This window comes from Populus trichocarpa, chromosome 19 (assembly GCF_000002775.5).
Source record: "Populus trichocarpa isolate Nisqually-1 chromosome 19, P.trichocarpa_v4.1, whole genome shotgun sequence".
NCBI classification, from domain to species: Eukaryota; Viridiplantae; Streptophyta; class Magnoliopsida; order Malpighiales; family Salicaceae; genus Populus; species Populus trichocarpa.
The window spans coordinates 5,074,881-5,146,969 of NC_037303.2; the positions used below are offsets into that span (position 1 = coordinate 5,074,881).

General features: G+C 33.0%; 5 protein-coding genes and 1 pseudogene across 7 annotated transcripts in view; 3 read left to right on the forward strand and 3 right to left on the reverse strand.

Annotated features, from left to right (window-relative positions):
* Positions 1-15,290: 15,290 nt before the first annotated feature.
* Positions 15,291-17,837, forward strand: LOC112325764 (uncharacterized). The gene is made up of 5 exons (XM_024592776.1): positions 15,291-16,307; positions 16,596-16,674; positions 16,761-17,203; positions 17,455-17,603; positions 17,717-17,837. The coding sequence occupies exons 1-5, from the start codon at positions 15,291-15,293 to the stop codon at positions 17,835-17,837; spliced, it is 1,809 nt and encodes a 602-aa protein (XP_024448544.1).
* Positions 17,838-22,043: 4,206 nt separating this feature from the next.
* On the reverse strand, positions 22,044-35,891 carry LOC18108244 (uncharacterized). 2 transcript variants are annotated; one of them, XM_024592774.2, is made up of 10 exons: positions 32,547-35,891; positions 31,389-31,889; positions 28,492-29,229; positions 26,032-26,901; positions 25,107-25,874; positions 24,458-24,712; positions 24,309-24,386; positions 24,107-24,223; positions 23,285-24,023; positions 22,044-22,222 (listed from the first exon to the last, which is right to left on the reverse strand). In XM_024592774.2, the coding sequence occupies exons 1-10, from the start codon at positions 35,343-35,345 to the stop codon at positions 22,065-22,067; spliced, it is 7,023 nt and encodes a 2,340-aa protein (XP_024448542.2). In that variant the 5' UTR covers positions 35,346-35,891; the 3' UTR covers positions 22,044-22,064. The 2 variants fall into 2 exon arrangements, with proteins under 2 accessions (XP_024448542.2, XP_024448543.2); XM_024592775.2 differs by lacking the exon at positions 22,044-22,222 and having other exon boundaries at positions 22,956-23,975.
* Positions 35,892-48,240: 12,349 nt separating this feature from the next.
* On the reverse strand, positions 48,241-51,177 carry LOC7491048 (disease resistance RPP13-like protein 4). The gene is made up of 2 exons (XM_024590958.2): positions 50,713-51,177; positions 48,241-50,617 (listed from the first exon to the last, which is right to left on the reverse strand). Exon 2 carries the CDS (start codon positions 50,606-50,608, stop codon positions 48,458-48,460), a length of 2,151 nt encoding a protein of 716 aa, XP_024446726.1. The 5' UTR covers positions 50,609-50,617; positions 50,713-51,177; the 3' UTR covers positions 48,241-48,457.
* A 9,197-nt stretch (positions 51,178-60,374) lies between these two features.
* LOC18108245 (ornithine decarboxylase, chloroplastic-like) lies at positions 60,375-60,829 on the forward strand (annotated as a pseudogene).
* Positions 60,830-63,217: 2,388 nt separating this feature from the next.
* LOC112325162 (uncharacterized) lies at positions 63,218-65,534 on the forward strand. Of its 2 annotated transcripts, none has more exons than XM_024590858.2 (2): positions 63,218-63,383; positions 64,344-65,534. In XM_024590858.2, the coding sequence occupies exon 2, from the start codon at positions 64,407-64,409 to the stop codon at positions 65,412-65,414; it is 1,008 nt and encodes a 335-aa protein (XP_024446626.1). In that variant the 5' UTR covers positions 63,218-63,383; positions 64,344-64,406; the 3' UTR covers positions 65,415-65,534. The 2 variants fall into 2 exon arrangements, with proteins under 2 accessions (XP_024446626.1, XP_024446627.1); XM_024590859.2 differs by having other exon boundaries at positions 63,235-63,465.
* A 3,060-nt stretch (positions 65,535-68,594) lies between these two features.
* Positions 68,595-72,089, reverse strand: part of LOC7469892 (uncharacterized) — a 4,920-nt gene continuing 1,425 nt past the window's right edge. The window contains exons 4-10 of the mRNA XM_006371111.3: positions 71,723-71,813; positions 71,484-71,629; positions 70,218-70,461; positions 70,019-70,123; positions 69,742-69,924; positions 69,446-69,650; positions 68,595-69,195 (exon numbers count right to left, since the gene is read on the reverse strand). Coding sequence (XP_006371173.2) covers positions 68,708-69,195; positions 69,446-69,650; positions 69,742-69,924; positions 70,019-70,123; positions 70,218-70,461; positions 71,484-71,629; positions 71,723-71,813 — 1,462 coding nt within the window. The 3' untranslated portion in view covers positions 68,595-68,707. The remainder of the gene's footprint in view (positions 69,196-69,445; positions 69,651-69,741; positions 69,925-70,018; positions 70,124-70,217; positions 70,462-71,483; positions 71,630-71,722; positions 71,814-72,089) is intronic.

Sequence of the window (72,089 nt, forward strand, 5' to 3'; positions counted from 1 at the left end):
TATCTAGCTTTTAAGGCTGCCATTGAATTAAATTACTAGTGCGGACACTGTGATTGTTTGATGGTTAGGATTAGTTATACAGCAGATCTGTTAACTAATCAACATAAGAAAAGATAAATATTTAGAGGATAAATTCATGTTTCGTTTTCATGATCAGTTTTGATTTTTATAGGTAGACGTTTACTTGTGAACAATGTTTGTTTTCTTGATAAATTTTGGTTTTCTTGACAATTTCCTAATAGTAAGGTTCTTCTTACTTTTCTTCATGATTAAGGGTTGAAACTAGTATTTCCTGATTATGGGGTTTAAAATTTGGTGTTTTGCTGATTGTAAGGTTGACTTGAAGACTTTCCTAATGACAGGGTTGAAACTTGGTATTTTCTAATTGCAGGGTTGACCTGAAGACTCTCCTGATGACAGGGTTAATCTTTTTTTTTTTCCTTGAAAATTTTCTAAAAGTAGGTTTCTTCTCACTTTTCTTCCTGATTGTAGGGTTTAACTAATATTTCCTGATTGCTAGGTTTGAACTTAGATTCTTTGCTATCATAGCTTAAGGATTCTTTCTTTGTCAACTCTGATTCATCAAAATCTTGTTGGATTTCAATGAGGATCTTCCTGAAAAATTCAAAAACATATATGTAATGCTTTGGGGTTAGATGACATGCAAGCACCCTTACTTGGTTTGAAATATAGGCCCCCTTCTTTGATTATCCATTGTCTTATGGTACCTTTATTTGTTATCCAAACCCTTCTTAGTTTTTTTTATTCATCGACTCATTCAAGTTTGTTGTATGCTAGTCCTCCACTTAAATGTAAATGCAGTGCCCATCCTGGGTTGTCCGTGATAATTACTGATCTTAATGTTTATCAATTTTGATCATACCTTCAAGTGTGGTATTGCTTGATTCTTCATAAAGTAGTTTAACAAATCATTAACTTTTTGGATTCTCCCAAAACATCAGCTATGGACAGTCTACCAATAATATTCAGAAGGTTTTTTAGTGTAGACCTAATCTTAGATTGTCAATCAGCCATGAAGTTGCCTTCAATTGAACCATACTCTTCAAACATATGTTATCATCAACCTTCATGGAATTGTTAAGTCATCCAAACAAACAATAAAGGCTTATTGTTGCATGCTCAATGTTTTTTCTTAATAAATTCCTCTCAGCTCGTCTAATCAAGTCGTGAAAAGAAATGCATTGTCATCATCAATGATGTTCCTTTTATCATCTATATTCATGTGGTGAAATGCAGCTTGAATCGATGGGCTTCAAAATGGATTGTCCCAAAGTCAGTCTAGGTGGTGTGCATCCTTTTAACATTTATTCAATTGCACCTATGCAATAACATCTTTTACGAGTCATAACCATATTTTAGAGGGTAAACCAAAATTTTAAACAAGAAGATGCCCCTCATGTAAACACCCAAAAGGAATATATATATATATATATATATATATAATTGATGATTTAGTTTTTGCTGCTGATTTCTTGATCGGCAGCGACGCAGTTTTCGCTGCCGATTCCTGCATCGGCAGCGACGCAGTTTTTGTTTTTTTGTTTTTTAAAAAAGATTAACTTAAGGAGCTGGGAGGGAGGGGTAAAACCAGTTTTAGATAGACCAAAACAAGGATAAGAACACATCTAAACCAACCCTCAAACAACCCACCTCATTTGATGGGGAGTATAAATAGAAAGAGGAGAGAGAGGATGATCCATCCTCTTCCCAAACAGCAGCTGCAGTCGTTCTTCCCTTCCTCTTTCACAACAGAAACCTAAACCAAACCAGTAGGGAGTGCTATATGAACGTGTGAGGGAAAGATGAGACCTTGAGAGAAGATTGGACAGCTGCCTAAAGGGAAAGGAAAAGGAGGGCTGGAAAACGTGAGAGGAAGAAGAAGGAGGAGAACCAGCAGGAGAAGAGAAAGAATAGTGTCAAACCTTCCTCAAACTTAGTTAGATTCGAAAGGTATGGGTCATGAAACTCCCTTCCTCTTCTCCTTAAGACCAGAAATGGAAATGAAGAAGAAAACCCTAAGAAAATTGACCTAAGACCTAAGCTAGCTGTGAAGGAAACTGAAATTAACTAGGAGGACAAGGAAACATAAATGAAATGAAGCCAATTTTAGAACATCTAACAAAGAAAAATGAATAAAATGGAAATAACAAATCATGGTAGAGGGCTGACTTTAACTATGGGGTTGGCCAGCATGCATGTGTGTGTTCTGCTGGGATTTGTTGAAGGATTATGTGCTGAAATTGATGGTTTCAATGTGTGTGTTCTGCTGGAATTTATTGAAAGATTATATGCTGTAATTGATGGTTTTCAATGTGTGTGTTCTGCTGGGATTTTGTTGAAGGATTATGTGCAGAAATTTATGGTTTCAATGTGTGTGTTCTGGTGGAACTTAGTGACAGTGTATATGCAGGGGTTGTTACAGCATATGTGGTGTGTGTTCATGCCAAAATGTGTGTTGTGCAGCGAAATTGTGATTCGCTGCCGAAACTGCGTCAGCTGCAACGAATTAGCATTCGCCGCCGAAACTGAGTTGTCTGCAGCAAATTTGTGATTCGCTGCTGAAACTGAGTCTTCTGCAGCGAATTAGCATTCACTGCCAAATTATGTGTTGTGCAGCGAAATTGTGATTCGCTGCCGAAACTGTGTCGGCTGCAGCGAATTAGCATTCACCGCTGAAACTGAGTTGTCTGCAGTGAATTTGTGATTCGCTGCTGAAACTGAGTCTTCTGCAGCGAATTAGCATTCGCTGCCAAATTGTGTGTTGTGCAGCGAAATTGTGATTCGCTGCCGAAACTGTGTCGGCTGCAGCGAATTAGCATTCGCTGCCGAAACTGAGTTGTCTACAGTGAATTTATGATTCGCTGCTGAAATTGAGTCTTCTGCAACGAATTTATGATTCGCTGCCGCATTGTGTGTTGTGCAGCGAAACTGTGATTCGCTGCCGAAACTGTGTAGGCTGCAGCGAATTAGCATTCGCTGCCGAAACTGAGTCTTCTGCAGCGAATTAGCATTCGCTGCCGAATTGTGTGTTATGCAGCGAAACTGTGATTCGCTGCCGAAACTATGTCGGCTGCAGCGAATTAGCATTCGCTGCCGAATTGTGTGTTATGCAGCGAAACTGTGATTCACTGTCGAAACTATGCCGGTTGCATCGAATTAGCATTCGCTGCTGAAACTGAGTTGTCTGCAGCGAATTTGTGATTCGCTGCTGAAACTGTGTCAGCTGCAGCGAATGAGCATTCGCTGCCGAATTGTGTGTTGTGCAGCGAAACTGTGATTCGCTACCGAAACTGTGTCGACTGCAGCGAATTAGCATTCGCTGCCGAATTGTGTGTTGTGCAGCGAAACTGTGATTCGCTGCCGAAACTGTGTTGGCTGCAGCGAATTAGCATTCGCCGCTGAAACTGAGTTGTCTGCAGCGAATTTGTGATTCACTGCCGAAACTGAGTCTTCTGCAGCGAATTAGCATTCGCTGCCGAATTGTGTGTTGTGCAGCGAAATTGTGATTCGCTGCCGAAACTGATTTGTCTGTAGCGAATTTGTGATTCGCTGCCGAAACTAAGTCTTCTGCAGTGAATTAGCATTCGCTACTGAAACTGAGTTGTCTGCAGCAAATTTGTGATTCGCTGCCAAAACTGAGTCTTCTGCAGCGAATTGTGATTCGCTGCCGAAACTGTGTCGTCTGCAGCGAATTAACAATTCGCTGCCGAGTGGTGTTCTGCAGCGAACTTGTGATTCGCTGCCAAAGTGGAGTTGTCTGCAGCAAATCGCTGCCGAAGTTGAGTTGCCTGCAGCGAAATTATGATTCGCTGCCGAAACTGAGTTGTCTGCTACGAGTTAGCATTTACTGCTAAATTTGTGGCGCCAGCAGCGAAACAGTTTTCGTTGCCGAACTGGCTGTCGACAGCGACACAGTTCTCGCTGCCGAATTGGGCAGCCTGCAGCGAACCAGTTCTCGCTGTCGAATTGGGCAGCCTGCAGTGAACCAGTTCTCGCTGCCGATTTCTACAATAAGCCTCCTAGGCAGAAATGACTTAAATGCTAGTAACAATTTCATGGTATGATGGTGTAAAATGTGGAACACTTGAATGTGAACATATGAACTCTTGAAATAAGTGTGGTGACGAATGTGATTCAAAAATACAAATGTACTGATTTGTGACCATTGATGTCTTAGGTGGTGCGGTCGGGATTGGATCATCGTCAAGACAAGAACAACCCACAGGTGGAGCAGGTAGGTGACTTGCACCTTTCTTTTTCATACGTTGAATAATGAAATACTTTATCATGAATATTACCATATTGCGTTAAAACATATATTAGATTGTCGACCGCTTAAATGTTGACAAATGGTTAATTAGCTTCAGCTAATGGCATCCGAACGGATGACCGGGATGAATGATTGATTAGCTTCGGCTAATGGCATCCGAATGGATGGCCGGGACGAACGACTGATTAGCTTCGGCTAATGGCATCCGAATGGATGACCGGGATGAACTGTTGATTAGCTTTGGCTAATGGCTTCCGAAGTGGATGACTGGGGTGAGTGAACGGTTAACCTCAGCAAATGATGCCTTAAGAGGATAGCCGGGTTTAAGATTATGGTTGATTGCAAAAATTGGTGCATCTATATGTATTACAAGCTGTTTATACCAATTACATGAAGAAATTATAAATGTTAATGCTTCATTTGACTGCCAGACCGTTTAGTTACCATTATTATTATTATTAAGTAATTGCATTCTCTTAAGTGTTTTGTACTGCAGCAGGGACATCACACCAACGAGATGTCTAGGAAACTCAATACACGGGAACCTACTTTTGCAAGGAATCATGTAGATGCATTCTAAATCACAATGTATTTTGTATGAATCAATGTACTGAATGTATAACTTTTATTAGATCCTTTTGTTTAAATTTGTAATGGCTATTAGTAGGATAGGAATGCAAACTCATGTCTATGTATGTATATTTTTAATATGAACTTCTAATCATGTAACCATAATATTATGTGTTTATGTAAGATTCACTTTTAAATGAAATGTTGATTGTATGGATTGTATTTTGATGATGTGAGGGATCAGGTTCGCTGATTACCGGCACCATGTGTGTCAGGTATATATATAAAAAAAAAATTTACTGTTGTTTTGGGCTTGAAAAGCCGGGTTGTTACACCTCAAGTGTAGTGTTACTCTCAATTGTTGCTGGAGTTCATTAAATCATAGGTTGTCTTTAAGCAACATTACCCTCAGATGATCTAAATGTGCTTGTTTTTCCTCATAGGATCCACTGTATTGCCCCCGGCTGTTCAACTTTTCAATGATGATCAAGAAGTATTAATGTCATTTATGTAAGGATTTTGCAAACTCGGTCAATGTTTTTTTTTATATTAAAATCTTCCTTATTGTGGAATCAAATTGCAAATTTCAAGGATCATGCCTATTCAAGTCTAATTTTTTGAAATGAAATCAGAGAAATGTTAGTTTTTTTAAAGTGTTTTTAAAAATCAAGTTTCTTTGGTCAAAAATCCAACACACGTCATTCAATACATGTAGTCCTTTGATTATCTTATATTTTGAAAACAACAATTAACCCATTGTAAGATTAAAATAGTTTTTTTATGGTTCATTGTGTCAATTTTAATCTTTGATTTTAGATATGTCATTTCATATTACATGACAAGGTGACCTTTTGCGGCTTTCAATAATATGAGGTTTTGAGTAAAGACTTGAGGTTTCGTTGAAAATTTGTCTTTTTTTAGTAACAATTTTATCAGTATGCATAATAACTAGTAGCTTAGGTCATGAAGCCACAACCCATATGGAAAAAAACTCTTTATATATTTGTTAGCGCCATTTATCGGCCTAAAACACTTGCTTGATTAAAAAGAGCTTTTAAAAGCACGTAATGCAGGCTATGGTTCATGGTTATGCAAGAAAGGGAAATTCATAGGCTCAAAAGGTGTTTAAGGATTTCAAAAACCTAAAATAAACATCAATTATTAATTAACTCTTTTTTTCTTGTTGTTTTTGTAGAGGAAATGACATATAACCATGTCATATATTTCATCAATAAGTCTTATTTTCTAAAACTGGACAGGAAACTCCATCATAATAAAAAAATAACCATGCCTCACTCTTAACATGATTTTTGATCTGTCAAAAACTTTCAGTGTTATCTACCAAGGTCAAACATTGGCATATAACCATGCCACTCATTTCATTATCAATCTCAAGCTTAAAGAGAATATTAAAGCTCATTACCCATAATTTATCTTCATGATACTCTTTTATCTCAAATTTCAATTCAAATGAAAGGTCAAGATTCTTTGTCAATCATTAGCCTCGTCATTTTCTTATTTCTATTTCATTATTTTTATAAAAGAATGACATATAACTGTGTTCTCCTAAAAGATCAAAATTCTTTTAATAGGGGCTATAAGGTAAATCCACCTTTTCCTTTGATGGATAATGACACGCTTAAATGATTTATTTCTTGTCTCAGGTACAAGAATGTCAAAGTAATAAATAACCCGGCAAGACCGGGGTCGATCCACAAGGAGATTCACTATAAAACACAAACAATAAAAGAAAAAAAGTTAAAGAGAATTTTGAGATGTGATATTGATGTAAGGACTAAACAAGGATGAAACAATTATCAAGGTTAGAGGATCCACTAATGGTATTTCAAATAAGAGTAGTTTGAACTTTTTTTATTACTCAACTGGAAACCACACATAAAGGAGGTTCCAATCGGATGATTTATCATTAATAACTCATTATAAATTATTAACATGATCATATTAATTATCTTATTTGAGTAATGTCAATACTTGTAAATTTTGTCAGTTATTCATAGTGATAGCTTATATCAACAACAAATTAAGTTCCTTTCATAGCATATGTGTCGATTATTCATACAGTAGGCTATGAAAAAATCAAGTATTTGTTGTACCAAGGGTTGTAAAACACAAATCTAGATTCACCACTTAACAAACAGGGTATTAAGAATGAGTAAGATAACAATTATAAAACATGTTAATAACAAACTTTCTTGAATATAAACATTAAAGTTCATGTTGAATTTATACTATACTTATTCTAACATCATTAGTGTAACCTTTTCACCTTAATAAAATAAACTTAGTTAAATATAATGAAGAAGAAAAACATAAATAAACGAGATAAGAACAAAGTTATGATATAAATTAACTAAGTATAGTAAGGGAAATGATAAGCATAAACAAGAGATTAATGAGAATATAACATGGAATAAAACTTGAACATTACAAAAATACAAAGAAAGAAGGAAAGAAAGAAAGAGCAAGATCTTCATCTGAAAAATAAGATACTTAAATGTATGAAAAATGCCTCCTTTTATAGGCTAAAATTTATAGCTATTGATTTGGTGACTAACTATTGATTTGGTGGCCAACCATTGACTTGGTGGCTAACCATTAACTTAGTGGCTAACCATTAACTTAGTGGCTGATTTGGTGGCTGGATAAAAAATCATTGATAACATCATAATTTGAGAAAATGCTATTCATGAAAGTTATGGGTATTTATCTTAACATTCCAGGAAAAAAAAAAAGAATGAGCTATGTTTGACTTTTAGAACTTGAGGTATAGGCTGAACACTGAATAGTGTTTGGGCTGCAAGACAAATTTAGACTTCTCTTTTATTGCTAAGATTTGATCTTGAAAACGACAATATTGGATCTTAAACTCTTCATGAATGTTTTAGGTCTATGTCTTAGCTTTCCATCAAGATAAACCAAACTTAAATCCAAGGTCTACAACTCTAGTTATGACAAAAAACTAAATGGTGTTCCTGTTTGAATTGAACCAGCTCAACTAGAATTTCCTCTCTAAGCTTAGCTATTTCTTTATCTTCCCAATTTTAGTAGTTAAACTCATCAATCAATCATCTGAATTGTGAAATATACCTATTTTGCAAACCTGCATTTAAAATGAGCATTTACCTTAAATTAAAGATATTTTATATTATCAGACTTGTTATTATAAAACATGCTTAAGTTAAAAAAAATTAATGATACTTTAAGTGCAATATGATGATATAAAACCTTAATACAAAGGCATGTTTAAGTACTTATGAAATAACCAATCTAATCATTTGAAGACACAAGAGGTTTTATTATAGATACCAAAAGACATGTTTATAGTTCAATTAATTTCTTGTATCGACTTTAGATATTTTTTGTGCTTTTTTCTCAATTAATAACCTTGTTTGCCCCTTCTAAGCTTGATAGACATTTTCCTACCTCTAACCTTGACTTTCCTTTAAGGTGTAGGCAATTTTCACTTTTTGGCTTTCATACAGCCTTCCTCAAAGTTTTCTTGGATGCCCCTTAGTCTAGGGTTTTTTTCACTTTTAGCCCTTTTCTCAATCATTGGGCTTCCATTCTTAGCATTTTTTTTACCATTAATTCTAACATTGCTTTCATCTTTCTAACAAAAAAAATCATTCACTTACCTCTAGTATAGGGTGTGATCAATGTCAAGGTTTCTTTTCTGAATGAAATATTCCACCAGGCTCAAATAAGGATTGCAATGAATAAATATTTTAAGAATAGTTAAGGGAATAAACAAAGATGACATTTTCTCATTTCAAGCAGGGTCGGTTAGAAACAATAAATTTTGACCTCATCCAATGTAATGATTTGGACTTGCAAGGAGTCATAATTCATGAGTCTATAACTACCAAATCAACTACATGTCATTATGCATATTGCTAAAACTTAGCTACATGATGTGTGGTTCAATTTCATGTGTGAGTTCAAAATTTATTGGGTCACCTTATATTGTTTATCATGTCATTTTAATGAACATCGAGTTATTTCTGCAATCAAAACACTTTCAATCTTTCAGGATTGATTAGCCTTAATTTTGCATGTTGGAGTTTGATCAAGATATTTTGTCAAAATACCATTTGAAAGAAATATCTCTTTATTTCAAGACAATAATAAGACAAAAAAAAACAGCACAATTCATTGAAAGTATATGATGCACTCACGATATATGAAAGCATATAAAAGCAAAATACAATGCTCATTCTCTAGGTAACTGCATATTATCTATCGCACCCGACATCACGACGGCCTTAAAAATTCATCAATGAAAAGAACAGATATCTAACATCTTGTTCTTCGGTGGGAAAAAGGTCTTGTTTAAGGAGTCGCCACCTAGTATTATGGTCACTAGAAACCCTGACTGGTCAGCAGAGATTTTATGGTGCGGGACTGGTTGTGGCTAGGGAAGGTATTAGCACCCCTAATGCACCTTACCTGAGATAAGCTGCATTGCTAATCTTGTCTTAAATTGCTAAAATTTTTGTTTATTTATGTTATGACAATTCACTGGTAATATTCCACTCTGACGTCAGTGAATTTTTAATTATAGATACTTCCAACGCTTGTGTTGGTAAATATTCCATTCCGGGTAATTCCAACTCTAGCGTTGGTAATTACTCAATTACGAATAATTCCAACTCTGGTGTTGGTAAAAATTCATAGCAAAAAATAATAATCAGTATATATGTTTTTATTTCTTATTCTGACATCAGTAAATAAATTGGTAAAATACATTTATTTATTTTTTGTTTTCTAAGACATGCACAATTTCTATTTCTTCATTTTTTATTTTTATTTTCGGAGCTGGGTCCAACTCAGCCCATGTGGGTTGGGCTTGACCCAGCCAACCCGGCCATGTCATTGGCCCAAGCCAGTGACTCGGTTAGGCAAAAGAAGAAGAAGCACGCATGAAGTAAATTCACACGTGTATGAACAGTGTGAAGGTAATTAAATTACCTTCACACTGTATTCAAACATTTTATTGAATGCAAAGAATGGAAACTTAGCTGTGCAGTGGAGGACGACGCCAAAGATGAAGGCACGGTGGCTGGTTATTCCCTTTCTCTTCTGTTGCTTCTTCTTCCTCTGTTTTTGGTTTTGTCTGCCTGATTTCTGTACTCTCTCCCCTGTTCGCTTTCCTCTATGTTTTTTTTTTTTTGAGATTGTGTTTGGGAAGAAAGCTTTTGGTGTGTGCTTTCGAATTCCCCCTGCTCTGGACGAAGACTATGATGGTAAGGGTCCTGGTGCTGCGGGTTGGCTGGACCCAAGCTTTCTCTGGTTCTCGTTCCTCCACGCGAGGTTGCCTTTACCCGGATTTTTATAGAGCTAGAGATCGATCGGCGCTGTAACGGCTGGCAGTAATGGCCATGGGGCGCTGCATTCAATGGAGAAACGTCTCTGCCTTTAATGGCAGAGCCGTTGCAGAGGAAGAAAACGACGAACAGTCGCCAAAACGGCTCCGTTTTCCAATTCCAAAGGCTGCTTTCAATTTGGTCCTTGGAAGTCTTGTAATTTTGCAATCAAGCCCCTAGTTAAAATGTAATTGGATCCTTGCATTTCCGCGCCATTTTCAAGCTAGTCCTTGGATTTTAATTTTTGCAATTTTGACCCCAATTAAACCCTAAACTTTGATATTTCTTCAATTAAGTCCATGATTTTATTAATTAAATTAATTCCAAGTTCAATCAAGTCTAAAAACTTATCAATTCTCCAATTAAACCCTTGATTTGATTAATTAAACTAGTCAAAATTTTAATTAATCTCTAAACTTCCAAACATGTTGCCCTTAACCCAAATTTTAATTCATTCTTCATTTATTTCATTTTTTATTTGTTTTTTCATCATCATTTTTCAGTAAATAAAATAATAGTAATAATAATAATTAAAATAAAAGGGTCAAAAATTGGGTTATGACATTATCTATGCCTTGTCAGTATTTTGCAAGCTATTGGTCATTACTGAAAATAGAGGTGTCTATATGGTAGGTACCACCATTCTTCATAAACTCAATATGTCCCTTGCTCGCATCTCTCATCTAGATTATACCACTTAGGAAACGGTAGTTATATGGGATTTGATGGAGTCGGAGCAATAAGTTCAAAGTCTAACAAATGCTGGTAGCCAAACTCGAGTGGCAGAGTTGTGTCAATCTTTGACAAAGGCGTTTAAGCAGTTAATGCTACAACAAGACTTGGTTACGCCACACAACTAAGATTTTCCACCTGAGAGCCATCTTTTGATTCATCTTTTGTCATTGTCTGGAACCCATGGTAGAACCTCTAATTTTTCCCATATCAATAGCTTACTCAAATTCTTTTGACAATCCTTACAGTATCGTAAAAATATTGAGTTGAGCTTCCCATCAGATACTCATAATAAAGAGATTGAAAGGTGTTGGCGAACAACATCTCCATTTCTGTTTCTATTAATAGTGGTTGGACATGTGCTACCTTATCTCGTCATCTTTGCACATATGTCGTCACACTCTTAGTTTCCCTTCATAGCATCAGGCTGGTTCTGTTAAGAGCAGTTTCTAGATTAAATTTATACTACTTCAAGAAGGCATCTGCCAAGTCTTTTCATTTCTTGATCCCGGTATTGTCTAGTCTCTTGTACTAGCTCAAGTTGAATCTTGTGAGACTATCATGGAAAAAATAGATCAGTATCTTATCATTGTGGTTTACTTCAACCATCTTGTTGTAGTATGATCGATATGGGTGTTCGAACATTCTAACCCAATGTACTTGATGAAGTCAGACACTCTAAATTCCTTTAGCACTACAATGTTTGGCACCAAACATATCACAGCTGCTCATATATGGTCAAACCAATAATTCCCTTCAATCGCTCTCAATCTCTCTTCCAGAGCAGACAACTTATCATGGTTCATAGGATCGGTAGACCTATCGTCAGAAAGTCCTTCCACGGTGACTTGAGCTTGAGTTGGATGGATAGGGGGGAAAGGAACAAAATGCTGCTTAGTTACTGAGTTTTTCCTAATGTTGCGAGATGTGTTAGGGACGTAGTCTAATGGTGCTTCCACGAGAGGCTGTGCAGATGTTTCCTTTCCATTCTTGAAACTTAGCTCTTGTTCAAGTACATTTGTGAGTCTAGCTACTTCACCTTAGATGCTCTTAATTTCCTTTTGATAATAAGTCTTTATTTGAGCTCTTTCTTTATTTTCCATCCTCTCCTAGTCAAGTGTAGTGGACCTTAAGTTGGGGACCTACATTTCAACTTGTGAGCATTCATGTTAAATGCATGAGAATGTTTTTATATGATGACCTTGCCCTTCAAAGAGTGACATATGGTCATAAGTCTTATATGATGAACAAAAATTTTGATTCTTACCCAAACTCTACAACAAAAATTTCTTGAGTGGCGGCTATTGTGTCACCCATAAGTCCTAAGCTCAAAATGCTTCAAGAAGGGCTTGCCTTGATGAAAAATACAGGTAATATATACAACCTAAAGACATGTTCTATTCATAAGTGAGTATGGGTAGGTTTTCTACCTAGTCTTAAAAAGGTCTCAAATCTGCCCAATGACAATCTTTGTAAAGATAGTATGGGAGCATTGCGAGGAATGGTTAAAGCACATATCTCTACCATTACCAAGCAGACACTCAAATATGAGTTGGGTGTTTCACGCATTTAAACCCTGACTGATAGTTATAGGGCATATCCTTAATCCCCCACCTAACCTAGAACTTTGTGTGTGCTTGAAAAAATTAAGACATATGATGCATAAGGCAATATTATATAATGCATGAACAAAATATACAAAAATTAAAGTGTATATGCAAATAATAAAAAGAAATTCAGTTAAAAATAAACACACAAACCAAACAATAAAACACAACAATCATATAAAAAACAAAGCTCAGTCCATGGGAAGTCCCCAGTGGAGTACCATTCTGTCACACGTGTGCGGCATCACGACGATCATCTTTCAGGGTCGAGATGGTCGAGAATGGTGTGGCAGGAAAAGACAAGGAATTCTTGTATTTTATCAGTGAAAAGAGGGAATGAAATTCACCACCTAATATTTTGGTCACTTGAAACTCTAATTAGTCTTAGAGTCTGTATAAGGGGACTGATTGTGTATAAAGAGGACGTATCACCTCTAGTACACTTTACCTAAGGTAAGCTGCATTATTTATTTGTCGGATATAAACTATGGTATTGTTGTGCTCTCTAGTTGTTGGTCTGTATATGGTTTAAGAAAAATCCTCCTTGATAAGAAGATCCTTATCTTATCCGTTAAAACCTAGTCATTCTAAAGTCAAAACATACAAATAAAATGAACTATCTTTTTATTCAATATCGGGAATATATTTTGCGTATAAGTTCATAATCTTTAATATTAGGGCAAACAAAATAATTTTTTAGTATTTTTAAAATGTAGACCAAGTTTTCATAGTTTTAATAAACTAGTTACTAAATTCAAAAATACATGTACAAAACAAAAGGACTAGTTTTCGTGATTTGTTTTAGTATGCTAAAATATGCAGATCTAATCTATTTTTTTTAGAGACTTTGCTATATACAAATTAAAATAAAATTTTATTTTTAAAATAAATTTCTTTTTGTTTTTTTGGAAGGGAACCTATTTGTTTAATACCAAAAAACACCTCGCGGATAAGTCACAATTCCAAATATTAAATATATAAGGATAGAAAAAAATCAAAAAATCAAAATTAATTTCAAAATTATCTTCGGATCATTAACAAATTATTAAAAACTAACAAAGAAAATATTGTGTAAGATACAAATAAACTATTTTTATCAATACTATTTTAATCATAATATCAATTCAAAAATAAAATAAATTCAAAACCAAAAAACACCAAACTTCCACTCAGATTTTATTAATGTCACCTACTTTGTGAGAAAGGATATCTTCTTCGATGCTAATGAAGGTCATGGGTAAGGGATTGTCTGTTTTTGTTATAGTCCATCGTTGCTACCAGGGGCGAAGCCTTTTACAAGGCTAAGGAGGGTTGTAGCCCAGGTAAAAAAAACTTAATAACCCACTTTCCCTTTTATCTTGTACACAGCAAACCTAGTGTCCCACTTTTCCTTGCAACTCAAATTAATTAGCAGCCATTAGCTGCCCACTTTACTTTCCCTAGCAACACTAATTAATTAGCCACCCACCTTCCCTTGCAACACTAATTAATTAGTTATATTTTACAGCAAATCTATCTAAACATAAATAATTAATTGGTTCACATTTCTTCCAAATAACTTGGGGTTTTAGCTTTTTTTCTTCTCAACAATATATAATTTTAGCTTCGATTTTGAAGAAGAATCTATACAGAGAGCCGTAAGAGTGTAAAATCATCAGGTTAGAATTTACAAGCCCTGACTTTTCATTTTGAATTCAATGTTTCACATTCATTACAGTAGATTGTTATTGGAGTAAACAGTAGACTATACTCTAGAAATGGATTGATGCTAACACACTAGTAGTCTAGTACTAATAATTTGCTGGTTATTTCAAAGTTCTCCAAATTTCCCAGTAGTTTGCATCACTAGTTTATCCTTGTATATTCTGCATTTCATAAATATTCTATTGTAGCATTATTATCTTTTCATCTTGCACCTGACTTCCCTAATCCTTTTTACTTGAATAGGTTATAAATTATAATGGAAAATCAAGGAAACAAGAGAGGAAAAACTATCTTTTCATTCTTTAAACCAAACGAACAAACATCAACCAGTAAAGGACATTCTCCATCCAATGTTAATGTCTCAAATCGTAGTGAACAACCCCCTTTCAAATCTCAAAGAGTTGAAACTGATGTTAATACTCTTGAATGAGATCCTGGGTTACGAATTCCAGTGTGGAAACATCCTATTAATCAACAAGATGAAATTAGAAGAGCTTATATGAAAATGGGTCCATATCAACCTAAGTTAGCAGAGTATCCAAGGACTGAATCAGGGAGACAGTATCGTCGATTTCAATACACTTGGTTTGATCAATTTCCTTGGCTAGAGTACTCTCCATCAAAGGATGCAATATTTTGTTTTCCATGCTTTATCTTTAAAAACAAAGTGCCTCATCATCTCACATTTACCACCGAAGGCTTTAGAAGTTAGAAGAGGGTTAATGATGGGGTTAGATGTGCACTTTTGATGCATGTGGGAAGTCCCACTTCACCACATAATAATGTTGTGAAATCTATTGAAGATTTAATGAAAGTAAGTAGACATATATTGATAAAGTGTTGAATGCACAAACTGTTGAAGAAGTTCAGAAAAATCGATTGAGACTTATGACAACAATTGAAAGTGTTCGATGGCTTAACTTACAAGCATGTGCATTTAGAGGTCATGATGAATCTTCGGCTTCTAATAATCGAGGCAATTTTTTAGAGATGATAAGACTTATGGGGAGACTGAATGTTGACATTGATGATGTTGTCTTAGAAAAAGCTCCGAAAAATGCAAAGTATACCTCGCCGACTATTCAAAAAGAGATTTTGCACATTCTCACGAACAAAGTGAGGAAAAAGATTTGTGAAGAAGTTAGAGATGCAAAGTTTTGTATTTTGGTTGACGAAGCCAAAGATGCATCAAATAAAGAACAAATGGCTATTGTTTTGAGATTTGTTGACATTCAGGGTTTTGTACGAGAGCGCTTTTTTAGTATTGTGCATGTTTCAAATACTACTTCTTCAACACTTAAAAAAGAAATTTTTGATGTGCTCGCTCGATATAACTTGCATATTTTCAATATGCGAGGTCAAGGGTACGATGGTGCTAGCAATATGCGTGGCGCATGGAATGGACTACAACCTCTATTTCTCAGAGATTGTCCTTATGTATATTATGTACATTGCTTTGCTCACCGACAAAAATTGGCATTAGTTGCAGCAGCTGGAAATGAGATTTCTATTTGGTTATTTTTCTCAAAATTGACAACCATTATCAACCTTATTTGTGCTTCTCCCAAACGTCATACCGAGTTACATTATGCTCAGGCTATAGAAAATGCACATATAGTAGCTACTGGAGAACGTGAGACTGGTAAAGGGGCTAATCAAATTGGTAATTTACATCAAAGTGGAACTACTCGCTGGAGCTCTCATTTTGATTCTATTTGCAGCTTAATAGATATGTATGGTGCAACTATTATTGTGCTTGAAAGTATAGTTCAAGAAGGATCTTCTAATTCTATACGTGGAGAAGCTGGTGGTTGTTTGATTGTGATGAAATCTTTTGAATTTATATTCATCTTATATTTGATGCATAAAATAATGGAGATTACTGATTTACTTTGTCGAGCTTTGCAGCAAAAATCTATTGACATCTTAAATGCAATGGATCTTGTATCAATTACTAAAGCATTGCTTCAAATTTTGAGAGATGCCGGATTTGATCTTCTCCTTACAAATGTGCAATTTGTTTGCACGAAATATGAGATTGACCTACCACATATGAATGCTTCGTATAAAAAAGCTACAGGTCGTTCATGTCAACAACAAGGTTCAGTGACAGTTTACCAGCATTATCATTATGATATATTTAACTCAACAATAGATTTTCAGTTGGAAGAATTAAATTCTAGATTCAGTAATGGGACAGTGGAACTCCTTGGTCAGGATAGGCATAACCCTGATTAGGATAATTTTATTGGTTTGGAGGAGGGTATTGCTGATTTTGGATGGGTTGATTGTGATTGTAATGAGTAGGTTGTGGGGAGGACTGGTGAGGAGGAGGAGAAGGAGGGTGTGTCAGGGTTCTCAAGTTCCACTGGGAAGCATCATTTGGGTAAAATGACAACTTTAAATCATTTAAAACTTTAATCAACGGCATCTCTCAAAGTTTGGAACTCCTTGTACTTAGCTCTGCTTTAGAACCTAAGGACAACTTTAAATCATTTAAAACTGATGTTATTTACAAGCTTGCTGAGAAATTTTATCCTGAAGATTTCAATGAACAAGAGATGTATTATTTGAGATCTCAGCTAGAGCATTATCAGATTGATGTGATTCATCATGAGAGCTTTCAGAATATATCTACCATTTCTAAATTATGTCGAGCATTAGCTGAAACAAATAAGTCGCAGCACTATCATTTGATTGACAGGTTGATTCGTCTTATTTTGACTTTGCATGTTTCCACTGCCACTACAGAGCGGGCATTTTCAGCTATGAAACATGTTAAAATTATGCTTCGCAATAAAATAAAAGAGGAGTTCTTAGCAGATTCTATGATGATTTATATTGAACGAGAGCTTGTTGAAGATATTGATTCGGATTCGATCATAGATAAATTCTATTCTACAAAACATCGAAGGGTGTAACTTTGATAGTATAATTTATTTTTATTTTTATTTTGAATTTTATGTACTTTAAATTTTATTTTTTATATATTTTATGTTATGTATTTGAATTAAAACTTTATTGTTAACTTGATAAATTTATATATCCGAGTGAATGATTGATCTTCAAAAATAATTTATGTGTATTTATATCATAGCCTAGGATACGATAGGAAAAATTCATGGCTACGCACTGGTTGGTACTTCTCTTTCACTTATGATGGCAGTCGCTGTCACGGGGGAGTATGGTGGTTGAGTTGGTGTTGGCCATGTGGACGGCGTTGTGGTTCGGTGGCTGTAGGGTTGGTGTAATTTCAGGTATACTGGGTTTCGACCTTGTTGGTGTTTTAGGTAGAGATTGGTTCGGAAATGAGAGGTTGTTATAGCTTATTTGTTAATGGTGGCTGGATCTCATGGTAGCTGGCTGGAACGGGGGGAGGTGATGGTCTAGTTTGGGGTGGTGGTGCTGGCGGTTTGAGCTGATTTTAGGGAAGATGAGGCTGTTGATTTGAAGGCTGGAGGTGGGGGAGTTGGTGATGGAGTTGTTGTCGGGTGGCTGGTGTCAGTGGGTGATAGTGAAGAAGGGAGAGTCACTGTGTCAGTTTGGTAGAGGAGGTAGGTTGCAGACCATCGGTGGTAGGTTGACAGCCATGGGTAGAGAAGAAAAGGGGGATGGCAGTCCTTTAGTCTTGTGATGGGTCTGCTTCGGTTGAAGAAGATGGTGTGTTTTTTTCCTGTGTGGCTGGCGTGAAGGAGAAAGAAAGGGAAGTGAGGGGTCTGTTCCGGGTATAAAAACTGAAAAGGAAAATTGCTGAAGGCTGAAGGCTATAGACCGCAGATGGGGCTTTTTCAGGGCTGTTTTGTGAGGTTTCAGGGTTTATTGTTGGCTGGTGGCTAGGCTTCTTCAAAATGGATCTAGGTTTTTTATTTATTTATTTTTTGTATGTATTTGGGAGAGAGTATGGGAGCTAGAGAGAGTCAGATTTTTTATTTATTTTGTTATGTTTTTTTTCATGGCCTCCTTATTTTTCTTGTGTGATATAGCCCTTCGTGTTCCCTAATTTTTTTAGTCAAACAAGCAATTTAAATTTACTCTAATCCCTTGTTTTCTTTCTTTTTATCTTGGTCCCTATATCCAAATGTTTTTTATTTTTTTTATTTTTTGTATTTTAATTTTTAAAAAAAAAGACAAGATCATTGCCAACTCAATTAGAAAAACCAACGATTTTAAAAATAACACGTTAAAAGTTGAACGCATTGAAAAGAAATTAGAAATTTGAATCCTTTTAGAACGATGTTAAAAATGTTGAAAATAACACAAATATATCAAGAATATATTTTTTTTTATGTTGAAAATATTTAGAAAAAACATAGGGTCAAAAATTAGGCTACAACATGACTCATCAAACTTACTTATTAACATCTTCATCATAGCTTCCATTATATCCTGCCTTTTCTTCATATTTCTAACTTTTTTTTTTATACCTAAAATAAAGGTTAGTAGCAAAGAAACTTTTTCCTCATGTGTTTACTCTCAAAGTAAAATTCTCTCCTCTCATGTTTCACACGATATTAGGTTTTTCACTCTAATAATCTCGCTATGCCTTTTACCACTATATTCTCATAATTTAGTCCTTAAAAGTAACTTAGCAACTTATCAAACAATTGACCAAACTACGCAATGATTTATTATGTTTAAAGACTCAAGAATAAACTATTATTCAAACTTTTTAAAATGAAACTTAAGAGAAAAAAAACATACAAGTAGTAGTGTAAATTTATTCAAATATAATAACAAAAATAAAGACATGAAATAAAAGGAAGAGTTATTATTAAGAAACAACAAAAACTATGAAATTCAAGAAAAATAAAGAAAATGATGCAAGAAATCAAGAAACTAAAGAAATTGATGCAAGATAATTCTATTCTACCAAAATATGCAAGAAATCAATCACGATCACCAAGAATTTCCAAGACAAGTTTCGGTTAAACCCTAGTTCATGCAATATCCAAAATTTCTGAATTTATTTTCCAAGAACCCTTTCAAGATTGCGATTTTGATTCTTCTTTCTTTTGTTCTTTTTTTTATATATATGTGCTGAATTTTTCAAGTCACAAAGATGAACACAGTTTATTGTTTTAAATGCATTTTTTGGCAACTTCAAGACTTTTCCCTATCAAAATTGATTTTCTTCTTCCTTTTTTTTTTTTAAATCGAATACACAACCAAGATTAATCAAGAATCAATATTTTCTTCTATTTCTTTGCATTAGTTGAAACCACAAAGAGAAAGAAACCAAGAAAACAAACCCTAGATATGGCAAGATTTAAAGAAAACCCTATAATTACTTGTAACAAGGAAAATTAAAGAGATATAACCTAAATTGCCATGCTTTGATACCAAATTGATGTGGAATTGTCTCTTAGATTGCTAATTTGAGGTTTGAAGAAAAGTTTGCAACTTCATCCAAGAAGAACCTTGCCTTAGAGAGCCAAAGTTATATGCAATTGATCACCCCTACCCTACGCCTATAACAAGACATAAACGAGAAGTATAAATCACAATGAAGTTGATCAATCCTTCAAAAAGTTTGCAAGTTCAATTAAGAACTTAGTATGAGAATCACTCAACCATACAAAGAGAAACAAAGCACACAATAAACGGCAACCTTAAAGAAAATTTTCATAAACTGAAAAATAATGTTAACAATTGGTTTATATAGTAAAAAATTAACCCTAATTTGACTTAATGGACCCAAACTTAATAAATAGGCATTAATACATTAAAAGCTCAAAATAAGTAAAGTACTAAAATAAAACCTAACCCAAATAATCCCTTAAATGTTATAGACCCTAAAATAAACTAAAAGATAAATAAATAATGTCTCAACTAATTAAAATAAGATCAAAGTTGAACTTTGTAATCTGCAGGCAGAATCAAAACTCAACTTCAAACAAATAGTTTTCCCTCGTCTTGATGAATTAGAAGGTCTACCATATATCACTGAAAATATATGGATATTTAGTTTTCAACACAACTAGAATCTCATCAAAATTCATTATGTAGCTCTAGCTATAGCCAAAACAATAGCTAAATATCAAAATTGGCTAATTTGGATCTTTTTATTCCAGTATTTTTGTAATGTCTGGATGCTCCCCTACATGCCCTTATTGAACATGAATCAAATTAATCAAGGCTTGCTTTTCATTCTTCGATATCCTCTCGAACTCTACCTTAACTCATGTATCTTGAAGAAATCTATTAATTGCCTCCTTGAACCTCTTTGCTCTAAGTCTTATGACTGGGCCTAATAGAACTTCTAATAAATCTCTTGGTGTTGAAGCTAGAATAGCATTAGTTTGAGTTTCTGATATATTACATATGAGAGTAATTTAGTCTTTTTATTCAATTTGAAAATTTGTTCATCCACGATGTGAAAAATAATGACTTAACTAATGTTAATGGTAAATTTTCCCTTATTTTACTTAGTTTTCTTCTCATATTTTTTTAGTCATTCTCTCACTTTTTTTTCTCTCTTTTAGCTTTACTTATTTTTTCTCCCTCTTTTTTCTTTTTGTTTTCTTTTAACTCTAAATAATGATAAAAATATTTGGTAAAAACTTAAAAATGTAGAAAAGAAATGAAAGTGTGTTTTGTATATTTTTAAATCTTGATATTTTTTACAACACAGATAGAATTGCTTTTAGGGTACAAAAACAATCATTAAAGGTCTCAAAAAAAAAATTACTGCTACATATATCTTTAATATAAACCTTACATGATTAAAACGGACTCTTTAAAATAAAAGAATTTGTAAAAAAAAAATTATTGTATTATTCTCATATTAAAAATTATTATAATCCTAAAAAAAAATTATTTACATCTTGACATCGTTTATTTGAGTTACGTATAGATTTTATTCTTATATATGACTTCTTTAGATAAAAAAAAATAAAAAATATATTATATAGTAGAATTATAATTTTTTTAGGAGAAGACATTAAAATTATAACAATATACTAGAAGGAGACATTGTTATTACATAAAATTACCCTGTAGTTATTTTTCATTTTATTTCCATTCTTATGGAAATTATTGATAACATCATTATTCAACAACAAAAAAATCAAATCGATCAAAATAACTCCATATATATTATAAAATCTCTTTTTTCACCTTGGTTAAGTACTCTTCCCCCTCCACTTCCTCCGCTCTTCACCTTCCCACCACCACCACCACCACCGACCTAGTTCAATCTTGGTGGTATTTTTGTTATTTTGATTTATCAATGGTTCTTTAGTCCTTATAAAAAATATAATGGCAATCTTATGAATAATTAAACCTTTTTTATTGATTTTTTTACGCCATATAAAGTGTTATAAATATATAAAGTTCATGAAGTTTTGTGTAATTTCTAAAAGAATAGAGGTAAAATAAAAAAAAAATTAAACTAAAGGAGGGTCAGAGTAATTTTTCCTTGTTATTATACCAAATTCTATTAATAAAAATATAAAAAGTAGTTAGAATATAATTATTTATCATATTTTTAATTTCATATTTGACTAAATTTATTTTCATCATATAATCAAACTAACTTTTTATGCCTTTAAAAAATTGAACAAATTTGATCACCACTATCAGATTTTAAATAAAATTATTCAGATTTTAATTATTAAAATATGTTAAATCCATAAATGTCCATTCCTTTCTCTCATTTTTCTCATTTATAAGAAATTTATAACAATAAAGCATATTAATTTTATAGGTTAACAATACACATGTCAAGCACATGAGAATAAAACTAGTTCTTTGCACTTGAGGGCCTAGCTGCTGTGGTCAATCGTGTGACTTGTTCCGCCCCCGTCCCGGGTTCGACTCTCTATGTGCACGCCTGTCACCCCCGCGGTGCCTTACCTGCTCACTGGGCTTGCAGGATGTCCAGTGGGCCGTGGGGAATAGTCGTGGTGCGCGTAAGCTGGCCCGGACACCCCACGCTAATCAAAAAAAAAAAAAAACTAGTTCTTTAAAGGAAAACAAAATGGACTTACAAAATTTGTACATACTTATCAATGTGAAACCAAACTGGATGTGCATGGCATGTGCCTTTTGTAATAATAGCCTGGCAGTTGTTAGTCACTGATGAATAATAAATATTATTATGGTAATGATTATTTTTTAAAATATTTTTTATATGAAAATATATTAAAATAATATTTTTTTTATTTTTTAAAATTTATTTTTGATATTAGTATATCAAAATGATTTAAAAATATCAAAAATATTAATTTAAAACAAAAAAATAAAAAATAAAAACTCAATTTTAAAAAAAAAAACATTTTTGAAATCCAAAACCAAACATGCTCTAAATCTATCTCTTGTGATATGCATTTGCACGCTGGTATGCTTGCATTCGTTTGTCCAGGAAGGGGGAATGTGTTGGAAAATATATGACTCCCTTTGCACGTTAAATGTTACAAAAGATTAATAGTTGAGGGAGTAATGTGTGCTGCCATTAAACCTATTTGATTGTTCAAAAATAGAAAAATCTTATTTTGTCAAATCAAATGTTATATATATATATATATATATATATATATATATATATATATATATATATATATGGTATGGATTAGCTTTCTGGTAACTTAGCGTGAAAACACTATGTCTGGGGATATAAAGCCGGAATGCTAGGTATTCAAGGACAGTGCAGCACGATAGGACCAACAATGGAGGAAACTCATACTGCCCTGCCAGGTCTTTTCATTTATGAATATTGCAAATAATTACAAAGGATAATACTTTCCTATCACAGCAGCTGCTGATGCCATGCGACAGGAAATCGAAAGAGTGTTCTGTTTCTATTAATTAGTAGTTGAAAACAGTGTATTCTTTTCTTTCTAATCAAACTTCAGCAAATAAGCCCTGGAGCTTAGCCCAATAGCGATCAATATTGCAAGCTCTATCCGCTGTCTCTCGTTCTTGCCTCACGGCTTCTGCAAGAGCATTCATATTTGTTTCTAGTTTTCCTTTTTGGCTAACGAGCTGGGCATAGAGACCTTCCATGTTTGCTCGGATGTGATCTTCTTCTTCTTCAATTTCCCGAAGCTTTTTACTTAATGCTTCCTTTTCAGCACTAAGGATGTTGATCTTTCTGGTAAGTTCTTCATAAGATGTCTTCAACTCAGTAATTTCCCTTTTGTCATCTTCAATACAGAACTTCACTACTTTAGTCCAGTCAATTTTCTGCTCATAAAATGGGTGGCTTGTCACCAAGGTCTCAAAATTCTCAAGGTAGAATTGAATGATTTCTAGTTGCTGAGAATTCAGAAAAGGACAGTTCCTTAAATTCTTCAAACTGGACAGAAGCAACAGGCGATCAGCAGATATGGCCACTTCTACTGGGGATTTTCTTAAGATCCTTTTTATCAAAGCCATTGAATAACTGTATGTCTCCTCAAAGCTCACACTACTGGACTTGGGAGATTCAGTATGAGAATTAGAGCTTGACGCAAGCTGAGAAGAAGACTCTGGACTTGAGTTTATCAACTGTTCCATGCTGGCAAAGACAGACTCAAAATTCAAAGCAGGCCGAGTTTTGGTGACAGAAATTGATGGAATCTCTATAGTTGGTTGAGAAGCAGTGGTGAGCATGAGCTCTTGAGAAGACGTTGAGTTGGTTAAAGATGCAGAAGTCAGTACAAGGACTTGTTCAACAGGAGCGGCAGGAGATGAAGGAATGGTGTCTCTCTGCAGAATTGAAAAGGTAGGCATAACACGGTCCTCTGAGTTCTCATACTACAAAAAAATTGAAGCTTTAAGTAAAGCATCACCTAAAGTACAAGGATATATAAATAGCTTAATTTCAAACATAGAATCACCTTCTCAGTTTCTTGAGAAGCCTGTTGAACTTGTTGAGAGATCTGAGATCCAATTCCCGTGTGAGCTGGCAATTCTTGAGCTTGTATAGGATCAGCCTGGTCCTCTGGGGCTTCATTCTGCAGTAAAATGGAATTTATGTAAAGCATCACCTCAAAAAAAGTGTGAGCATACGAATAGCATAATTCCAAGTATGAACATTACATTATCATTTACTGGAGGCTTTTCATCGTATTGATTAATTTGGACTTCAGAATCTGTGGGAGTCGTGGAACTCTCTTCCTGGAATCAGATGCCATTAGCACTTAAAAAACTTTTTATAAAATGTATTTTTAAAAGGAGATAAGAGCTACCTCATCATTTGAAGCAGTAAGAGACTCTTGGTATCTAGAGGTCAATTGAATGATCTCAGGTTCACTTTTGATGACATGCTCTTTGGTGTTGAATGCTTTTTGAGGGACTGGAGGGTATTCTTTAGTGCCATCTGGATATTCAGTGACATGCAAATTCTCAGAAGCTTGTCCCTCTGATCCAGTATGCTGTCCATTTTTATCTTGTGTAGGCTCGTTGGGTAAGCTCAGCAGTTTGGACTGTACCACTATATCACTCTGCAAACATGAAATTAGTTGATTTTGAGTCAATCAAAGACGTAACATTATAAAATCAGGGGTTAATAGATATGGAGAGGATTGGAATGTGTTGGGGAACTTATTTTGTGTGATTCACTGGATGAAGTATCATGAAGATCATATAGGGTACTTGAGGTAGCCAGAGTTGGATTCTGATTCTGGGGAAGGCCATTTCATAATTTTGTATGGTGTAAAGTGGGAAAAAAAGAGTTGGGAGTTTGAAGTGTAATTTGGCCTTCTGTCCATATTGGTTTATGATAGCAAATCCCTAATTCGTGCAGGGGTAACAGAGCAAGATTTCAGTTGCTTATGTTTATTGGTAGAAAAGAGATATATAATACAGAAGAAATTAGTAAATTTGGTGAATCCGTACCATTTCTATGAACAACTTGTGTATGGTGGCATTAAGGTCGTGTGCCCAATGTACGCTATCTCCAAATTCTTTCTGTACTACTTTCCGTAGCTTTGGTGTGCTTACGACTCCTTGAGAAAAAGTTTTCATTTGGGGGCACTCTTGCACTAGCACGCACTCTAAAGATGGAAGCTTGATTGCACAATAACCCAAATGAAAGCTTGCAAGGCGTGGCAAACAGACAAGTGCCAAATGTTTCAATTTGTGAAACATAACCTCAGTTTCTGCTTCAGTTCCCTTGTTAACTACTATTTCGTCCATCAAAGCACAGTTTCTTATCCCTATCCTCTCGAGTTGCACAAGACCTGATGCCATGGATGGTGAAAATATGTTTCTCAAGCTGCTACAATTATGAACTTTCAACCTTTTCAGGTTTCTAAAGTCCAAAATTCCAGGAAGATCCCTGTTCCATATATGCCTCAACTCAGGTAGGTCGACCAAGTGCAATTCTTGTAAATTGGGCAACAGCCTATCATACCCCGCCTGGGCACTGAGCCCTTCCAAATCAAATACTCCTTCAAGAGACTCACAGTTCTTCACATGCAGATATTTCAAATTATTCATGAACTTTAGTATATTGGATGGAATAGCAGTAGACACAATTGCACAGTTATCCACTGTGAGATTTCCTAAATTGCTAAAGCAGTTGAAGGGAAGTTGTCCGTGCCATCTATCTTTCAATTGGGGGAAGTCAGAGAGCTTCAAACTCCATATGCCATTGCATCCAACCTGACCAATCCAATCCAAATTGTCGCATTAGTTAAGAACACAAAATAATACCTACCAAGTACTTAGCCATTCCCCATACTAAAATAAATACTTAACTCCAATTGCAAGACAAATGGACAAGTTGTTTAAGATTGATAAAGCAAGAATTAGTACGTACCATTTTTGTGTACAACTGTTGTAAGGTGGCATTAAGGTTGCCATGCCAACACTTTTCATTCATAGAATCCTTTTTCCAATATACTCCCTGTAGCTTTGGTGTGCTTGATATTCCTTGAGAGAAAATTCTCATCTTTGGGCATTGTTCAACCACCATTCCTTTCAAAGATGGGAATATGAAGTTGTAATTTCCAGGGCAGAAGCTTGTGAGATTTTCTAATCGAACAAGTTCCAGATATTCTAGTTTGCTGAATATGATATCATCATTTATTTCACCCCCCTGTTTTGCCACAATTTCTGTCACCAATTTGCAATTAACTACGATCAACTTCACGAGTTGCCCAAGACTTTTGGCTGTTGAGGATGTTAATAGGTTCGATAATCCATGGCAAGAGTGTACATCAAGAGTTTCTAAATTATGAAACAATACAGTTGACGGTGCTAAATTGACCAAACTGTTACAAGACTGCATTTTTAGAGACTCGAGATTCTGAACAACTGAAATCAGCCTGTATTTTGGCTCCCATATGTGTGTTATATCTTGAACTGAATCTATAACTAAATTTTTTAACCTTGCACGCATCCTAGTATATTCATCTGAATCAACAGGCCCCCGAATGTCTTCATCTTTATCAACACATCCTTCATTCAAGAATATCTTTTCGAAAGAACTACATGACACAGAGAGTGTTTCTAGATTGCGTATGCTTTGTAGGAAACCAAAAGGAATAGGATCTAGCTTTCCATAAAAGTTTTTCAGCTTGATAACTTTCAACCTGGAATAGAACTTCCCTGGAAATTGGCAACACCAAATAATTGAAGTAGCTGGGTCTTCCCCATTCAATGACAATTCCTCCAAGTTGGAGATTATCTGCAAAGCACTCAAACAAAATCAAAGTGGGAGCTGGTATTCCCTTATAATTAAACTAATTTCAGCAGCAGTAATTTACCACTTAGAAAGAGAACGAAAATTTTTTGCGCTCATGTTCCTATAAAGTGGTCTAATCAGTGAAAAGTGCATTGAAAAGTTTGACCACGTGTAGGACTTCTTTCAATTGACATCTACTATTGCAAGTCCAGTTTTAGGGTGAGAAGAACCATTTGGCATGAAATGGATCAGACTTTAGAACATTTGTTTGTATCATATTTCATATTCATTTCTATATATATTACTTTATTTCTTTGCAAGCGTAATATTTTATCAACAGTCCACTTCATTGAAAAACCACCCATTTCCATGTACAAACTTTAAATAAGATGATAATCTTGTTTGGATGATTCTTGATTCATTATATTAATTTCATCTCAACTACCTGCAACAACTCCAGTATTTACCTATCAACTCTTTACAACTATTTCAACTATTTACTTTCTAGTTTCAACTAGTCAACCATTATCTGACGATTCAACTATTCTTTCCATGCCATGGTGTTTTCAAGGCTGTCTTTGGATGTAAACCAAAACAAATTGCCTTTTTTAACATGTACATAAAGGAATTTTTGCAACATTCTCTTATATCTCCAAGTACTGTTCTGACTCCTTATTTATTATGATCACAAAATTAAGTTGAAACCAACTAAATTTCTATAGGATCTTCTCTTTTAGGAGCAGAAATGAGTCAAATTAATCAAAAATCCGCTTCAAGAACCGATGACGCAATTGAGCTATGGTTAAAGAAGATTCATCTACTATGAAAAAACCAAAACCAAGTTATGCAATTCTTCATCAACAAAGACGTTTTCCACTCTAAGAATAACTTATAATGATAGGTTTCTTAGTTTAGGGGCTAAAATGTCAGTGATGGGATAATTTGCAAGCAGGGGCAGAATATACATAGTAATTTTCAGAATTACTTAAGAGACTAGTCTTATTTAGGAGTTTGGTGTCTTCCTCTTTAATACTTTATTCTAGTTTAGTTTCTTTCCTAGTAATAATTATTGCGCAAGAACCTATTGAAGACAAACACCAAATTTCTGAACAAGTCTAGAGCACAAGTAATTCTGAAAATTACAAAGATACCCAAGATTCGCAGGAACACACAAGAACTTATTATTCTACCCCTGCTTACAAAATAACCCATGACTGAAATTCTAGTCCTTAAACTTGAGTACATCATCAAATCATCATGAGCATAATATATTTGCTACACTACCAACAACCAGTCAAAGCAGCTGCTTTAAACCAAGGCTTGCAGTAGATGCCACATATCAAATATCAATCTATCTAAGCAAAACCAAAAAAAAAAAAAATCAGCATACATATCAACTAACCAATGCAATGAAATTTTAAGCATTTTTTGAAAAACAATTATTACTAATTATGCAAGCTAGACACTGATGCTTAAACTACCCCCTCCCTCAACAATAAAAGCTTAGGTAAATTGAGGTTTGAAAATGTCCATCATATCTTGAGTACTAAAAAAGATAAAGTTTAAAGAGAAAATCCTGAAGCAGACTCTTACCTCTTCATCAGAGAAGAGAGGTTGCTGTATTGGGACAGTGGGATCAATTTCACCTTGAACTTCTTGTAGGTAAAGAAATTTTGAATCGAAGTACTTGATATTGCCACAGCCCGACACTGCTAAACTTTTTAACCTTGGACATTCCCATGTATGTTTCCCTGGATAGAAGTTCCTGAATTTTCGTATTTCAATAAGATCCAAGGAGGTTAACCTAGGAAACATAAAATAAGGGAATGCTTCGCCACCTTCTTCCTTGGCAACAATTTGCTCCACCCCACAATGCACTATCTCTAGCTTTTCAAGTTGTCGAAGAACTCTAGCAATGGAGAATGGAAATAGATTCTTTAAAACACCACAACTAAAAGCCCTTACAATTTGTAGATTGTGAAATTTGTGCTTTCCTTGAGGATCTTTATTCCATATATGCTTCAATTTAGGAAGACTGTTCAAGGACAAGTCTCGTAACTGAACAACGCTGGAAGGTTGAATTTCATCAACACTTGGTCCTTTGAGGTCAAATATGGCTTCTAACAGATCACAAAACCCAATCTCCAACACCTCTAATCTCATGAAACTCCGTATCAAAACTGATGGAAAAATATTCACTATCTTTTTGCAACCTCTAATTTTAATTGATCTTAGTTCGCAAAAGGAACCAGCAGCAAGATTATTATGCCATATCTTTTCCAAGTTATCAATATGGGAGATCTCAATTTCAGCTAAGCTGGGGAATATTACCTGCAATATCCATCACACTTTGTTAATAGTGGATACACCCACATATAAGATAAAATTCTATAGAAGGGACACTAGGAAGAGAACATTGGATGGAATGAGAAGCAGTGAATTGAATCAGACCAAAAGCAACAAATTGGTAACTTGAATCAGGTGTTTTTGTTCGTTTTTTAGTTTATATTTTCTTAAATTTTTAATTACATTATTGGCATTTGAACTTTATGAATCATATCAATCTTAATTTCTCATTTCCATGTCTCCCCTTTTAATAATGTCCACACAAGTGCATAAATAGAAGTTTGTTGCAAATTTCATTAAGCAGCTTATGAAAGCATGCAAGTAAGCAAATGTTTGGACACTTTTAGCAATAACCCAAGGACTGACCAACTTACACTCACAAATTTCTGCATCAAACCACCTAAGAAAACCATAACCCACCATCATTGCATGTCCAATGGCGAGAGCTTTGGTTTAGAGATTTTTTTTTTTTTTTTTTTTGTGGGGGGGGGGGGGGGGGGGTTTCATAATCCAGAGATTGTTGAGAAAAGTGTTGCCAACATGTGCTCATTTGGATGCTGGAAGATCTACATGGCGGAAATTATCAATACACATCCAAATATGTACCTTGATTGGACAGTCTTAAAGAGTTGAGACACTAAAAAGAAAAACATCAAAGGTGAAGCACATGATAAATTAAATCAATGAATCAAACAATCATCATGAAAATAACCCACTTTAGTTCATAAATGAGATTTTACGGAAAGATATTGCTCATTTAGCCATCAAAATTGAATCTTCATAAACCTCGCAAAGTAGAACTAGTGTGAAATGTCACTAAAAAAAGAAATAGAAAAGGTTTGGAAGCGTTTGCTCACTAGTTGACCGATAGTTAATAAAAATAATTTTACAAACAAAATGATAAAAAAAAAAAGTTTCTATAAATACAAGAAGGCTAGGAATAGTTTCCTCAACCATGTTGTACCTAAAGAGTAAGGCAAATTTTTGGGCAAACTTTTAAAGGGTGCTTGTTCAACATAAAATATTTTATAAACTAATTTTATTGTGTTTGTTTCTCATATAATATTTTACAAAAAAAAAATGATTAAAATAAAATATTTTACAGTCAATTTTTAAACTTAGTTCATTTATAAAAAAATATTTTATACTCATGGAGTTGTGTAAAATTTTATAAATGATAATCTACGCACAGTATCGCCAAATAATTTTAACATCAAAAACCACCATCTTCACAAGTCATTGTAACCACCACCATACTGCTACCACCAACACCACCATCTTCACAAGTCATTGTAACCACCACCATACTGCTACCACCAACACCACCATCTTGTCAATCCACCAACACCATTATTTTATCACCAGAGCAAATCATCATTATTCTACTACCACCATACTTTTCACATCATTACTTATCAAATATCATAAAATCTTTTTCATATAAAATGTTTTATTTTACATTTAAAATATTTTACTTAATACAAACACCTTGTTATAAGTGGAAATGTTTTGCAAAGAACTTGATTTGATATCAGTAGGCCTTCCACGTGGTGGCAAGAATCTCCAGCATCATGCAAGAAATTGTCAACTTGATTACCAAAACGAAAATGGAATCTCTCTCCCTTCGCTTAACATAAAGATCTAATAAATAAGAGGTATCCCTCCCTGTATTCCTCTTATAGGTAAAATAATGCTACAACATGCTAAACAAACCCTTAGGTATTGGGCTGCCTCCTAATCCTTTACAAACTATATAACTCCAAATTTTGGTATACAGTTTGCTTTTATGGAAGACCAGTCAAGGCAATCACAAATAATTCAATGAAGGAATCATATCTATTTACGCATTAAAAATCATAATTTGATTGGCTTGTTCTAGGTTTCAAAATGTTTGTGAATTTAGTCATTCCTTCAAAAATTTCCTTTCCAAGAGCCAAATTGTAAGATCAGTGTAAATTTAATGGCACAGATTGTAGAATCTAAAGTACCGCAAACTGTGATTATTAATTGTAATGATGCTAGAAATACTAAAAAATTACAAAACTTTCTACTAACTGATTTGGCCACATCTCATAATTACTAATTTGTTAGTAGCACTCTAAAAAAAGTCAAGGAAGAAACAGAAAGTATGAAGTAAACATCACCTTTTCACCAAAGAGAGATTGAATAACATTGTTGTTGTTCTCCTCCGAGTTCACTTCTTCAAGTTCATTGCCATCATTGATATTTGCACATGAAAAATCAGCAGCAAATGTCTTAAATTCAGGACAAGCACATATTCTCATCCGTTTCAGCAAAGGACACTCAATTGAAGAGCCAATACAGAATCGTCTGAGTTTTGGAAGATCAGAGAGCTCCATGAACTCTAGTTTAGGGAACACTGTACTTGTTGTTTCTTCTTCCTTTAATCCTCCAATTGCAATTATTTCTTCCACTGACATACAATTGGTTATAGAAAGATGTTTGAGCTGCACGAGAATATTCACCAAAGAAGATGGAAATAGATATTTGAGGCTGCCACATTGATTCACAACCAATCTTTGCAAATTTTGAATGGAAACTGAAATTGATGGGTGCTGGTCATTCCATAGCTTGTCAATGTTAATTGCATACAAGTTCAAATCCTCCAAGTTTGGGAACAAAATCTGCATTAACAAATTTTTTCATGTAGATTCTCTAGTTAGGAAATTAAAACAGGCACAGTTCAAAATGAACTAAAATGATGAGCAATTTTTCTATTTCTTATTTTTTCGCTTAAAGATCACAGGACTTGACCCCAAAACTTCACTCCCTCTGCTTTGGATACCACTAAGCCAAAAACAACAATTAATGATTGTGGATATAACTGCAAACAAAAAAATTTACTAAAACTACAAAAGAAATCATCAAACAAATTGCAAGCTTGGAATTGAATATATAGTTAATAACTGTAATCCATAGCATTTTCCACTGCTAGCTTATTTCACGTTGATGGATGTCTATTAAGTTTTTTTTCCCCTCTTGCGATGTTTGCTTTTTTTCTTTTCTTGTCAGCTGTGATGGTAAACTAAAATCCAAGATAGTTGGGAACCACAAATAACGACTTAGTGAAAGGATGGCCCTCTTTTGACAATCAATAGACTATAGGAATATGTGTATTCTATAGTTCAGTGATTACATAGAAGTCATATATTCTAAATATTTTCTAAGAAAATGATGCTTCTAGATTCTCCTTTCTGTTACTTCTTTTCTTAAAACTTACCCAAAAATTCTGAAGAATTAATAGTGACACATAAATTGCTTGATAAAAAACATCCAAATACCTTTTCATTGAAAAGTTGTGTAGGGGTTCTCAGCTCATCCTCTGAAATGATTTCTTCAGATCTTGCTTCAGTTATCGACGGCTTTGGTTGTGTTCGAGATAAAGAAGATGGCTTCACTTTGGAGTAGAAGTTCATGAGATGTGGCAAATACTGCAGTGATAGGGAATACAATTGAGTGAACTGAATCACATCAACTACTTCATTCTGGTCGCCAAGTTCATCACTTTCCTCAGCAACAACTTCTTCCATTTTCATACAAAAAGCAATTTTGATCTTTTGTAGTTGTGAGAGGCCTCGTGCAACAAAGAAAGAGAAGAGGTTGGTCAATTTATTGCAATGTTCCACTGCTATGATGCGTAATTTAGCAAAAGACTCTACTCTGAGTGCACCATGGCAAATCTTCTTCAAGGATGACAAATCATAGAGAATTAAAGACTCCAAAATAGGAAAGGCATTGGAAGAAACCATTTCCATCGTGCTGATTATATATTGAATCTCAAAGCTATTACGCAATTGGAGGTGCTTTAAATGTGGAAAACCTTCCCTATCCAGTTCTTGAATGATGTTGACACCTTCAATTTCAAACAAATAAAGATCTTCAGTTCTGTTCAACAACATCCGGATTCCATAGTTTCGATGATCAATTTTTGTGTTAAGCTTGAGCTTTGCTGTTCTTAACATTTCATATGCACCGTCCCAGTCCCAATCATCTCCTATACAAACTCTATACTTTTTCAATCTTTCAAAGATTATGCCATATGGCAAAACCTGGGAATCTTGAATATGTATCTCTGCATTGGTTAGGTGAGACAAGTTCTCCAACTCTGCAAGACTCGCATTGTTCTTTCCTTCAGCATCCCACTGATGAAAGCTGTTTCTCATATACAATTCTTCTAACATAGATAACTTTGAGAAGACATCTGGTGGAATCACTTCGAGTTCAAAACAATCACTTAAATCTAATAACCTCAACTTTGTCAGCTGCGCTATTTCCCTGGGTAACTGTTTGATGTTAGATTGAAAGAAACTTAGGATTTCTAATCTCTTTAGATCCCCGATAGCAGATATGTCGTCCAATGTGGAACGATCCAGACACAATGTTTGAAGATTCTCCAACAAAGAAACAGAAGAAGGTAGGGATGATAAAGACAAATTACTCAAACCTAAGACTCTGAGTTTGTGCATTCTTGAAAAAAAGTTATCAGCTATTTTCAGATAATGATTATCATTAAATATTTGAAAAAGGTCAAGCTGGGGGCATTCCAAGTCTGCTGGAAGCTCACTAATATTGCCATGTAACCAGATTTGTCTGAGCTGCCTTTGTGCATCGTTATCAAGCTGCTTCACTTGAATTTCATTATCTGTTGTCAAGACATGGTGGTACCTATCAGCTATTGATACAGCAGCATCATGAACAGCCTGGGCAAATTGCTCACCAACATTATGATCAAACAACAAAGAAGAGTCCCCTAGTTTTCGTACCATTGACTGTGCAATGTACTGTGCTTCTTCCAATGAAACAGCATCAGGAAACAAGCCCAAACCAAGACCATATCTGAGCAGATTGCGTATGGAAGCATTATCACCCATTAGACCATAAAGAAGGAAAGCTGACTTGAGCTGGTCACTTTCTAAACAGTTATATCTCATTTCTAAAACAGCATTTATATTTTGTGATGTTGTTGAGCTTGTTAGGGAAGAACTTCTTAGTTCTTTCAAGACCTTCTTAAACTCAGTTAAACTCTTCTTCTTCTTCAAATATCTTGCAACTGATACAATGACAACCGGCAAACCTGAACACTTCTTGGCTATCTCAACAGCAAACGACCGCATAAAAGGATTTACAAGATCATCACCGATAGTATTCTTAAATAACTCCCAGGCTTCTTCGTCAGACAAACTCAAAACTTCAAAGGTCCTTTGACAACCCATTTGATTTGACAGAACATCAGGAATTCTAGAAACAAACAATATCTTGCACCCACTGTGTTCATCCTTGGATGGAATCCCAATTCTCTCCAAATCGAGTCTCTCCCACAAATCATCCAGGATCAAAAGAATGTTGTTCTCATGCTTCAATTTCTCATATAACTGACATGATCTTCCCTCGTCAGTATCTGCATCTAGGTGTAAGCCCAACATGTCTGCAATCTGTTCTTGAATTCTCCTAATATTCAAAGCCTCAGATACAACAACCATAAGCACCACATCAAAAAGCTTCTGCTCCTTTGCTTGTACGGCAACCTGTTTCACCAGGGTGGTCTTACCCACGCCACCTATCCCATACACACCAACCATGTTGATATCATCATCTTTCAAAGCATCCATGATTGCTTTACAAAGCAACAGTCTTGATGGTAAGGACTCGTGATCACCGTCAAACATCCAAGGTGGAGCAGAGTGGGAGGTAATTGCATCAAATTTACCACTCATCTGTAGTTCAGAAACTTCATAGGCTAGCTTCTTGGCTTTCCTGCCAACCTGGTAGTGTGACTTGATGCTTAGACACGATCCAAAAGGAAACCTCCTTGCTCTTTCATTTTCAACACTGAGCACAAGGTCCACTTCTTCAATAATCTTATTCACATCTTGCAGCCAACATTTGACATCAATTGTTATCATTTCTCCATTAAGCTCAGCTTCCTCAACTGCGCCCCGCACTCTGTCTCGCATTGCTTTTAACTTGTCAATTTGATGGGTTAGTTTCTCGGCATTTTTCTTGTACTCGAGAGGGTAGCTAATATGACGTATGAGGTGGGTAATACTGACATCGATAATAGAGGATAAAAGGGCTTCCATTGTTCTTTTGAATTGAAGATCAGAGGCAAAAGAGAGCAAAGACAATATAATAACAGGAAGCTATGAGGATTCCAGAACGTACAACCAAAATTATTTTCTTCTTTCTTTCTTTTTTACGATATATGACAACACAAACAAAAACGAATAAAGGAACAAGAAACTATCTGCCGATTAAATGACTTAGAAAAAGACCAAACTATGAGAAGTGCTTCTAAATGAACGACGAACAAGTTACAGATGGGAACAAGCAAGTTTCTTTTTTTTCTGAAAGATCTGTAAACAAGAAAAGCAAAATAGATCCAGAAACAAAGCACGGACCTCGAGCTGAAATGAAGGTGTTGTATGACTCTCTGTGACTGGTCCAGAGAGCACAGAGGAAAGATGACCACTTGTGAAAATTAGAAAGCTGAAACGAGTAAATAGTGAACAGTGATGGATGGCAAAGCAGAGTAGCAGGAGCACAAGAGAGGAGGGGGCGATGGTGATGATATGGCGAGTAATGGGATCGGGGGTTTTGCTCTTAGAAGTCAACTCACTTTGGCAATTTCTACCATTCCCATTGCCTGACGAGACGTTTTTAAAAGTTTTTTTAAAAAAACAAAATAAATTAAAATAATTTTTTTAAAATTAATTTTTGATTTTAGTATATTATAATAATTTAAAAAAAATTTAAAATTGAATTAAAAAAATTAAAAAAAAAAAAACTATTTCGAACAGTTCGAAACAGCTCCTCAAAGTATGTTTGTTTTGAGTTTAAAAATTAATTTTAAGAATTTTAAAAATTTTCTTTCTTTAAATTAATTTTTTTATAAATTTGAAAATAAATTTTAAAAATTAAAAAAATTAATTTAATATATTTTTAAATAAAAAATATTTTAAAAAACAACTATAATAATTTTAAATACTATCTTAAAAAAATCCAATCTTACCTACAGGTTCATCTAAATCCTATTTATTTAAGATTTTAAGGGTTGGTATTTCATAATTTTTTGGAAGAAAAAATTTACTTAAAATTAATTATTGATATAAAAAATAATTTTTAAAAATAAAAAAATATATATTATTTTTATATAGTTTAAAAAAAAAAAAACCACACTTCTAACCACTATCTTAAACTTGTCTTGATTCTAAGTATCATCTTAAACTTGTCTTGATTGAATAAAAGAAAGTTAAGAATTGACCCGATCTCACGGAGGAATCCAATCAAAGCTTAATTATTGACTTGTTGACTCTAACTTTTTTTACTGGATCGACAGGCTGTCGGATAAAACCAAAGGCACGATGATACACTGGCAGGTAGGCCCACTTACAAAACAGATTAATTTATAAAATTATTAGAAAATGCCGGGGTAGGTATTTTTTCATAGACTCAACTAATCCTTTTTTTAAATGCGCAAGGGGTGGCAGAACGATGTTGACATGACATTGAAAGTAATGATAAAGTTAACATTTTTATCAGATTAATAATTATTATTTTATTAATAAATCATTAACATCAAATGAAGCTGAGAAAGAGAAATAAATTAAAATATTTGATTTAATGTGAGTGGTTTAAAGATAATCTAAATAATTAAAAGTTTGTTTGTTTCGTAGGAAATTTTTGTGGTTATGGTTTAAAAAAAAGTAAATTTAAAAAAAATATGGTTAGTTAGATTTAGATACGTCTCTAGTAAAAATTATGGTTGAGGTTTATGTGCAGCAAAAAAACATGTATAAAATGTTTGGTTGTGATTGCTTTTCAAAAATGTTTTTTACTTGGAAATACATCAAAATAATTTTTTTTAAATTTTTAAAAAAATTATTTTTGATATCAGCGTATCAAAATGATCTGAAAATACAAAAAAAAATAATTTGAAGTAAATAAAAAAATAAAAAAATTTTAAATTTTGAAAAAAAATGTTCTTGAAACGCAAAAACAAACAGAGTTTTACAAAACTCAGTTAAAAAAACATATAAAAACTGCTTCACAAAAACTACGTTTCAAACTCAATTTTTTTTATGGGCCCCACAGTATAAAACACAATTTGGTGCATTACCAAACACCTAACTGTGTTTTTTACACCGTAAACACAAAAATTACAACTAAACAAACACAACCTAAATAATGATGAAAATTAAAGGTTTAAAATAAGATAAAGATTTTTTTTAGTAGGTGAAATAGTATTGGCCAAATTTTTTAGGTTTTTGTTAATAATAATAATAATAGTAGTAGTAGAAGTAAGGCCAGCAATTTTATAATACAAAGATTGTCATAATATCGCTGTAAATATTATAGAAACAACAAGAATAATATTGATAAAATTAATGATTTTTATTATCATTTCACATCCATCACCAACTCGTAGTTTTTTTTTTTTTGTTTTTTTTTTTTTTGATTTACGTGGGGTGTCCGAGCCAGCTTACGCGCACCACGACTATTCCCCACGGCCCGCTGGACATCCTGCAAGCCCAGGAGCAGGTAAGGCACCGCGAGGGTGACAGGCGTACACATAGAGGGTCGAACCCGGGACGGGGGCGGAACAAGTCACACGAATTGACCACAGCAGTTAAACCCTCAAGTGATGGGTACACACGAGAGCTCGAACCAGGGCACTCAGGCAGGGCAAAGCCTGTCAAGGCCACTGAGCTACAAGCCTCGTAGTTTTAATGGAGTTGGTGATGGATGTGAAATGATAATAAAAGTGATGGAATATAGTGGATTGATAATGACATTATGACAATGTTAATAGTCATAATTATTATAATAAAGTGGTATAGTAGTGGTGGTAGATAATACTATAATAATATTGATAACATGACTTTTTATCAATAAAAGAAACTAAAAAATTATTTTTATAATTTTTAAAAATTTATTTAATTTTTAAAATTATTCTATAAAAAATAAAAAATAAAAACAATCATACAATGGATAAGAATGTGATTAAACTTTTATAGTTTATCTAGTCTCCTCATATTTTTTATTACTATTATTATTAATGTGGGTGTTTGGAACAGCTTGCGTGCACCTCAACTAATCCAACGAGCCCTAAAGTTAACAATTATGTAAACCTCCAGTGGCCCTGAGGTTAGTCTCCTCAGATTTTCTTGTGATTAGACTATTTATATGATGACTAAATAATCTTTTATTGGCCTTTTTTTTAATGTATATATGAAAATGGTAATCTTGTATTTGATAATATCATTCGACTTGTTTTTTTAAAAAACAAATTGAGAAAATATTAAATTAATATTTTAAAAAATCGATAATTTTTATATACTAATATTAAAAATAAAATAAAATAATTTTAAAAGGTATTATTTTAATTTATTTTTAATTAAAAAGCATTTTCAAAAATGCATTGCATCTTATCACCAAACACAATGAATCATTAAATCTCTTTGACAAAAATGAATAAAATAAAAATAAAATTGAGTTATTCTTCCACAAAATATTTAAGATCGAAGGGGTCTTGATGCGCTATAATAATATGGATTTTTTTTGTAATTCAACATGTATATATAAAGGAATGCCATAACCAAATAGCATAAACTAGTATGGCTTGCTCACGCGCTATTGTACAATACTATTTTAAATGTATTTTTTTATTTAGTTATATAATAATAATAATAATGAAAAAATATTTGTAGGAATATAATGAATACAATTATAGAGGAAAAATATTTTCTTGTTAAAATTATCTTTTCTTATTCATTTAATTTTATTTTTTTTATAAAAAATAGTTTTTTTATCAACAACATAGTTTATTGAATAAAGAATAACAAGAACTAAAAAGTATTTGCAAAAACTATAATAATTTTAACTAAAAAAGAAGAAATGTATATTTTTAAACAAAAATCTAATTTCATTATTCATGCATTTCTTTCTTCTCATGATGAAAATCATGTCCTTTTTATGATAAGCATTATTTTTCTAGTGAAAACTAATTATGTTCATGAAAACATGTTTCAATTAAAAAAAACTTAAAAACAATAAATTTGGGAGAATTATATAAATAATGAAAAAAAAATATAATTTTTTTTTATTCTCATTCAATATTAATAAAAAAAATTATTTTAAATTCTACATCTTAGGCTAATACATAATTATTCATAAAGCAATTGATAATATCATCATAAAAAAAGCACATTCTTCTTCAAAACAATGGTATAATTAAACAATTGTTTAAATATTATTTTAATAAATTGATCTAAAGAGATTTTTTTATCAAAACTTAATAAAAAATAAAATAAAGGGATATCTAAGAAAAAGACCAAGAATGCTAGCCCAGAAAAAAAAACCCAAGTGCGTATAAGTTTGGAAAGCCAAATCCACACAATTGAAATTTTTTTTCAAGGGGTGGATGGCATATCATCTGCCCCCAACTATATATATATCAAACAGTATATCGTCTCCTAATTCACTTTCTAGCCACCTTAGGTGACCTTCAAGATTCGAGTTTTAGAACTTTAAAATCTAATTTTCAATTTTTTTTCACTAAAAAAATCATAAAAACCTCAATAAAATCATTACAAGCCCAAAAAAAAAAACCTTAGAACCAAAAACAAAACAATTACGTGTTCTGATCTACTAGTCACAACATGTTCAAAGAGAATACTACCTCTATTGAACCCTCTTTTTTCTAAGACAAACTTTTTGATATTAAGATCAACATTTTTTATAGTTAGAATATTGTGGTCAACCGATCACTTTTTCTCTCCTCTTCTATTTTCGACAACTCTCTCACTCTCCTTTCAAATTTTAGAGATTGAAATATAAAACACATGAAATTTAAGACCAAAATGCGAAACCTTGAAAAGAAAAAAGTGACCAAAATTAAAAAATTATAAAATTCAAGGGCCAAACTATAGTTTCTTTTAAAGAAACTATAGTTTCCCACAACCCATGAACAATAACAAATAAAAAGGGTTGTTTTTATGATAAATTTGATCCATGTTTTTCAATGTTTTTAAATTGATAAAAGTAAACTCTATTTTACAAAATCAAACATCAATTTAACTTTTTTAACATCATGAACACGGTGTAGCATGTGAATTGATATAAATTACAAGGTTTAAAACCATATAAGCATTACGTGGAAGAATTGATTTGATGGTAAAAAAATTATTTGTAGTGACCGAATTTAAACAATTTGAAGTTTCAAAAATGAATTGGCATTTCCATCTACACATTGTGATATGAATTTGGCAATATATTCTCTAGTGAATTGATTATCCTTTTGAGTACATTTAGACATCTTAATAAATTCATATATATATATATATAAAAGCCGGTGAACTTTATATATCTATCAAGTTGGCCTAGCAACATGGTCAAAATGTACTTAATTCAAGATTTGAAACCACCTTTCAACATTAGTTTCCATCATTTGGAGGTTGCCCCCCAAGATTCTAATTTTCACCACTCAAAAGTTGCCGCTAGGATTTTAGTTTCCATCATTTAGAGATTTCTCTAAAGGATTTAGGATTCTACCATAATAAATTGGCCTCTTAGAATTTTGGTGATTTAAATTGATATTATGGTTTTTATTCCTATTAGCCTTCATACAAGCACTCTTCTCACTCCTCACTTAAAGAGATGGGAACATGTTGTCTTCCCAAAACATATATATGCAACAGAAACAATAATTTTATAAAATTTCAGGAGTCTCAAGATCCCATTAGATAATTTAAGATTGCTTATGATTTGTACAAAGATTACTTGAAAATTGGATTTTTTTTTTTTGCTTTGAATAATTTCTTCAAAGTTAGATTTTCATAAACCACAAACCGTCTAAGTATCCGACCTCTAATAATAATCAACACGAACTACCAGTAAGAAATTTTCTAAACCCTTTTTAGGGGAGAGAGATTGTTATGTTTTTTAGTGCTAACTCTTTTCTTTTGTGTTTTTCAAGTGTTCTGTAACTTACATAGTTTTTCTTTTACATAAAATAAGAAGCATAGCATTCTATTTAAACAGAAACCTAATAAAAATAGAAAATATTAATTTCCCCCCTAAATAATATCATATATATTATTTCATAACAATTTTAGAAATGTATTCAATCAAGTCCCTATTTCATTTTTTTTCTAGGTCTAAAATTATGGTCCCCTATATTAATTACATTCTAGTCCCCAATTCTTAAAACTTATTTCCAATCAAATCACACTTAATTAATCATCCTAGTTTAATTTCTGATCAATTATTTTTATATATGTGACCCATTAGGTTTCATAATAAGTTGGTAAAAATATAAATCACAATTATAAATAAAATAGAATAAAATAAATTAAACAAATTAATTTATTCTCAATTCAATAATTGATTGATTTATATTTGAAGATTAAATACAATGACTAGTAACGCATCATGATTTCTCAAATATTAGAAAAGTTATAAGTGGTTTGACTTAACTTTTTAGTGACCAGTTTTTCAATGTAATTATTATTCATTCATCAACAATGTTTCGATTTAGATATTATAGCATAAAATGTGTTTACTCTGTAAAATTATGTTTATTCTTATTATTGCACATGTGCAGTGTTGCGGTGAACATCTTCCTAGACTGATAATAGGTGGAAAGAACAAGGAATTCTTGTTTCTTATCAGTTAAAAAAATAAAGTCGTCATCTAATATCTTGGTCACTAAAAACCTTAATTGGTCTCATGGTTTAGATAAGGAGACTAGTTGTATATGGAGAAAATGTATCTCCCCTAGTACATCTTACTTAAGGTAAACTACATTGTTTGTTTGTTAGATATAAACTAAGGTGTTGTGATTTCTAATTGTTGGTATGTCTAAGGTTTAAAAAAGGTTCTCCTTAGTAAGAAGGTTCTTATCTTATCCAGTTAAAACCTAACCATTCTAATATCAAAACATGTTTTTTACATTTTTCTTTTAATATCGAGAATACATCTTACGTATAAGTTCATAATCCTTAATATACAAACAAACAAGATAACGTTTTTTGATATTTTTAAAATGTAAGCCAAATTTTCATGAATTTCATAAACTGGTTATTAAATTCAAAAATACATGGAAAGATATCAACAAAACTATTTTTTTTTAATTTGTCTATTTAAGGATGCTAAATCATGCCATGTATTTTTTTTTTATTATTATGCAAATATATTTTTCTTAAGAGACTTGGCCATATACAATTTGAAATAAATTTATATTTTTTAAAAGAAAGATTTGTTGTTTATGTGGAAAGAAACCAATTTATTTAATACCAAAAAGCACCTCACATGTAGGTCAGAATTTCAAATACTAAATATAAGAGGGGAAATGTAAGGAACTCAAAATATATATCAAAATGATCTTTCAAAAAATTAAAAATTTATTGAAACTGAATTAAGGCCGCATTTGGCAAGACGCAAATGACATGTTTTTATCTAGCTATTTAAACATGATATCAATTCAAAATGAATTATCATTTATTAACTTGAGACCAAGCAACACCAAAAATCCACATAAATTTTAATAATTTCATGAACTTCGTTCAAATTTCATGCTAATTCTAATAAATCAACTCAAATCCAAACATAACTCATGCACTAATATTTCTAAAAAGCAAAAAATAAACTCACAACTCAACATAAATAATCAAGTTATTTCAATATAAAAACATATATCAAATCAAAATATAGTGTCCAACAATCCAAAAAATATACACAATAATAAGTATTTATCCTAAAAATTTCATAATATTATAGTAATTTGTCTAAAAAATAATTTGAGTTATAAATCGAACTTCCAAGATATTTGGGCATTGCCAATGCGTTAATATGCATGCTGCTGCAGGTGAAACAAGAAACGAGTGGATCTGAAACATCTTTTTTTTTCTCTTTCTTCTTGCACTGGCAATGGCTCTCACCAAATACTTGCAAAAGAGAATCAACACAAGCAATTTGTTTTCATCTCTTTTTTTCCTTATTCATAGATATATTCCTTGGTTTTTTTCTTCTCATTTCTGGTTATTGCAACAATCAACAATGAAAAGGCATGATGAAACGAGATTGGTCCTGCTAGTAATAGTGGAGGAGGCTGGTTAGGTCAACAACAATGTTGAGTTTGTGGCTTGTTGTTTTGGGTTTGGGTGATTTTGTTTGGTTGGAGGGGAGGATAGATGGGTCACAATTAGTTTTAGGTTTGGTTGAAAGGGAGGAGATGGTTGAGGGTCACAGGCTATCGAGTTGTTGGTCGTGGCTGGGTGGTTTAATGGTTTTTATTATGGCTTAGGTCGCCATCTATGGGTAAAAAGGAAGAGCAGATTGGGACGAAAGTTAGGTTTGTTGGTTCAGTTGCGCAAAGGAGACTGATAGGTTTCACTAGCGATGTAGAGAGGTAGTTGAGTTTATTGATGGGAGATTGCTGATGGTGAAGAAGGAGGTGGTGACAGCCAGTTGAGAGTTGTCATGGTTGTTGGCAGCGATGGATGGAATTGGTCAACCATTAGAGAAGATTATTGATGTTAGTGAAGTATGCTTGTCGGTCAGGGGCTTTGTTGTTGCCATATTAAAAGACCGTTTGAAAACGCAGTCCAACCCATGTTTTTTAAAAATTCAAATTTTTATTTTTGTTAAAAATTATTTTTTTTTTATATTTTCAGATCGTTTTGATGTGCTGATCTCAAAAATAATTTTTAAAAAATAAAAAATATATTATTTTGATATATTTTTAAGTTAAAAACACTCTGAACTGCAACCACAATTCCAAACAGGTCCTAACAAGCTGATCAGTTTGTATGAAGGAATTTTTTGTTTTGGTCATTGTTTAGAGGAGAAAATGATATGGTGGTCGTTGGTTGTGGATGTGAGGATTGCTGGTGGCTGATTAAAAAGACCAGACTATGGTGGGATGCGCTATTGTTTAGGCGAGAAGAAGGGACATTGAGTTAGTTTTGGGCCTGCTTGTGGGAAGGAGAGATTGGGTTCTCGACTGTGGTGGTGGATCTTTGGTTCTAGTGAGGGAGCTGCGACTATATGGTGGAGAAAAAGGGAACAACATTGGGTTGATGATGGTGGCCGAATGGTGGCTGAAGGAGAGGGGGTGGCAACGCTGGCGGTGGATGCGGAGAGGGAGGATGACCATGTAGGTTGATAGCATTGAAAAATGTTGGTGGTGGGCGAAATGGATTTGTGAGTTTTTGTTCAAAAATGAGAAAGGGAGACGAGTGTGTCTAGTTCTAGTATGCTGATGGCAGCGAGAAAGAGAAATTGTGACGGGGCAAGAATGATAAAGAAGAAAATATGAAAATGGCGTGGAGTTTTGCACAGTTAAGGTATAGAATAAAAGTCTAGTCTTTTTTATAGGATCGTTGTGATGGGCCTTTATTTGGCAAAAAAGTGGGGAGGTGTTGGCTGAGAGTGGAGGCCACGGGCTTTCAGTGTAAAAAAAGGGTTAGGTTTTTTTTTTTTAATCTATTAGTTTTTTTTTTTGATAATGATATCTTTTTTTGTGTGTGGTACAATCATGTATTTAATCATGTATTTATAGGCAAAATAATTTTTTTTCTCTCCTGAATTGCTTGGTTCCCAAGCAACTAAAAAAATCTTTGGTCTGTCATTTTAAGTCCTCGAGTTAGTGTCCCCTGGTTAGGTGTAGTTTGATTGTTTTTGGAAAGTGATCTGGCTTTTTTACTCTTTTTTTTTTTTTTTTTTACTTTTGGTCTTTTTTTTCAAATAATTTTTTAATAATTTATCTTATTTTTTGTATTTTGATTTTTTTAAAGGCATCATCAACGTCGACTTAATAAGAAAAATTGATCAATAATTTTGAAATAAATGTGTTAAAAATTGAACACATTGAAAATAAATTTTTTGAATTTTTAATTCTTTTCAAACGACATTGAAAATGATAAAAACGAAGCAAATACACCAACAATATTTTTTTTGTTGTCTTTTCCTATTTTTTTGGATTTTTCAAAAAAAGTAAGAAAAATAGGGAAACATTCGGGTCATGAGAGATAGTTGCAGATCAAGATATTTGATCACGTAACATGAGCTATTTATCTATTTGTGTTTAATAACTTTGTTTATTAAAATTATTTTTTGGTTTGAAAAATATGACAAACACTAGTTATTTGACCTGTGCTCCACTGCGGGCCGAATATTTTTTCCAACAAAAAAATTTGAACATGTAGACTTTTCTTGACACATTTGTTTTACATAAAAGTTTTGAAGTATAAATCAAAAAGTTATGTACACATCTATTTAAATAAATCGAGAACCATCTAAGTCAATATTAAAAGTCATTAACAATAACTAAATAAATAATTAGAAAAATCAAGATATTTTATCTTGTAATATGGACTATTTACCAATTTGTATTCAATAACTCTATTTATTAAAATTATTTATTTATTTAATTAAAGTATTGTAAAAATAGATACACACATGAAATTCAATGAATGAAATAAAAGGAGAAAATATTATGCAAGGTTGAACTTATCGGAAATACTATCCAAAAATAAATATATTTTATTTTAGAAATAAAGTTCATTGATATAAGAAAAAATTATTGATGAATTATAATAATCTCTTCAAAAATTAAATACATACAAAATAATTAAAAAAAAACCATTATTTTAAAAAGGCTAAATAAAAAAAATAATAGAGAAGAGGTACTAATTTAAATATAAATTAAAAAAATATTTAAAAAATACATATTAGAAAATACATCAATTTCTTTTTGAAAAATCAAAATTAAAAAAAAAAGAAAGAAAGAAAGAAAGAAAGAGGTCAATAGTTTCTGGGTTGGCAAGTCAAGCCAACCCGTATGACCCATTTGAAAAGGGCTCGCAGACTTGGGCCCTCATTTGTGTTTTTTTTTAAATCCTAATATGGTGGACAATTACAAAGGAAAACTAGAAAAAAAAGTTATGAAGCGCAATTCGAAAACAATCCAATGTTAAAGGATAAAACATAACACATATTAAATTAAATAAAAAAATCTAAAATAACTGAGTCAACTCAAGTTATCCCGTCAAATTTGCAGTCTAAGTAATGAGACCGAGACAAACAAATAGAGAGGAACTTAAAGAAAATCATGAAGCTTGATATATATAATCAACCTTTAAGGACGGAATGAAAACGAAAATTAATTTTCAACCAATTTAATGTTGAAAGATAAAATAAAAAAAATAAATTTAAAATATTTATCAAAGTAAATTCAACAAAGGATAACAAATAAAAAGAACCAAGATAATCCAAGTCATTTTTAAAATTAGTGAAAAACAAATATAGAAGCAAATAAATAAAAACAACGAAGCCCAATCTCTAATTGAATAAATGCACAAGTCTGAAACTAAAGAAACATAAAAAAAAAGAAGAAGGAAGAAGAAGCAAAATCAAGACAACCTCCTAAACTTAGGTTAATCTCTAAAACTCACAACTCATGAAATCCTAAACCTGAGCCCAATCAAGAAGTTAAATTCTCAATCAATTTAAAATTGAATGATGAAATCAGGAAAAAATCAATTTAAAAAAAAATCTAAAGTGAAAAAATAGCAATTAAAAAAACGAGGATCAAATTTTATAGGAAAAGAAACTCAATGAGGATGAAAATGTAAAAAAAAATCAATTAAAAAAAATATATGAATGAAAATAAATACAATTAAAAGAATAAAGACCAAATTTGAAATATGAAAAAAAATTGAAGGGGCACGAAATTGAAAAAAATTATAATTTTATAAATTATTTCAAATAAAACTAATTGTAATAAAAAAATAAGGACCAAATATGAAGAAATAATAAATAAAAGGTTGTTTTGAAATTTTAAAGGGACAAACATGAAAATCGAGCATGAAAGAAAAAAAAGGGGAAAAAGAAGGTCGTTGAAGATAAACTGAATAACTGATGGTCACATGCATTGCTCATCAGAGAAGGGAGGTAGAGACGATACCAACACTGTTATGGAAAGTGGCGTCTAGTAATTGGATAGCCCCAAAAATATCTCCTGAAAGGCACGGGCTGCCTACTTACTGACTCGTGCAACGAAGAAGTTATTTATTTTTTTAATAATATTTATATTTAGTAAATTATAAAACTGCTACCAAGTTTTAATTTTTTTTAAAATCTAAGCGTAAAATAGTCATTTTACAGCACATGATTAAAATAAAAACACTTAATCTCTCCATTTAAATTTGGCAATAATAAATGGAAGTTTATTGATTTTGTTTTGGAATAGCAAAATGAGGTTTTCGCGTGGATCGCTAAAGTAAAAACCCTCGTGCCTTTTAAATTTGTTAATAGGTGTAATTATAAAGGAAAAGAAGAAGAAAAAAATAGGTATGTAATTTCGTTGTCAATAATTTAATCAATAGAATAGATAGGACACAAATTTAAATGTGTAGAAATAAATGACACATAACATGATGAGGATTAGTGTTTTTAAACTCGGCCGGTGGTTGATTCGGCTCAAGACTTGGATTATAGGTTTTGGCCTGATTACTGGGTTTTGACTGGTTATTTGGGTCAACCTCAATTTTTTTTATAAAGCAAAACGATATTATTTTGGTTAAAAAATAAATAATTAACAGGTTTTTAACCGGATTTTATTGGGTCAAACAAGTCACCAGATCAACTGGTCAACTAGAAATTTCGTGAAGAGAAACTCCAAGGTTCTTATAGTGCAAACCAATGATGGAAGCATAGCAGATCAACCCTGTTTATTTTTGCGTTTCAAAAATACTTTTGAAAAAATTTAAAATTTTTTTATTTTTTTTCTTCAAATTAATATTTTCTTGATATTTTTAGATCATTTTAATATACTAATTTTAAATAAAAAAATATTATTTTAATATATTTAAATAAAAAAACTTTAAAAAACAACCAAAACTTCACAACTTTAATTACATCAACGTAATCGAGAACAGATGAGAGAGAAATGCAAAACATTCTTCAGAAAAGATAAGATAAACAAGACTTGAGATGCATGGCATCATCCCATTATCAAAAGCAACGTACAGAAGTCAATAGTCTCCATAGAAATAAGAACGTTTCTAAAATATAATTCCATTGCAAGGGAGGGAATTCAAACAGTTTGAGCAGTAAGAACAGATCTATACAATGAGACCGTATGCTTACTGCTCAAACTGTAGTAGCGCTGGCTAAATGGTTAGCAGCAACACTACTGCGAATGATGATGATCACGGCTGGAACTGGCTTCTTCAATCGCACTTCCGGACATTATTTCCTTCCCCTTGCCTTTATTAATCAATACACTTTCCGCAGATTTTCCCTCCTTGCAAATTTCATTTTCTGCTGGCATGGCATTCTTCTGTTCCTCTTCCGAATTCCCTTTCTCCTTGAAGTACTCTCCAATTTCATTTCTGTTCCTTAGCACAAAATCTTCTTTATACTTCGTTTTCTGATCCCCACTCTGATCACATATGACATCCAAGTAATCTAGCTTAGGGAATGCTTGCTTCAAACTTTTCTTGTCTATCTTGAAATCCTTGAGATACCTGAGACGCAATATCTTTACTTCCCACACGTGATCATCCTTTTCTCCGTGATTCAACTTCTGAAGTTTCCCCCCTCTTATGTAGAGCTTTTTTAACTGGTTCAGTGAACCAGGTTTCAGTTCTTTTAGTGGATTTTCCTGAGGAATGCCTCTCAGATCCAACTTCTCTAACCCTGGGGGAAATGACAAGTCTGTCAAGGCAGTTAATTTCGGAGATTTTTCTTCAGCTTTGCCTTCGGATGTCTTCAGAGATACTTTTACTCCCCACCACATTGTCAGGCAGCGAAGTTTTTCAATGGCCTTCAACTTCGCTAACTCCCCCTCTTTGACTACTGCCTCATTCCCTATATATATGCTAAGCCGCTTTAGTTCCTTCATATCAGCAAGATCAGCTATCTTGCACGGAGTTCTTTTCGAGTTCCCAATCACAAAACCCTTGAGCACTTGAAGACGAGTGAGCTTCTGAAGCTCCTTTGGCATGCTTTCTAGGAAGGGACAGTCAGATACATCAAGATGGGTGAGGCTTGTCAATGATCCGATCTCAGAAGGCAATTCTTCTAGATTGTGGCACGCTTTGAGATCAAGAATTTCAAGGCTAAAAAGCTCGCCAATTGATGAAGGAAGTGTGGTTATCAGAGATATTCCTCGGAGGCAAAGATATTTCAAGTGCTTCTGAGCCCACAGACCTTTCAAAAACACCTCATTTTCAACTTCAATGTGATGCACAGGTGAGTGATGCCACAGCCCAAGCTTCTCGTTTTCAACTTTAATTTGAAGCACAGGTACGTAATGCCACCGCCCAAGCTGAAGCACTGCAACCTTCCTCAACTTCAGTAGCCAGTCAAAACTGAAATTAAGATATCGCTTGCTCACATTGAACACAGTTAGCAAATTCTCTTCATTTGGAGTACTGCCACTAGTGTCGCTGCTCAAAACCAAGCACGCACGTCGAGATCGGTCGTTAACATAAGATGGTGTTCCCGAGGAATCGAAGCCGAAGAGGTCGGCCTTCTGGGCTAAACTGATTGCCATGTGACGAATCCAAGGATGCATTGTGCATGCGTTGACAACTGGGCTTGGTTTATCTGGTCTTTCATGGTACGGTAATATGAGGTCTAGCTCTATTAGCTCCTGAAATACACTTTCTCCTTCCTCCTCAGCTGTCTTTTTTTCGTTGGCAGTGATCAAACCCTCGCCCATCCACCAATAGATCAATGGCCTCTTTTTTATCACAGCTTCCTCTGGAAAAACAGATAAAAAGAGAAAGCAGAGTTTCAAATCTAGCCTCTCCAGATTGTGGTAACTTGCCTGAAGATTGAGCATGGCTGAGCTTTCCAAGATAATCCTTTCCACTTCTTGCTCTTTCCACTCTTTCAACACCTTTCTTTCCAGAGCTTCCTTATATGGATTTATCTTCACACGTGATTCTGAATCTGATGATTCTGAATATGATGATTCTGAATCTTTCAACCGACGATTTAGCTTGTCAAGTTTCCTGTCAACCCAATGTAGATGATCTTTGATGGTATTGGCATTTTGTCTGGCGCCATCAGCTTGGTTCTTGGCAAGTGAGAGAGTTTTGTAAATCTTGAGTCGCAGCACGTTGAACTTTCTAACAACTGTGTCTTCCCAGCGCTTGTGGCGAGAGAGAAGATTTTTCAATTCCTCAAACTTGGTCTCAGCGCTTCGAAATTTTAACACCAGTTCATTTTCTTTCATTCTCTCGTCAATCCCCCCTGTTGTCAGATCAATTGCTTGATACAGACGATTCTTTAATGTTGACACAACTTTCTCTGGATCTCTTTTGATCGACATCCTTAGGTACTATGGACACAGAATCAAAGGCAATGAATTGCAGGACAGAATAAAGATAAAAAAGAAAACTGATGATTACAAAGATAATTTAGATGTTGGCTGACCTATTGATTGAATTATCCTTAATTAACAGGAACAAACAAAGCAGTAAGTACTTCGAACTGAGAGCTGCTCTTGGAAGATGCCCACGAATCTTGGTTCTGATTCCTACAGCTAGTCTTGTAACTGATGCAGAGTCAACGCTGTAGTCTTTTTTCTCTTTCTTTAATTCATCATTGGACTTGTAATTTTACTCCTCAGTAAGAGATTCATCCCCCCACCATTGTAGATACGGGGTCACTATTTCACCTTACAACTGACTGAGACAAAACAAGGGAAATTACTCAGACGCTGTGATTAAGGTAAGGTAAGGGGGGAAAATAATACTTCAAGTGTTATTTCTATATTCTTTTTGAAAAACAACTAATTGAAGATATCTGTATCTTCTCAAGTTCAGAGCGAGCAATGAAGAAGAAAGAAAGTGTTTGCTACTTCCAAGACAGCTCAGTGATGCACAAGAATTATTGGAAAAGTTAAAGACGAGGAGCGGGAGCTGAATTATTGGACCCACCTCCATCATCTTTTTTGCCTCAATCATATGTCCAGTGTTTTCCCTTTTCTATTTTTTTTTTTTTGAAATTAGGAGAGGAAGACTTTGTTGAGTTTTTTAATATTATATATGCAGTAAAAATTATAAAATCAATTATTGATCTAGAATTATTAAGAGATTTATATTATATGAAAATTTAATTTTTTTTATTTTAAATAATTTTTTTAAGGTTGGGTTGTCGTAAATTATCTGGCCTCCAATGATAATCCACATTAACTACTCGTGAGAAATTTTCTAAATCTTTATTTAGGAGATAAGAATTTCTATGCCTAGAGTGCTAGCTCTAATTTTGTATTTATGTATTTTTTTTGTTTAACAAAAAATATTTTTTTATCTCTTCTCTTAATTTTAATAATAGGCTTAACTTTATATTTAAAAGAAATCCTAAAAACCCTAAAAATAACAAAATATCTATTTGTCCCTTAAATAATATTCATATATTATTTAAGGATAATTTTATAATTTTAATCAATCAAGTCCTTGCTTGATTTTTCTAGGTCAATATATACAATCCCTATATTAATTATATTATAATCCTTAATTTATAAAATATATTTTAATTAAGTCATACTTAATTAAATCATCTTAGTTTAATTTCTAACTAATGGTTCTTAATGTGTATGACCTATTATGTTCTAATATGTTAGCCCAAATATAAATTATAATTCTAATTACATAGAATTAAACAATTTAATTTATTATCAATTCAAAAATTAATTAATTTATATTTGAAGATCGAATGCATCGTTGAATAACGTGTCATGATCCCTTAAATATTAGAAAAATCATTAGTGATTTGACTTAACATTTCAGTGACCGGTTTCTCACTGTAATTAATATCCTTTCATTAATAATTTTTTGATTTAACATTAAAGCATGAAGTATGTCTGCCATATTAAATCATGTTTGTTCTCTACATAATAATCATTGATTGTTTGAAACTCTTTTCAAATCTCATTCCATCTTGGCTATGGTTTGACTTAACCTTTCAATGACCAGGTTCTCACTGTAATTAATATCATTTAATTAATAATGTTTTGATTTAACATTAAAGCATGAAGTATGTCTGCCATATTAAATCATGTTTGTTCTCTACATAATAATCATTGATTGTTTGAAACTCTTTTCAAATCTCATTCTATCTTGGCTAAGGATTTCTCAGTCAAAACTATTTGGGAATAAATGAAATATTTTTCTTAATTCACCTAGGATGATGAATCATTTCTTGATCATTGAAGTACCTTCATATAGTTTATGTTATACTCAATGTCTGTCATTTTATCACCTCGATTAAGATAACATGTAGCAGGATCAAAACATAATATTTTCTGTTTAAGATAACTTAGTGATCTTAAGTCTAAGGATTACTTACACAACCGTTATGTGAGCTTTTCCATAAATATAAGTGATCTCTCCATATAAAATTATCATGCGGGTCAGTTTAGTGTACATGTCTTATGCCAAGTACCTACATATTAATTCTTGGTATCCTTTATATCTCAGCTTATGAGAATAGCTGGTTCCTTTTATAAATGAAAGAACATGGTATGTATCAATCTCTATGACTCTAATAAATATCCAATATTAAAGAAAACATCGACCAAGAACATTTTAGAAATAATGCTTTGGTGCAATAATATTTTCATAATTATAACAACTTTATAATTTCATTTGCAAAGAATTTTTGTCTCATTAACTTTATCTTTACTCCAGATTTATAAATCAAATATTAGATTCATTAATCTAATATTACATGAATATTAAAGATAAATTAAGTCTTTATTAATAATAAATATATATTTACATTAATATAATAATATAACGTGTAACCAATCGATTAGCTGCATGACATATTAAACTAACAATCTCTCACTTGCACTAAAGCAAATCGCTCATGTATGTAATATCATATTGCTCCATATAGCAGTAATGTTTCTGCATGGATAATGACTTAGTAAAATGATCTTTTAGATTCTCTTCGGTAGCTTCTCGCTTTATATTTACATATTTTATTTTATTAATTTATCAAATCAAATGGAGTTTCTTAAGTACTTATTTGGATCATTGATTAGACTTTGATTCATTTGCTTATGTAATGACTCCATTGTTATCACAATACAGGGCAACTAAATCAACAATGCTAGGAACCAACCTAATTCATTGATAAACTTCTTGATCCAAACCTTTTTGTTTCCTCAAACGTAGAGGTGTACTCTTATTTAATTGTAGAATTAGTTGTGCTCTCTTATTTGAAACTTTTCTAACTCAGAGCACTATCATTTAGAGTAAAATATATATTGATTCATATTTATAATTTTTCAATTTTCCATTAAAAAAATCTTAATTCAAACAATTTTTAACTTCTAGTTTATCTTTTTCATTGATAGATCATATAACCAAATATAGGATATCATTTTCATCATATCTATCTCAATCTGTGTCTTAAAACACATGTCTTTAAGATGAGGTGTTTTATGCAAAAAAGATAAAAATCCAATCTTAGATTCTTCAATGCTAAGTTATTTTAGCATTTAGTCTAATGCATGAATTGGAAAAATCTAAGTAATCTTTAAAATCTATCTCTATAGATCTCTATATTCAATATATAGATTGCTTCTCCCAATTTTTTTATAAAAAAGTTCTTGGACAACCAAAACTTTACTGATTAAATTAAAAATATATCATTTCTTAACAATAATATGTCATCCACATATAATATTAGGATAACAATATCACTCCCACTATCTTTTTGTAAACACAAGATTTATCCATATTTTTGATGAAATCAAATATGTTAATTATACCATCAAAATTGAATATTCCTACTCATTAAAGCTTGTATTGTATATTTGTACATTGCTTTTCATGTTAGTTTTTCTCTTAAAGACCCATTTAGATCCATTAGGTTTTATCCCTTAAGGTGGATCAACCAAGTTCGAAACTTGGTTAGTACATGAAGTCCATAACTTCAAGTCATTTCTTGAAATAAATATCCTATATTACTTCCAAGTAATCAGTAAGCTCATGAATTATGAGCAACATGTCTTTCACAGCTTCTAAGAGAGGTTCTTATCTCACTGATGCATAACATGTCCAATCAAATTTATAGAAAATTTGTATTTCTTAAGGTTCAAGCTAAACATCCAATCTTTTAGCCTTGAAAATATATTTCATCTGGATGTAGTGTTCTAAGAGGTGTAGAAAATCTCATTCTCTTTTAGATAATCTTTAAAATGTTTGGTCAAATATTAACTACCTCGATCCAATCGAAGTTTATTAATATTTATTCCAATCTATATTTCAACATTGAACCTGAACAATTTAAATTCAGGTATATACAAACTATTCGTATAATTTTGGATCTATAAAAACATCATTATTATAAAACAACAACATATGTCCTTAATAATAAATTTAATACTAAATAAAATGAAAAGAATGTCTTAAGATACTAGAACATAATAGCAATTATAAAGTTCTAGTATCAGCCCATTACACAAAACAAAATAACTAGTTCCTACAACTAATGCAACAACCCTTGCTTCATTATTGAGTCGTAAGTCCACTTTGACTTTAATTAATATTCTACTTTTTTTTAGTTCCTACATGCAATTGCAAAGGTGAGAACTATATTCGGTATCTAATACCTAAGAACTACAATGCAAAGTAGTAATATAGTTTTCAATTATAAACATCACACGAGTGTTTACAATAGAACATTTTATTATCATATTTGGAAACAATTCGATAAAGGTCTCATATCCCTTAACATCAAATAACTCTTTAAGATGCTTAATCATATTATAGCCATTCATATTCTCATACTATATTTCAAGTTCAGGTGACATGCTGGCTAACATCATATATGCTATCTGCTCATCATCATCAATATGACAATGATATTTTGTCTTAACTTTAATAAGAGTGTCCTTATTAGGGACACGAGGAATATGACTTTCAAGCACATACAACCTCTTTTCTTGTTTAAGAACAACTCTCACATTTCGGTGCCAATCTAATAAATTTGGTCTCATCAATTTGTTAGCATCAAGTATGCTTTGTAGGGATATATTACTATTTATTTTGATCTACCAACCTATTTATATAAAGATAAAGAGTATTAGTTTCATGCATACGTATTTAAATTTCAAATTTAGATAAGGTCTATAATCCTAATTTAGTCTTCTATTATTTTCTTGTAAATTAATAGCTCTATCTATTAATTCAGGAAATAAATCTTGTTTAAATTTTTCTAGTGGGCTATGATCCCATTTTAATTATCTGACCTTGAGTGACTCAACAAATAAAAATAAATTAAATTAAATTAGATAGATAATATAGTTTATCAATCACATCTCTATGTGACTTTTAGATAAGTTAGGTGACAAGTCTTTGTCTAAACATATCATATATGTTTCATCTAACTCATGCCTCTAACTTCATATGATCATAAGTGACTCATCCAAATTATATAGGTTAGTTAAATAGAACTTAATTTTATAGCATTAAACATATTCAATTAATGGTAACCTTGAGTGACTCAATAAATTATTCATGAATAAAACTATGGTTTTATGCATATAAAATTAGAAGACAACTATTCATGTTTTCAACGTGTACTTAATATATTAATGGGGGATTTATTATTAATTAGGTCTCATATATAATTTGGCATAACAAATATACATTTCATACACAACAATTTATATATAAACATACACCCCTAACATGTCATTCTAATGGGATAATTATGAATATATCTAAACCAATTCCCTCGAGCCACTGAAGGAAATTAGATGGTCAAATCCTAAATAGTTAGAACAAGTTTTCATAAGTCTACTACAAACACTTCAATCGTAGCCTTCATCATCATTTCTTTCTTCGTATTAGATTACAAAATAATTTCCTATCTAAATTCCTACATTTCTAAATTACATAGCATTTACATAATTAATTAAAAAATCTCGAGTTACATTCGAGTGGAATTAGATGAGAACAAAATTTACAACCTAGAAGAAAAATAGAGATAAGACAAGACACACAAGCCTTATTTAATAAAATTACAATCATTCAACCATCAAATAAAAATACAATCACATTAGTCTTTAATGTCCATAATAATCAATTATGGATTAAAAACATTTTAATATCATGATAAATACACTGCATGCTTCAATTCTAATTATTAGCTTTATGTTCTACTATAAAATAATATTTCTAAAACTTAAAAATATTCAATCAAATCTAATTTGATAATTTCCCGAACAAAAAAAAATTTATTTAACATAAATTCCATGAAAAACATTTCTTAAAATTTCATAAGAAAATTAATCACACTAAAATTCTTATTAATATCCTAAACTATTTTAGGATTGATTAAATAATTTTTTGTATAAAAAACTCTCATTATTTTAGAAAAACCATTTTTATAAAAATTATTTAATTAAATAAATCTTAATCCCATTAGAATATCATAAATTCAAAAAAAATGAATTAAACAATTTAATTCATTCCTAATCCTATTATGAAAATAAATTATTTAATTAAAATACTTTAAGGTATAAAATCTAAATTTTATTTTATTTAAAACTTTTTTTTAATTAAATCCTAATTATATTAGAAAAATTAATGCTATATTTAATGTAATTTGAGTTTAAATTAAATTAAAATAAAACTTTTATTCGCGGGATTAAAAAAACATAAATAAGAGGGTAAAATGATATTTACCTTAAAATAAGCCCTACGGTCATCACACACAAGAGAAGGGGTGAAGGGGTAAATTCCATGTGTCGCCAGCAAGACACCTTGCCCTTGCAGCTGGCATACTTTCTAGCGGCAGCCAAGGTCGTCACTGCACCTAGAAGCCGCGGCCAAGGCCGCTGCTGCTTGCAGCCACGTAAGGCGCAGCGCTCGCGAGCTTCATCTGCAACAGTGCGAGGCTCCTACCTTGCGCAACCATGGTGGCTGGTAGTAGCGCCAACGCCAAGCGCGACCAGCAACAGCGGCGCACCAGGGTGCTACGATCAGGACAACGGCCAACCCTCCCAGCGCTGCCACCCACGACAAAGCTGCTGCATATTTTGTTTAAAAAAATGGTTTTTCCAGCCAATCCTTGACTGGATTCTGGCCAGATTTGGAAATTCCTTCCAAATCTAACCGGAACAGTAACTGGGTGATAAAAATCAATTTTTTTTTTTAAATTTGATTTCAAAAATCATGTTTTTTTATTGACTGTTTTGAATAAAAAAAACTTAAAAATAATTATTAAATTAATGAACACCAATAATAATTAAAACATGTAATCAACAATAATAATTGTTTAACAAAAGCTTTAATACAACTATTGAATTCCTGAATATCATACATGCAACGAAAACTATGAAACAAAATTATTTGGGAGTCTTTAAGATCCTGTTAGACAAAACTAAAATTATTTAGAGATTTATTACTTGAAGATTTGATTTTTTTCAGCTTCAAATAATTTTTTAAAGGATAGGTTATCGCAAACCACAAACGGTCTAATTATCAAGCCTCTAATGGTAATCCACACAAACCAGCCATGAGAAATCTTTTAAATCCATATTTAGGATATAGAGATTGCTATGCTTAGAATACTAGCTCTAATTTTATGTTTACATAGTTTTTCTATCTAACAGATAACAACTCATCTCACTTATAAAATAAATAGGCTTAGCTTTATATTTATAAGAAATCCTAAAAACCATATAAATGGAAACATATCTATTTGCCCTTTAAATAATATCAGTATATCCTTGATTTTTCTAGGTCTAAAAATATAATCCTTGTATTAATTATATTTCAGTCATTAATTTCTAAAATATATTTTAATTAAGTCATGCTTAATTAAATCATCTTAGTTTAACTTCTAACTAATAGTTCTTAATATGTGTAACCCATTAGGTTCCTAATATATTGACCCAAATATAAATTATAATTATAATTAAATAGAATTAAATAAATTAAATAATTTAATTATTATCAATTTAACAATTGATTAATTTATATTTGAAGATTAGATGCATCGTCAAGTAACATGTCATAATCCCTCAAATATTAGAAAAGTCATTAGTAATTTGACTTAACCTTTCAGTAACCAATTTTTCATTGTAATTAATATTCTTTTATTAATAATATTTTGATTTAACATTAAAACATGTAGTATGTCTGTCATATTAAATCATGTTTGTTCTCTACATAGTAATCATTGATCATTTGAATAAGATTTGAAATTCTTTTCAAATCTCATTCCACCTTTGCTAAGGTTTTCTCAATCAATAGTATTTGAGAATACATAAAATATTTTCTCTAATTTACTTAGGGTGATGAATTCTCTCTTAATCACTTAAGTACCTTCATATAATTCGTATTATATTTGATGCATATTTTTTTGTTACCTCGATTAAGATAACATGTAACATGATCAAAATAAATTATTTTTTATATAAAATAATTTAATCATCTCAAATCTAATAATTACTTATATAATTATTATATAATTTTTTTTTTATAAGATGATTTCTATATATAGAATTTTTAATATAAAATTCTGATATGGTGATGATCAGTGAAATAAATATGTGAAATAAATATGTTTGACTTCCTCTTCAAACATTGCCATTCTTTGTTGTGGGGAAAGACAGTGATAGTATTATTAAAGAACTGAAATCCTTAAATGGCCTCGGAGGACAATTGTCGATATACAATCTTCAGGAGGTGAAAGACAAAAAAGAAGCTGAGAAAGCAAACTTACGAGGAAAAACAAAGATTTACAAATTGGAATTTGTATGGAGATCAAGAAGAAAATGCTTCAAGAATGACGAAGAAGTTCTGGAGGCCCTTCAGTCTCACTCCAACTTAGAAACCTTAAAGATTGAACACTATGGAGGTGAAAAGCTGCCATGCTGGCTATTGATGGAAATCCCTAGTCATGGTGATTCCTTGCTAGTCAACAGTTTGGTGAATCTGAAATTTATAGACTGCAAGAGTTGCGAATTGCCAATGCTTGGACGTCTTCCTCGTCTTAAAAGTCTTGAGATAGATGGGCTGGATAATGTAAGAGCTACCGACATGGAGTTTTACCGAAGCACTGGATTCAGTGAAACAATGGCAGTTTTTCCAGCATTAAAAAAACTGTCTCTGCGTCGCATGGTCAATCTAGTTGAATGGATGGTGCCAGCAGTGGGTGAAGGCCATTCAGTTGTGTTTCCTTGCCTTGAAGAGTTGTCCATCATGTCCTGTCCTCTATTGGCAAGTTTTTCACTGAATGTTTCATCACTTGCTCAACTGGAAATCTGCTTCTGTGATGAATTGAAATATTTATTCATGGAGTGCAGTGCTAGCACACCTCTTGAAGATTTAACCATAAAATGATGTCCAAACCTGTAGTCCATTCAATCTGGCGAGTGCCTCAGATCTCTTAAGAGACTCCATAATGAAGGTTGTCACAAGTTAATCTCTCCTCCAATGCCAAGTGTGCAGATCTTCAATTCTCTTGAATATTTGAGACTTGAAGGTTCTCCCGATCTATATTCTCTATTCCAGGTCTGCAAAACCTCTCTCTTAAAGGTCTGGCAATAAAACTTTGTCCAAATCTAGAATGCATTGCTAGTTTGCAAAACGTAACAACTCTTGAAGATTTAAGAATAGAAGTTTGTCCTAATCTGGAGTCCATTCCAAGTGTAGGGGACCTATCATCTCTCAAAACACTCAGCATTCAACGATGTCATAAATTAACTTCACTTCCAACTGGGCTACAGTCCTGCTTGTCTCTGGAAAATCTGTCTATACAATGGTGCATAGAGCTAACCTCTATCCTGATGAGTTGCAAAAATTACGTTCCCTTGTTCAATTAGAGATCACAACATGTCCAAGCTTGACTTCCTTTCCAGAGGACAGCTTGGAATTGGTTTCATCTAATGTAAATTGTCATTTATTAATTCAAATTCATCTTTGGTTTCCTGAAATACAGTTTTGATAGTATGAAACTAGCATTCAAAATTTCCATTATCTAAGTTTTCTCTATATTTTTCCAGAGGGCTGTCTCACAAAAATAATAAAAACTGTCCTCAGGACTCTATCTAGCCCAAAACTTTCTACATGGCGATGTGTCCACTAGATGGAAATGTTTTCAGCTCCAGCAGCCTCAAAGTCATATTGGAGGCTAGCAAGGAGAAAGGCCAACAACTTGTTAGTATTCCTAGCAATGGACTGGATAGCCTTTTCCGGTCCATCTCGGATAAACAAGTAGAGGCTGAGCCTTTCTACATTCTAGATTCAGGGGTTGTGGCAAGACTCGTGAAGAAATGGAAGCAGAACATGCCCAATGTAAAACCTTTCTTCGTTTATAAGTGCAATAACGAGCCTGCATTGATTGTGCTACTAGGGATGAGATTAAATCCATACTAGGCCATGGTGTTAGAGCTGATAAAATTGTTTATGCTAATCCATGCAAGGCTGAGTCTCATATCAAGTATGCAGCAAGTGTTGGAGGGCGACTCACTACTTTTGATTCTAAAGAAGTCAACAAAATCAATAAGTGGCATCCAAATTAAATGTGGACTGCTGCTACGACTTTTGAAGTCAACGATGAGACTTCCTGGCGTCAGCTGGGAACCAAATTTGATGTTTTTCCTAAGACGATGGTGCCGCTGCTCCAACATGCACACCAAGCAGGCATGGAAGTAGCTGGAGTAGCTGGAGTCTCCTTTCACGGAGGTTCTAAAGCATCAACAGCCCAAACCTATCGTGATCAATAGTTGCAGCAAGACCTGCATTTGATGCAGTCGCCCAGCACAATATGCCCCCAACGAACATCATTAACATTGGTGGAGGTTTTAAAGCAAACCCATTATTTGATGAGATTGGTGCCCCAGTTAATGATGCAATCCAGGAATTTTTCCCAGGCGATAAATCCTTTGAAGTGATGGCAGAGCCCAGAAGGTGCTTCTGTGAAACTGCATTCACTCTAGTTACTGATGTGCTTGGCAAACGAGTGAGAGGAGATAAAAGATAGTATTGGATTGATGATGGGATTTATGGTCCTTTTAACCTTCCGGCCTATGATCATCGATCGATCCTCTGTGTTGCTTAAACCAATAATAAGAAATCCTCAAGGTGGTGGTGTGGTTTTTGCATCAACAGTGTTTGAACCAAGTTGTGATACACAAGACGGTGTGGCAAGAGATTGCAAATTGCCAGAGCTTCAACGATTTGATCTTATTCTACAACATGGGGGCGTACACGACCTCTGCTGGAACCAAGTTCAACTCTTTTGTTGTGCCTATTTATCTTGGCATATTCAGCTCAAAACTGAAGCAGGAGAATATGCCAAACTTAAGTTTGAGGGTCTCATCTCCATTTATGTAAATTTATTTTCCTTTTTATATTTTTCTTTTCTTTCCCCTCACTAATTTGTTTTTTCAGAAAAAAAGATTTTTGAATGAGAAGAAAGAAAAGAAAAAACTGAAGAAAAAAAATAAAGGGAAAAATCTAAAAAGGAAAAAAAAATTAAAAAAGGAAGATATTCCTTAATTTTAATAGCAGGCCTATAAATTAAATCCTAACATTATATATAGATTGCTCCCATCAGTTGAAAAAGACACACAAAAGCTCTCGTCCACCAAGAAATCAGATTTTTTACAATAATTAATACACCTAAAACTTAAGAGTGAAAAATAAAATTATTAACCATGGTTTAATTAATTTTAAGAGGTTGATTTGATAATTAAAAAAATCTTTCTTTAAATTTTGAGATTCAAATCAAGTTGTTAAAATTACAAGTTGACGTGTAAAATCATACGAGTTAACATATATTTATAGTGTAAAATCACATAAAAATTTGAAAAATGATAAAATTAGATCAAGATTGTATAAAATCATGTAAAATCAATAAATTTGGGTAAAACTATGACTTTACAATTGATTTTATGATTTTATATTAATTCTAAGTTTTTGTCTTCCTCGTTGCATACTCTTGTGTTGACTCACTAACGCACGAGCCCCTCAAGAGCTTGTATCCATAGATTCTTTCTTCAATCAATAGTTCAAGGATAAAGAAAATATAGTCTTTCTTAAACCCTCCCTAACAAATAAAAAATTGTCTATTACAAGACAAGACTTTGAAAATTCTCATTCTATAAGGATTTCTTTACAGACAAGACAAACTATATTCATTTGTTTTAGCTTATACAAAGCTTACAATTGCTTATTGATTCACCTTTTCAATTTCATGGTGTGTAAAACAATATCTAAAACTTATAAAAGCATAATAATATCTAAAAGTGATGTATTATTCATTAAAGCAAAAGACATCACATAAATTAAAACTAACACTATAAATGGTTACGCATTTGGAGGGAGCATTATAACTAGTGTTAGCCAACAAGGAAACATATTTACAAAAATATAGTTGTTTTCAATTTTTTTTTTACGCAGATTCTTACTAACCACTTTCATTTTTTTTCATGGATTTTGAATGATAGGATTTTATCATGCAACAAAAATTACACTACATATTTGTTGATGAAATTGTTTATTGTTTTGTGTGAACCATGTATGGAGAAAAAATTAACTTTATATTTTTATGATTTAAATTTACATTATATTTTTTTGTGTCATGTAAAAAATAACATCCTTGATTCAAACTTTAAATTTAACATTTAAAAAATATATTAAATTTTTTTAAACACACCGATCCATCAATACAAAAATTATTTTTAAAATATTTAAAAATAAGATTGATTTTAATTTACATGCAAGTTATGTACAAGATTCTGCTCGATGCTTTCAATAATAAAAAGAAAAATAAAGAAAACAATTCACCGCGTAGGGGGTGGGCTGGAGAGGAAAGCAATGGAGTCGTGTTGTTTGCGCGTGACCGACATGCCTTTATTCTTAGCGGGTGAGACAGACAATCTAGCTGTTAATAATGGCTGTTACCCAAGAAAGAAAATTATATATGTCCGAACTCTATAAATAAAAGACAAGACATCTCCATCATATTCTAGACACAACACCAAAGCCAAAGCAATCAAAACCTTAATAGCTCTCGTCTTCCTTGTCAGTTCCTGCCTTAAAATTTGTTACTTTCAGAAAAATTAAACTAAGGTACAGATTCTTGGCTTCTTCTTTTATGTTTCTTGTGTGCGTGTGTGTGTAATTCCACGTATCAACCTGAAACTTCTAGCAGGTATCTCTTTTTTCTTCATAATTTATCAATATATTATATTAGATTTTTTTAGGTTGTTCCTAGATTTCTTCTTCCCTCTGATCTGTTGTTTCTTGATTTGTTGGGCTTACAAGATTCTCTTCTTGCCATCTTGTTTCTGTGATATTATTCATTTTGTGATTGTGGAGTGTTTTGAGAGAAATCATCCATACGGGTTATTCTCTGTGTTAGGTAATTGAATAGCTTTTGGCATGGACTAGGATCTTCATTTTCGTCTCGTATTTTGACAATGCTTTTTCTTTAATCCTTCCAGATGGGAGAATAATGTTTTGATCTTTGGTCTATGCGATTATATTTGGAATCTTTTGGGATCTCTGTATGCATATGTTTGTCTTTTGCAATGGAGACATATAAAACATCAATGGCATTTTTTAGATCATATATAAATTGAAGAGCTTTTATGCATCAACAATTTGTTCATTTTGAAGCTGTGAACAGAAAGTTAATTGAGATGTTAATGACATTTGGAATGGGCTGTGGGATTGCGTAGAAATGGAGGGATTCTGCAATGAAAATTGAAAAGAAATGAAATAATTTGAAAATGCCGAAGCATTAACTAGGCATTTTACTATTTACCATGTTCCCTGTGTTTATATTGCTTGCAGCTTGCCAGAATTTGAGAGGATGAGCATCTATAACAGCTTTTCTTTTGTTGGTTAGGAAGGAGGTAGTTTTGGGGGTGGGCATTAGAACTTATGGTTCTACCTAGCTTAGGTTCTGTGCTCTATAGGCTACTCATAATTGCTGTTTTAGTTTCATTCGATTCATATCAGAATTTCTCGTTGCTTATTTGTTACAATTGGTACCTTTTTTACTAATTGGTATGCCACTTTCTTCAGGAAATTTGAGCTTAAGCGAGAAAGGGTCTCCATTTCAATTTCAATTTTTCACAGAATCCTGAGATGGAAGATACATCTGAACCTGTCATTTCTGCTGCTGGGGTGCATGAAAAGGTTGTGAAGGAGGACATCCATCTGAAAGTTAAGAGCAAGGATAAAGAACCAAATGACGAGAAGGGAGCTGAGGTGAAGGCCAAATCGGTAGAAAAGGAAAAGCCAAAGGAGAAGGAGCAGCATAAAGAGAAAGACAAGGAGAAATCAGAGAAAAATAAGAAGAAGGATGTAGATGAGGGGGGGGAGAAGAAAAGGAAAGATAAGAAGAAGGGTGAAGAGCAGGAGAAGAAAACGAAAGAGAAGGACAAAGAGAAGGAGAAGAAAGGAAAGGAAGGAGAGGATAGTGTTGGTAAAGAGTCAAAGGTGGACAAGGAAGCTGGAGAGGCTAAGAAAGAGAAAAAGAATAAGAAAGACAAGGAAAAAAATAAGAAGAAAGATGATGAGGCTTTAGGATATGACAAGGAGGATAAGAAGAACAATAAAGAAGAGAAGAAGATAAAAGATCATGGGGTTTCAAGGGATGAACAGGAAGAGAAGAAAGAAGAGAGGAAAAAGAAAGATAAAAAAGAGAAGAAGAAAGACGAGGATAAAGATTTGAAGGATACAAACAAAGCGATCGAGGGGTACAAAGATCAAGGTTTGAGTGTTGAGGATGAGGATGAGGATAAGAAAAGTGAAGGGAGGGAAGAGAAGAAGAAAGGAAAAGAGAAGAAGGTCAAAGATAAAGGGAAGAAGATAGATGAAGAATCTAAGGAAGAAACAAAAAAGGACATCGATGGTAAAGAGGACAAAAAAGAGGGGGAAGTGAAGGAAAAGAAAAAAGATAAGGAGAAAAAAGAGAAGAAGAGCAAAGATGAAATCAAAGAGGAAAAAGACTATGAAAATGAGGGGAAAGAAGAAAACAAGAAGGATAAGGAGAAGAAAGAGAAAAAGCACAGGGATGGAGCAGACGATGACATAAAAGATGGAGATGAAGAGAAAGAAGAGAAGAAGAAGAGCAAAAAGAAAAAGGACTAGGAAGAGTGAGTAGAAAGTATTGGTAAATATGCTCTGTAGCCAATCAGTTGGTTACACGTAGCTTTGATTATATTCATATAAAACATATTTATTATTAATAAATGATTTCTTTATCTTTAATATTTATTTATATTAATTAATGAATCTAGAGTAAAGATAAAGTTCATAAAACAAAAATACTTTCATAAAACAAAAATACTTTGCAACTGAAATTGTAAAGTTGTTATAATTATGAGATTTATATTGTATCAAAGTATTGTTCCTAAATGTTCATGGTCAATGTTATATTAAGATTGAACATTAATTAGAGCTGTTGAGATTAATGTATATTATATTTCTTTTTTTATAAAAGAAAATAGATGTTCTTATAAATCGAGGTATGATGGATACATGGAACTAATAGGTAAATGCATGATGGATGATATATACACTAAACTGACCCGCAAGAGAATTCTATATGGAGAGATCACCTATGTCTATAAAAAGGCTCTCGTGATAGTTATGTAAGTGATTATTGGATTTGAGATGACTAAGTTATCTTATATATGGAATGTTATGCTTTGATCCTAACCATACGTTGTCCTAATCAAGGGTAACAAACGAGCATGTATTGAGTATACATAAACTATATGAAAATATTTGAGTAATCAAAAAAGGATTCATTACTCTATGTAAATTAGAGAAAATATTTCATTTATTCTCAAATAGTATTGATTATGAAATCTTTAGCCAAGATGAAATAAATTTTGATAAGAGTTTTAAAATCTTATTCAAAGAATCAATGACTATAATATTGAAAACTAACATGATTTGACAAAGCAGACATATTTCGTGTTAAAATGTCTAAATCGAAACATCTTGATAAAAGAATAATAATTATAATGAGAAACTAGTCAGTGAAAAGTTAAGTCAAACCACTTATGACTTTCGTAATATTTGAGGGATTATGACAAGTTGCTAGACAATGTACTTGATCTTCAAATATAAATAAATCAATTATTAAATTGATAATAAATTAAATTGTTTAATCTGTTTAATCTTATTTTATTTATGATTATGATTTATATTTGGGTAAACTTATTAGGAAACTTAATGAGTCACATGCATGAGAACAATTGGTTAGAAATTTAAAAAAGACGATTAATCAAGTGTGATTTGATTATAAATAAATTTTAAAAATTAAGGATTAGAATGTAATTAATATAAGGGATTACAATTCTAAACATAGAAACAATAAAGTAATGATTAATTGAATAAATTTTTAAAATTATCTTAAAATAATATATGTAATATTATTTAAGAGGCAAATTAATATTGTCATCTATAAAGTTTTTAGGTTTTTTTTATAAATATAATATTTTGCATCTTATTTCCAAAAAAACAAAGAAAGGTGAGAAAAATATAATACATAAAAACTTAAAACACAAAAAAAAAAAAGCTAGCACTATAAGATATAACAATTTCTCTCTTCTAAAAGTGTACATGAGACTTTTCACTGGTGATTCATGTGGATTACCGTTAGAAGCTAAATATTTTGATGGCTTATAATTTGTGACAACTCAGTTTTAAAATAAATATTCAAAATAAAAAAAAAACATCTGATTTGTAGATAATTTTTATATAAATCTTAAACAACTCTAAATCAACCAATAAGATTCTATAAATTTTTTCTACGTGTATATATTTCAGAAAACTCAACACAAAGAACACAGGGATGAAGCTCCTTAGTCAAGGTGCCAGGCTGAGGTTACCACCAGGGAAATTGGCATAAACAAGGACTCACAGGCAGAAGAAGAGGAGAAGCAGAAGAAAGATAAGGTACGAAAAGGTAAGGAGACAAAGAAAGAAAATGATAAGAAGGAGAGGACTGATAAGAAAAGAAAGCCCAATGAGAAGGACAAGAGCAGAGACGTTGACAAGCTGAACAGAAGTTAGAGAAGATCAATGGAAAAATAGAAGCTCTTCCTGAGAAAAAAAAGATGAAATTGAGGAAGATAAAAGAAGCCGAGAGTGGGAACAGCACTGTTCCTGAGAAAGAAAAGGATGCCCCGAAGCCTGGTGCGGAGTAATCCCTTTTGGGAACAGCATCGTTCTATAGTTTTTTGCGAGTATGATCCTTTTCCATTGTAATTATATGTTTCTTTTCATATAACTATGGATTAATGAGAATAGAATGTGAATTACTACCACCTTTGATGAATAAAACTACTATGCAGTTTTACTTTTGTTCCATTGCCTATAATTTCTTTTATGACACTCGCATTTAAAGCAGCCTTCATGTTGCATTTGCTTCATTACGTAGAATCCGTTTAGTATCTTCACTCCGCTGTTGTTTCATATCATACATCATTTGAATCCATCAATGAAACTATTAGTAGTTCATCCTAGGCATTTAACACTGATATTTTGCTCTTGGTTCCCTGTTTGATAGTGCTCGTTAGTTTTAACATGGCGTGCCAGTGTCCATCTGGCCTGCCAGCTAGACGTGCTGTCCAAACATGATATGGATTGTCCAATGCTGTTAGTTTTAATGACAAAAAAAACTTCACATTATACCTGCACATTCTTTGGACATCCATTTTCAGCGATGGTTGTTCTTGCTGTGGACGATGTCTTTTAGTGTTCCAGTGTCATCATCATTGTAAGTTTTGCAGAATTTAGGAGATATATTCTCTAGCGTGCAAAGCTAGTGTCAGAAATGAGGTGTTGAACAAAATCTACCAGTGGCTAAGGCATTCGATGTCTAATTCAGGTTTTAGACTGTTCTGTGATCACAAGGTGATGATTTTGTTCAAGGAGATGTTGCGTATAGATCTATGCATTGTCCTGGTAGTCTGTGGTAGGTATTTTTCATTTGCACTCTACATAGGTTTTTTAACAGTGATAATTTTACTTGAGAAAAATAAGACAATGTTTATATGTGTGTATCACTCTCCAAAGCAGAATCCCAGCAAATTTTTGTGACAAGGATTCTTGATCATTAGGTTTTACAGTATCAGGTTAACCCATTTATCTTGCAGAACCTGCAAGCAACAGAGATTCCTGCAATGTTTTTTTTTGTTAGAATTTGAACTCGGGATGTGTTGTATGCCCAACCACAGTCCCTTTGCTAGGATTTGAACTGAGGATGTGGTGTGCTTAATCAGTATCCCTGTTCCGAATCTTTGTCAACACACTAAATAAAGGCGGAAATTTTGTAATCTTTTTGCTATTTTTCCTTTATTTTTGTGATAATGACCAAACAATATGCAATGTTAATGGCTCTTTATCTACCAGATTTAACAAAATGATGTCTAGATGGTCTTGGTAGGTTTAGTACTGAGGCCAAATCCAAATGGGAAGAGGGGATCATAATGCTGATCGCCAATGTTCATAGGCAGCTGATCAACAGTCTTGAACCATGTTCGTGAAAGCGTGCCGGTGAAACCATAGTCACCAAATAGAGCATCAGCAACACCTTGGCCTTCACTTCCAGGGAGCCAGGCAGCAACAAGAGCATCCATCAAGCTTACATATGGTTGGATTACAACAGGACGCCCAGAAATGATGACAGTAACGCATTTTACAGTTCCACAGACGTTTTGAATCGTGCTTGGACCAGGTTCTGATATTGTCAAGTTCAAGCTGTCTCCAAATGTCTCTGCATATGGCGGCTCTCCTACTACAACGATGGCGTAAGAGAAGTTGTTAGACTTGACGAAGTCTGCATCGGGATTCTCCTTGTACACAACTTCAGTGCTTGGATCAACAGTATTTTTTATGGCGGTTAAGATCGTGGTACCTGCAATTCATTTTTAGTTAACCTCATTAAACGGATTACAGAGCTTAAAGAGACGTGCTGTTGCCAAGAAATATTTCAGAAAAAACCCCCCTAATGACTATTTTCCTTCAGATACTGTTTTAGCAGTCACTGATATCGAAAATTTAGTTTCTTGTTGGGGAATCAGAACAGAACTTATCAGGTTTTATTCCATTAAAACAGATGGATGCTATTAGTAGAATCTGAATTGGGGGATGAAATGAGAATGTACCACTCGTGAGGTTGTTGCCACCGAGTCCCTGCCACTCAATTGTCCACCCACCACATTGATAACCGAGATTATCTGCATGACTGCCGGCAACAAGTATTTTTGTTGCCTTTTTAGGAAGGGGTAGCAATGGTTCAGCAGCAGATTCGCCATTCTTTAGCAGCACAAGTGATTTCCTCACAGCTTCCCTAGCCAATTCTCTGTGCTCCTGTTATCAGTACATAATATTTTTAAGTTCATTTCTATCTTCTTGTTACTCGTTATACAAGGCAGAGAATATCTTAGTTTAGGTAATTAACCTGGCTACCAAGCTCATTGACTAGACTATTATCAGCCAGGGGGTTCTCAAAAAGACCCATCGTAAATTTAACTCGCAAAATTCTCGTCACTGCATCATCGATTCGGCTCATGGGGATGACTTTATTTTTCACGTGGGATGTTAGGCCATCAATAAACTCTTTGTAGTTGTTTGGAACCATGATCTGCAGCATGCGATTTCCAGAACAAGTATTAGAATTCTAAAGCACAAGATAATGAATAATACTGTCGAAGGAAAAAACCATTAATAAGAATTACCATGTCAATTCCAGCGCTGATTCCTGCTTGAATGGAATATGAGTAGTTAGCATGGGGTGGAGAAGTGATCCTATCAATGCCCTCCCAATCTGAGATGACAAAACCCTGAGGCAATCAATAGGCGTTAGCACACAGCTCTTGGATTTTTATTCTCAAATGGTTTAAGATGGGAAACCCTAAGCTAAGGAAATCACTTTACCTTGAAACGAAGAATGTTCTTGAGAAATCCAGTGACCATGTCACGGTTGGCATGCATCTTAACTCCATTCCAGCTCGAGTAAGAAACCATAACAGTTGACACACCCTTGATAATTGAGTTATAGTAGCCTGGCATGTGGATGCTAAGCAAACCGTGTCTGCTGATCTGTGTATTGTTCTCATTGATGCCCTTTGTTGTTCCACCATCACCCACATAGTGCTTGGCACAAGCAGCAACTTTTGTTCTGTGAGAAGCCCCCAGATCATCAAGATTCAGGAATTAATAAATATTAGAGTGAATTCATCCAAAGATTTTACAGGAACTATGAAATCGATTACTATGAATAAAGATCCTCTCCCCTTAATGATGTGTTTTCTATTTGTTAAAATGGACAAGATACCTCAGTGAAATGAAGGGTTGTGGGAATGAGAAATATCATAGGACCGCACTGGTGGTAGCTTGATAACACCAATTATCTACTTTTCCCACTTCCCCAGTTGCCTAATTGCCTTCCCAACCAAGAAGGGGAAAGAAACAAGATAAACAAAGAGAGGGGCCACTATGTGTGGAGACTGGAGATCTCAGCAAGTTGTTCCTAAGAGTCAAAACTTGGAAGTTTGATAATACCAAGTGGGCATATTTTATCTTTATCCTTTTGAAGCTTTTCTGCTGTTTTCTTCACAGGTTCCTTTCATATGTTAATAATAATAATAATAATAATTAGTGGAAAGCATGTCTCAACTCTCATGCCACCAACAAGGGCTTCAACCTAACACAAAGTCCAAAAAGGTTTCCATCAAATGAATAATTAACATATCCATTATCTGATGAAGCTAGCAGCAGATCCACTCCATCCTCGAGGGGGGGATACGGCACTTAAATTCCTCTAATTAATCTAAGTGAGAAATGGCCTCATTTTCTTTTTCAAATACAGACACCAATGATTGAGCTGTTGACTGATTCCATGTTTTAAATAGAGCAAAGCAAGTTTATGGACCAAGCTTGGAATCTGATAGCGTGGATCAAAGTCAAATTTACTATATAAGCACACGAAATTCCTAATGTTCTATGAAAATTACTATTTACAGTTCTCTGCTCCTTGGCACAATTTTCTTCATTGTTTCACGGCTATTATGGAAAAAGCTTCCGCTGTTGAGGACTTGAAAATGTACACTATCTAATTATTGTTCTTAGAAACTTAACTTATGTTAACTGCAAGCAATATAAATCTTATAGGCAAAAGAATGTAACATGAAGATTCCTTACTTTCCAGCAACGAAGGGAACACCCTTTGAGGAGTTAGCAGGGATGTCGCCTTGTAATCCTGATACCATCTCAGTCATTGCTTGAACAAGCTTAGGATCTTCACTGTAGCTTTCATAGCACCGACCCCATCTTGGATCTCGACAAACCTGTATAGCCAGAAGTAATAGAGGAAATCAGAATTTAAGAGGAGATGATTTTGGTTATCTGAACAGCTATTAGTAGTTGGATTAAAAAGTTACCGCAATACAAGGTGCAAAAACATATGGAATGCCTGTAGCTCTAACTTCAAGTGCAGTTGCAGCTCCAATCCTCTTAACTAGGTTAGGGTCCCTGCTCGACGACATGCAGGTTTAGTCATGAATGCCAGATATATGCTGAGACATATCGTTACATCAAAAATAAAATCCATTACATTTTCCTTTTCTTCCCTTGGTCCCTAATGTCTTGCTACAGTTTCAGCAGATGGGAATAATAAGAAGAAGAAAATTCAATTATTAGTTACATGTCAAACATCTAAATTAGCATTACATCACAGAATTGATCAAAACTATAAACCTAAATAGGCATCAATAGCAGACTAAAAGCCAGCCGTAAAACTGCAAGGAC

Excerpts from the sequence above, each read along its gene's own strand:
- LOC112325764 (XM_024592776.1), top strand. The coding sequence starts at position 15,291 with ATGGGGAGACTGAATGTTGACATTGATGATGTTGTCTTAGAAAAAGCT. Across the intron at positions 16,308-16,595 it reads TCCTTACAAATGTGCAATTT|GTTGTGGGGAGGACTGGTGA; the intron begins GTTTGCACGAAA and ends TGTAATGAGTAG. Across the intron at positions 17,204-17,454 it reads ATTCTACAAAACATCGAAGG|TCGCTGTCACGGGGGAGTAT; the intron begins GTGTAACTTTGA and ends TTATGATGGCAG.
- LOC112325162 (XM_024590858.2), top strand. The coding sequence starts at position 64,407 with ATGGAAGATACATCTGAACCTGTCATTTCTGCTGCTGGGGTGCATGAA.
- LOC7491048 (XM_024590958.2), bottom strand. The coding sequence starts at position 50,608 with ATGTCGATCAAAAGAGATCCAGAGAAAGTTGTGTCAACATTAAAGAAT.
- LOC18108244 (XM_024592774.2), bottom strand. The coding sequence starts at position 35,345 with ATGGAAGCCCTTTTATCCTCTATTATCGATGTCAGTATTACCCACCTC. Across the intron at positions 26,902-28,491 it reads CTCTCTTCTCTGATGAAGAG|ATAATCTCCAACTTGGAGGA; the intron begins GTAAGAGTCTGC and ends AGTGCTTTGCAG. Across the intron at positions 24,387-24,457 it reads TTACTGCTTCAAATGATGAG|GAAGAGAGTTCCACGACTCC; the intron begins GTAGCTCTTATC and ends ATCTGATTCCAG.